Below are 72089 nucleotides of genomic sequence, written 5' to 3'. Positions count from 1 at the left end.
TTCAAATATTTCTTTTATTTTTCAGACAATGAAGAGTTTGTTTGTGAATGACCTAAGAGAAAACAGTAAAACAAAGACTGAGCACATAGGTTCAGCAAGTAGCATTGTCATCACACAGCAAGAGGTATTCTGGTTTGAATCTTGGCTGGGGTGCCTTCTTCTGTGTGGAATCTGTATGTGCTCCCTGTGTTCATGTGTGTTATTTCTCTAGGTGCTCCAATTTCCTCTCATATTGCAGAGATATGCAGTAGGTGGAAAGGACACATGCGAGAGTGTGTGTGTATGTGTGGTATGAAAGAACAACCACGGCATGCCTAGCCAATTGGCAGTCGGAATGTCTGTTGTAGATGACCATCGTTGCTGAAGTTACACCCTGACACCATGTGCAAAAAATGGGAAAAGGGTGTGTGTGAATGGATGGATGGAAATAGAAGGTGTTTGTTTAATTAATCAATTAATTTGAATTGGTTAACTAGGGTACAGCACTGACCAGATGGACCATTTTCAGGTTCAGCTTAGAGTGCATATTACCCTGGATTGTGCAATCAGAGTAAGTCATTCATAAATAATACAGAGATTATAACAAGGTTATACAAGCACAACAGATCATGCATAAGTAATTACTACCTAAACATTACAAAATTTACAAATATATGCAATTTCTGTAGGAATGACAGGTATAAAAGAGGAAGTACAAAGGAAGAAAAGAAGGTTGTTTAGGAAACAGGAAAGAAAAAGATAAGAGAGTTAAAATGTTGAGCTTGTGTGTTGTGATACAGTTCCAGGATAGAGGAAGTGATGTAATTATTGTGAGTTGGGTTACTTATTGCTTGGTTAGTGACTTAGACTATGGAAGTATTTACAAGCACCAGCTTTATATAAAAATGCTTTTAGTTCTTTTTGAACTTCTTGATAAGTGGTGAGTAATCTCATTTTGTTATTGAGAGGGCTTCTCAGATACAGGGAATGAGGTTAGAGGAGCTAGGGTCTTATTTATATATATTCACTTAGAGCTTCATAAACCAGTGCCTTAAAAAGTAAGAAAAGCCTGAGGTGCTTTCAGTGTAATGGGTTTCTTCAGGTAGAGTATTCCATGTCGTGAGTAATGCATGACTTATTTTCTTCAAACTCTTGTCTTAAAGGAGTCTTCTGTAACACTAAGCTGATACTCACCTGATAGCCTCAGTTGTGTAGTGGGCTGCTGCCAGTTTAGCAAATGCATTAAACCAGTACAGAAAGCTTTTTGTACAGAAGTCTATGACGAAAGAGAAGATATGAGAGTATGCCAATTTATGGTTCTCATTATGAAATAGTACCACTAAAAGTATTAATTCCCAAAGAAATAGAAATACACGTCATTGCACTGTCCTCTGAATAAAATGTACTAATTGTAATTCTGCTGCCTATCTTGCAACTGATCTTTAGACCACCTAAGTATATTGCAATTTAGCTCTATAGTTTTTAGTTTTCTTCTGATTGTTTCATGTGAAACCAGTAAAGCAAGTATATTATCACCGCTGCAAACACTCATAAAGCAGTCACATGAATATTATCAATCATGTAATAGCAGCTGCTATGACAGAAACAAATTTTAAATATGAATTGCAATTTAATGGTTAGTTACTGCCTCAGAATGCCTTTTTAAATTTGTGTACACTTGTAATCCCCTATCTTATCAAACAGACATATTTCAAGGAATGCATTTCTAAAGAGCACATTGATTGCTTAAGACATTCATTTATACTTTGTGCTTAACATCCTCTCAGTGAACATGTTTATCACCAGTAATATGTACCTTGAAAACACAGCTTATCTAAGTGGCATAGTGTCAAGTATTCTAACAATGACAAAGATCTGGGAGCAGCCTTGATGAAAAATGTGAAGTGCTGAATGTGCCCAATAAAAACATTAAAGAAATATGTTAAAGTGCTGTACTGCTTGCGGTAGACTTAAGGAAGTAATCATATTACAGCAGTGATGAATGAAAATATACACTGGGCCAGATTCCAAAAGACTTGCTCTCACTGCAAGTGACTTACTGCTTTGTAAGGCGGAACAATAAAGCTAGCTTAAACTGGAGTAATTCAGTTACACTGAAAGCAAACCTTTTAGCATCAGGGTCATTGTATAACTCCATATTGAGGACAGATCTCTTTAGGGTGCTGATGTAGATGATCTGACTATTTCTCATATGATTATTTCATGTAAATGAGAAGTGACAATGCCAGACAAATCATGAGCAAAAAATATATATCATCGAGTTCACCTTTTACAGTCTGTAAGCAAAAATTCTCCCTCTGAAACATACAAACAAGCCTTTAGTGCTTAAACTGAAATTACTGTCTCTGTTGTATGGACTTCTTAGGTTGAAACAGATGAGAACAGTAACATCTATATAATGATCTTACTGTTGTCATCTGTTTCACCCTCAGAAGGCCATTATATAGTAACCTGCACCGTCAATAAATTCCTCATTCAATAGCTCATAACTAAACTGCCAGTTGAAGTGAAGGCAACAAGATTCTGACTGTACTCCATAGATATGCCGAGTAATGATGTGAAAGATGACTTCTGTATCTCTATGGACCATTTAGAAGTGCACAAAAGAGGTCCAGATGTATTAACAGAATACCTTAGGGAGGTGGCTTGAACTGTTAGGATACAAACATGGTAGCACAGTAGCTACAACTCACTCTTAGCCTATCTGCTCATCAGTCCAAGTACATATGCTTATTCCATCCAAATGCATAAATCAGAGGTCATGAGGCAGGTGCATACATTATTAGGGAAGTTATGAGTATGGTGGACACTACTAAATACCACAGCAACTCTGTTACTATCAAAAAGATGAAGTATTTTCGTGACATGACTGCCTTTAATGTTGAGCTAATGTCCTTCTTTCGGCTTTTCCCAGTTAGGGGTCGCCACAGCAGAACTCCGGTCCGCTAATGACTGGCGGTAGATTTTTCCGGTGCCAAGGTGCCAGCTCGACGCACAACCTTCAGCGAAGGCACGCCCATTCTAACTTTTGATTTTACCCTATTTCTGTGTACAAGCCATTATTATGTTAACTTATGTTTGCGTGACCACTTCTTTCTGAGGTACAGTTGTCTTGTGACATGCTGTTTTGGTAATTTCTTGATAATTCTATTCGTCTCCACATTTGTAAAACAGCAAAACATTAATTTGAAAACCTGACTTCATGATACTGGTACAGTAAAAGAATGTACTGAAATCTCACTGTAGTCCACAGTCCATATAGTGAAATATTTTTTGTCAGGTGGGTGGTTCCTTACTGAATATTGTAGGGAATAAAATATCACTTGCATTACGCATACTCCACACTGCTTTGTATGGAATCGTCACAGACTCAGATGTGTAGCTATTCAGGATGTGCAACATGCTAGCTTTGGCAGGGAAAATGTTTTCTAAAGGAGGAAGGGCTTGGCTTGCTTTTTTCTGTTTTAAAAATGTTAGCAAACTGTAGAATCAGTGCATGACTGTTTTTGTTTGACTGAGTTGTCTGTAAGGTATGCAAAGTAATAGTGGGAGGACCCCACAGCAAATGAGAATAGTAAATGTATGTGCACATACAGTAAAGAAAAATTAATACAAGGAGGTGCCTTGTCTCGATCCCAGTACCCTCATGATTGAAAGGTAAGAGGTATTAGTGAGATCTTATTATGTCAAGGTATGAAGGTATGAGAGAAGGCAAAGGAGGAAAAATAAGTTAAAGGTTCATAGGTTCATAAGTAGGTACTGGGCTATCGGCCCAATGGCCTAAGTAAGCCTAGCCAACAAAGTTTCCTGGCTTATGTCAACCCAAGAAAGTTAATTTCTTGTGCCCCTGTCAAGCAGAGCCACAAAAGTGATCCTGGGGTATATTTTCTATTTCCCACCCACTCATCAAGATTTTTCTTGAAGAGTGTTAATGAGGAACTTTGCTTGACATAGATGAGTAGCTTGTTCTACAGTATGGGAAGTCTCTGGGACAGGAATTTATCCCTCCTGCACATCCTGTTTATTGTGGTGACAAGGTTTAAGGTCCCTAGAGCGTGTAGCTTGGAGGGATTGAGATTTCTTTAGGTGTAGCATGTCCAACAGCTCTGGGTTTGACATAGCTTTATATGTTAGGCAGAGATCACCTCGGAGTAGGCGATATGCTACAGAGAAAAGCTGGAGTTTTTTGAAACGGTCAGTGTAGGGCATCTGTTTAAGGCCAGTAATCCTCTTTGTGAGGTACTTCTGTGGCCATTTCAGCTGCTGCAGATGTCTTGTGAGGTACATTCCAAAAGGGGCACTGTACTCTATAATGGGTCTAATGAGTGTCGAGTAGAGGAGAACAATGACCTCTTTTTTCCTGGATGAGAACCCTTTTGTGATAAGGTGTGCCATGTAGAAGGATTTCCTGACTACTGTGGCAATGTGATTATCAAAGGAGAGACTACTATCCACCTGGGTCCCAAGGTCTCTTGTCACACATTCGGCATTAAGAAGACTGCCACCTATGTGGTAGTTCATGGGCACAGAGTTTTTACCAAAGGGGATAACAATGCAGTTTTTGGCACTGAGCTTGAGGCCATGGCTCTGACACCAGGCATCTGTCTTAGTGAGGCCCTTCTGTAGGATGTCCACATCATTTGGGGACTCGACTATAGCTCCTAGTTTGCAGTCATTTGCGAACTTCTTTAGCCAGAGGCCTTTTGTGTTAGCCTGTACTTCAGAGAAGTAGATACCAAACAGGAGAGGTCCCAGGACTGAACCCTGTGGTACTCCACTTGTGACTGGTTTGAAGTCAGATTTAGAGTCTGCAACTTTTACAGTGTGGGTTGTGTCAGTGAACCAGTTGGCAACCCATCTTGTGACATAGGGATTTATACCTAGTTTAGTGAGTTTAGCTATAATTCCAGAATGGGGGATGGTGTCGAAAGCCTTGGTGAGGTCAAGATAGGCTGTGTGAACCACCTTACCCTCGTCTATGGCTTTAGTGACTGCCTCAAAGAAGTCGACCAGGTTCAAGAGGCATGATCTGCCTTTCACAAACCCGAACTGGGTGGGGTCCAGAGTTTGGAGGTTACCAATGTCTTTGTTTATGAATTCCATGATGATACATTCCATGGCCTTGCAGACCAGGCTCGTCAGGCTAATAGGGCGATAGTTCCCAGGATCAGTGGTGGCTCCCCCTTTGTGGAGTGGGATAACTGTTGCTGGGCACCATTCAGTGGGCACAAAGTCTGACGTGAGGCTATGATTGAACATGGTGCTTAGGAGGGGAGCCAGTTTGTTCTGAAGTTCATGTAAAACACAGCCTGGGATGCTGTCAAGTCCCATGGATGCTGTGCTTTTGGCTTTAGAGAGTGCTACTTTTACCTGTGTAGTTGTGATTACAGGAACTCTGCATTCTTTCTGTATAGATATGTGCCCTTTGGGGGGTGAGAGGGGGGTAACGTTAGCACTGAACCTATCTGCCAGGATGTTAGTAATATCAGTTGATTCTGTAATTTTTTTTTTTAATTATTTTTATTTGTTTATAGATAAAACACAAAATACTAACGAACAACATCTATATACATATGTAACCATATACAATTATATCATGCCCACCCATAACACAATTAAATGTATTAAAAGTTACATTCATTTTAGAATATAATCAAAAAACATCCTCCAATATTCTTTAAGATAATCCTTCTGATTTGGTTTATGAAATAGATACCTATGGGCGTTAAGATGATTAATTGCAAATAACTTAAAGCCCTCCCAAGAAAATGAGTGTCTATTTTTCCAGTTAAGAGTAATGTAATATTTTATTAACATGAAGATGGAAATTAAAATTCTAAGTTGTAGCTTTGATACTCCAGGTGGGGGAATATGTAACAGTGTAAATTTCCACGATAAAGTAGATTTTTCATAGCCTATTTTTTCTAACTGAACCCTTAAGGCACACCAAAGCTTGTATGAACATTTACAGCTCCAAAATATGTGAAGGAGATCATCCTTTTGATTATTGCAAAATTGGCAATGAGGAGAAGAATTGGGGTGGATTTTATTAATAATATTAGGGGTAAGATAAGCATTGTTCAGTAACATCAACTGGGTGTAATTGAGCTTTTTTAGGGGAATAAGGTTGTAGCTAGTCTTAATGGCATTCACAATTTGGTCGTGGGAGACAGATGGATCTTGTTTCAGCCAGTAGCTAGAATATATAGGCTCCTTTTGGGTTTTTAAATACATAATAAATTTGTAAATGTTTGAAATTATGTTCTTTTTATGGAGGAGAAGGTTCCAAATCACTTTGCAGGACGAGATGTATTTTACCGATAGCAAAGAGTGATCTAAGAATTTATGAGATAGATCCATGATTTGTCTTATTATAATTGTATACCTTTTGGGAAGATTCATCTTAGATCTGATATCTGATATCGAGTGGTGCATAAAAGGAAGGATATCAATGATAGTTTTGTCCTTCAGTAGATGGAATTGGGCTAAGTTTAGCATTATCCCATTCATTTTAGGTTAGGATTAAGATATAGTGGTTGTAAGATATTAAAGGCAGGGGTCAATTTTAGGGAATGAAATAGTTTTTGTACTGCTCCTATTTTAGATTTTATATCGCTGTGTAACTTGATTTTACCTAGATTATCTTTATCTATGAAAGGAAGAGCTAGAGGGTTAAACTTCAGTGATTTAATATAGTTGTTATACAGTATAATCCAGAATGGATGCCATAAATTGGACTCGTTGTATGTAGCTACGTTGATTAACCTACTGCAGTTAATAATTTCATAATATAATTTAAAATCGGGTAACCCAAGACCTCCTTGTTCTTTTGGATAAGATAGTTTAGAGTATCTAATCCTAACAGATTTAGGAGACCATATAAATTTTGAAAGGGATGAGTATATATTTTTGAAGAATTTATTGAAAAGAATAATATTTGTTGCATTGAAAATATATAGGAATCTAGGAAGTATGTTCATTTTAATGATTGCTACTCTTGCGAGGAAGGGAAGATTCAGCTTGGCCCATCTATTTAAGTCTTCTTATACATTTGACCATAATCTGGTAATATTACCTTGGTAAAATGCTGTAGAATCCTGGAAGAATGAAATTCCTAGATAGTGGAAATATTGTTTAATATTTATACATTTTGATGGGAATAAATCCCATTGAGTAGACATATTAATTGGGAAATTTAGTAGACATATTAATTGGGAAAATTAATGATTTATCTTTATTTAACCTGTAGTTTGTGAAATTAGAGAAAGTGTCAGTGGAGTTCATAATTTTTCCTAGATTAGAATTAGGTAAGGTGAAATATATATTTAAATCATCAGCATAAGCTGATAAGGGTATTTTTGTGTTGAAAATTACCGGACTGTGGTGATAAGTTTTCTGTTTAATTAATAAAAGTAAAGGTTCAATGAAAAGGTTAAATAATAGGGTGGAAAGGGGGCACCGGGCACCCTTGCCTTGCACCATTTCTGATATTGATCCTGGATGATACTTGTTAATTTATTTGTAATACAGTATATGCATTAGAATGAATAATTTTAATAATATTAATGAATGAGAATGGTATATTGAAGTGAGGGAGAGTATCAAACAATAAGTCTGTGCTGATTCGGTCAAAGGCTTTGGAAGCATCTATGGCCAGGGTATAAATAGGGGTTTTAGCTAGAGTAGAGAGCGAAATCAAAGTGTCTAGTGTAAGTGTATGATCAACAGAGTGTCTATGAAGAATAAATCCTGATTGTTCGGGTGATACGATACTGAAAATGATATTTTTAAGTCTATTAGTAAGGATTGTAGCCAGGATCTTCATATCTAAGTTAACAATGGAGATAGGTCTATACATCCAGGGGTTTTTGGAGTCAGAATTAGGTTTAGGAATAAAAATAGTTCTTGATGCATTCAGATGAGCGTCCTTTATTCCAAAGTAGATAATATTATAATAAAGCAGCAGCAGAGCTTTGGAGATTTTAGAAATAAAGCATTTATAAAATCTGCTGTGAAACCATCCAGGCCAGGAGCTTTGTTAGGTTTCAAATTGTTAATAATGAAATTAATTTCTTGTTGTGAAATTTCCCTGGCTAGGATGTTTTGTTGTTCCTTAGAAAGTTTGGGGAAAGTTATCTTGTTTAAGAAGCTTTGGAGCTCTATTTTGTCTAAAGGGTTTTCAGGAGGACTATATAACTGAGAATATAATGATTCAAAGAGTTTAATTATTTCTTGCGTAGTCTGATAACCTATCCCCTGGTAATGAATTTCTGGTATAGTGGGAGGAGGTTTATTTTGATTCAAGATTCTGGCTAGAAACTTAGAAGGGAATTGTGCCCATTCAGAGTAGTTTGCTAATGTTTTTATTTCCTGGTATGAAAGATTTTCAGCATGGAGAGAAAGAAGATCCTGTTGTAGTTGAATTATTTCCTTTTCTGTTTGGAGGGAGTACTTTGAATTTCAGCTTCTAACTTAACTATATTATCTGATATGGAAGATTCATTTTTATTGTAAAGTGTTTTATAATATGCAGCTTTATTTATAAGCATTCCTCTAATCATTGCATTAGTAGCAGCCCAGGAATAGTCTACAGAAGATGAATTGGATTTCATGGTATGAAGGAATTTATCCAGGTAGGACTCAGTTTCTGAAGTCATATCAGTTATTTTTAGTAAGTTGGAATTTAGATGCCACCAAATGAATTTGGATTTTGAGAATGTTTTTGAATTCCCTTGAATAGAAAAAGACATTTTTGAGTGGTCTGAAATATATCTTGGCTCAGTATTAAATGTGATATCAAAATTATTAAATATTGAGGAAATTAAAAAGAAATCCAACCTAGACCATCTCTTATGACAGGAAGAAAAAAAAGTAAATTTATTATTTTTGGAGGGGCCTTTTTGGTAGATGTAAGGATCAAACAAACTGTAATCCACCTTAAGTTCAGAAATAAAGTAGCTTGTTTATTATATTTAGCATTAATATTGGACCTATCTGTCATTGGATCTTGTATGGAATTCCAATCCCCTCCCACTATGTAGTAATGTTTAGGAAATGATTCCAGTATTTTATAAATTGCCATAAGAAAGTTTTGTTGTCTGGTACATGGGGCATAGATATTCATAAATAAGGTTGGTTTATCTAGGAATGAACACCGAGTGGTAAAATAGGTCCATCTACCTTCTTCATCTGCGTCATACTTAATTATGTCATGTTGGAATGAATTTTTGATAATTATAGCAACCCCTACACTATTCGTTTTAGCACCTGATGCAATAATAGTTTTTATCCAAAGCTTCCCTCGTTCCTGTTCCCACTGATTATTAGCTAGATGAGTTTCTTGGATGAAAATTATATTTGATGCAGATTTAAACACCAGATGCATGAAAAGTTTCCTTTTCTTAATTGTTTGTAATCCTTTAATGTTCCATGACTCAAGATTCAGCATCTATAATTCTTATTTTTTTTTATTAATAACAAAAAGTAAGTTATAAGTGGAGAATGTAGGATTATTTAACTGAGGATAGAAGGTAGACCAGCATGTCTGGGCAGATATAAGAAATGCTTCCTACCTAAATCCCATGCTTAACCACCACCCCTCAGGCCCAGAAGAGATCGGGATATTGTGTGTAATAACCGAGTATATATACATTGTAAATAACCTGGTTAGATTTAAGATATCCCAAATTGAACAATCAATATCTACAGAATCTAAATGCATAACAATCCCCAACAGTTTCAAAATCCATACACATAGCTCAGCAAACCTGAATTTAACAGAAAAAATAGTTATATATGTATGTAGGTATATACTAAATCCATATGTGGTATATAGCTGACTAACCTAGAGTAACCATTAACCGTATGGATGAGAGGTAACTCATACTCAGTTCATTAAATCCGAACTGCAGCTTAAAATTTCCAAAGAGCTAGAAAAGCAGAAGTCTGAAGCTACAGTATAACAATCAGAGTACATGTTATGTTTTGAGTAGAGATAAGGTTAAAACATTGTATATATATATATATATATATATATATATGACATTAAATTCTAATCTCTTTACAAGTCTCTTTACAAGAACCATTAATACAATACACACTGCATGTTAATACTTAAAGATCTGGCATCAGTATGCTATATACTTAAACAGCACTTTCTAGTATATAAATAAAAAAAAAAGCAATACTTTTTAGATTATACCATTACCTAGTCTATATCAACAGCATTTAAGGACAATAGTCAAAACGGAAAACATTTCACCTTGAAAAAATGACATTCAATGTAAGACCTAAATTGTGTTATAAAACAGTGTTATAAAACAGTGTTACACAGAGTTTCTTACTGTCTATTTAGATTGTGGTTGATTAAATTAAGTAAAGGGCATATTGCTCATATAGCAGAGAATATCAATCTAAACTAATTGTTGCCCACAAGCCTTACCTAAGGCTTGTAAGTAATCATTCCCCACAAATATCAACACATAACAGAACCCTGGGTTATAAGTTACTCAGCTGTTTGATCTTCTTTAATGGAAAAAAAAAATATTTTATGAGCTGTACCTGATGACTTCTTCATCATATGATGAAAGGCTGCTCATTAAAAGAATGATCATTGCTCTTGAGATCGTTTATACAGCCAGGATTTCACAATGGCTTTCATTCCGGCGATCCATATTATACACTGTAATAATTTACAAATCAGCCCCTCATAGTGCCAGTATATGCCTGTACAAAACATAAATCAGCCCCTGCTCCTGACATTACAAACTGAGAAAATAAAGATAAAAGAGAAAAGAGAAAAAAAAAACGAAAGTGCCTCTTTAACCTAAACGATAGGCTCTTCCTTAGAGTTTGGAATATTGTTTAGATGCCTATTTCTTTAAGGCACCGAGGCATTATGAGAGAGCAAATGTTAGGAAATATCACGGAGGTTCAGGACATGGTAGAGATGGACGTTGTTGTCTCCTATTCACTGATCTGGCTCCACGAGGCGTAGGGCCTGTTCCACAGCTGGCGGACAGATAAATGAAGGTCCAGGAGGTTAGGGCAAGTCACTAGACAAATTTAAAGACTCACCAAGGTCTGATATCATCATTCCAGATCAGGTACAGCAGACAAAAAGGGGAAATACATTAAGGTAGATTAATGATTATGTTGTGTTGAGTCAGGAGATTCATTGAATGCTTTAATAATGACCGATGTGGCTTCCTTACTGTTACCTGCTGATAACTTACAACCTTGGTGTTGAAAAATCAAAGTATTGGGGTATTTCATCTGGAACTTAATATGTTTTTGTATTAAATATGAGCAGAAAGGTGCCAACTTTTGTCTCTCCAGTTTTATCTGAGCAGGGAGGTCTGTTGCAAGAAAAATTCTGGTACCATTCCAAACAACATATTTTTTAGATTTAGCTGCCTGAAGGATTTTGTTAACATGTTGGTAATTTAAAATTTTAACGTAAAAAATTCTAGGATTTTTTTGTATCTGAAGATGGTCTGAGAGCTATGTGAGCTCTTTCTATTATTATTTGGTCTATAAAAGAAGCATTGTCCAGGAGTGAAGCAAGTATATTACTGATGATTTCTGACAAAGTATCGTGCTGTATTCGTTCAGGAATACCCCTTATTATGATATTATTGTGTCTTGATCTGACTTCCAGGTCCAAATGTTTCTGTTGCATGTCTAAGATAGATTTGGCATTAGTATTATAATCTTTTTGTAACTGCTATAGCTTGATTCTGTTATCCATTACCGTTGCTTCCGTTTTGTCAATCCTAGTAAGTATTCTGTCAACGGATTCCCCAAAGGTTTGTAGTTGAGAAGAGAAGCTTTGTATTGCAGCATGAATAGGTTGCAGTGCCAGTTTTAATTCATCCATGTTAGCTGGGTCTGTTTTTACCTTGCCAGAAGGTTTTGTATTTTCCTGTTGTTTCCCAGTTCTTGCTCTTTTAGATAGCGTTTCTTTTTCTGGGGATGTGATTGAAGAGTATTTTGCTTTTGTAGATTGAGCATCCATGTGTATAGAATCCTGTGACATACTTGATTTTCTTGGTTCCCTTTATTAGGAGATTGCAGGCCGAGAAGTCCCAGATTTCATAGGATAGCACATGTAGAGCAAGGGATGGGAATATCAGCCACAATCCTCTCTGTAATAGAGTTTTTCTTTAATTCTGACCTGGTATGCGGTAAGAAAAAAATATCCTTTATTCCAAGGTAAGGTTATTGTCCAGGTAAGATGATTCTCTGATGCTACTTTAAGGTAATATTTGTTGAAATGTTGCTGAGCTAAGATTCAACACTGTTTATAGGATAGCCGCCATCTTGATCTCCGGTTCTGTAATTTTTGTGCCATTGTACTGTAACTCAGAGCAGATCTAGGTGTTGCCATTGAGATTCTTGACATCGCTATAGAGTGCTTTGTGATTGTCCTTAGAATCAGTGGCGATCTTGTTTTTGTAGTTAGCTTTGGAGGATCTTATAGATCTTAGCTTCTTACTGAGGCTGACCAGGGAGCTCCTCCACTCATGGGGTTTTGCTCTCTTTTGCAACAGTTTCTTCCTTCTGTTGTAAAGTTTGTTTATGGCAGGGGACCACTAGATTGGCTTCCTTCTTTTGGAGGATAGCGTCTTGGTTCTGTTTGGTTTAGCATGATCCATGCACTTGTGTAAGTGCTTATAGAGTGCATTTGTGTAGGATTCAGCAGTCGTAACTGTATTGTCCAGCTGTTATAGATAAAGTTTAAACAAGTTCATGAGCGCACCACATGATTGGAACGTACACTGTAAAGTGCAAAATCAAATTCATGATCCCACACCATGATTGGGACATACACTATACAACAAGTTCATGTGCCCACAGCATGACTGGGACTTACCAAATCAAATACAGCAAGTGCTCATACACTGACAAGCTTTAAGACTTGGAGTCTTTATTAAGTGCTGCAAATCACTGTATACGGCTTCAGGAAAAATGTAGAAAGGATACTGAGGATAAGCAGTTAACTTTACAAATCAGGCAGATGGAAAACCCAAGCGGTCGCGGTAGAAGCAGGGGGAGGGGCAGAGGAATTGCTAGAGGATTTAGCAAACGTGCTAGGAGAGGGGAACAAGGTGCACTTTGGTTGCCAACCACAAGCTGGCAGTGACCTTCTGGCTTCATCTAACACATCTTGCTTCAGTTGTGGACCAACGATGAGCTGGCAGTGACCCTCTGGCTTCATCTAACACATCTTGCTTCAGTTGTGGACCAACGATGAGCTGGCAGTGACCCTCTGGCTTCATCTAACACATCTTGCTTCAGTTGTGGACCAACCACGAGCTGGCAGTGACCCTCTGGCTTCATCTAACACATCTTGCTTCAGTTGTGGACCAACCACGAGCTGGCAGTGACCCTTGGGCTTCATCTAACACATCCTGCTTCAATTGTGGGGGAAGCAGCACATTGGAGAGGGAAATCCCCACACAGGCAAATGCAGAGAGTCCAAGATACTTGGACTGAATGGCAACCAAATTAAAATAATGCAGTTTTTTCAACACCACCTCCTCAGATTTCAAGCAGTCAAGAAGCTCCATACTGATTAAGTCAAGCAAATAACACAAAAGCAAATTGTAACCCTCTACTACCAATAGAGCAAAATGGACCCTACGTTAAGATCAAAATAAATTAAAAGAAAACCACCTTTTCTGGTGGACACTGGAATTACTAGGTCAGTGTTAAAAATTACTTCAGATAGTCAGATACAAATATCAGAGCATAAAGTAAAGGCAGTCGGAGTCACAAATACTATGGTTACGTATCCTGTTTTGGAACCCATCCCCATTTCTTTTGGTCTGATCAAAGATAAGCATTATTTTCTTTTGAGTACAACTGCACCAGTACATCTGCTAGGAAGAGATTTGTTATGCAAACTGGGTTCTACTTTTTACTAGTAAGTTTCAAAATGTTCTGACAGAATCAGATGGGGAAGTTGGGGCAGTTTTAGCAGAAGGTGAGGAACACTCTGTTGGAAGCATACACAGATGGAGAGTTACTACAGCAGGTACCTGCCAACTTGTAGGTAAAGAATGCAAATGAAGTAGGTACACTGAAATCAGCAGAACCAGTAAAAATAAAATTAGACCCATCAAAACCTCTTCCTATACTGCCACAATATCCACTAAAGCCCGAAGCAGAGCAGGGAATCAAACTTGTAATTCAGTCTCTGATACAGCAAGGAATAATACTATCAGCTAAAAGCCCTTCTAACACTCCTATTTTTTTCCAGTTAAAAAGGCAGGAAAGGATACTTACACATATGTACAAGACTTAACACCTGTGAATAAATGAGCATTGCCTACTTTTCCTGCTGTTCCAAATCCAGCACCAATACCATGTTGCATACCACCTACAGCTAATTACTTTTCTGTCATACAGTTATGCTCTGCATTCTTTTCTATACCAATTCAACCTGACAGTCATCTTCTGTTTGCTTTACCTTATCAGGGACAGGAACATATCTCTACATGGTTGCCACAAGGATATACTGAATATCCTTCTTTATTTTCTCATAGTCAGAAAAAAGATTTGGAGAATGTGACATTTCCTGGTGGGATTGTATTAGTACAATACGTAGATGATTTACTAATGCCATCACATTTCTTTTAGCAATGTCGGCAGGATACCTTGCATTCAGGGCTAGCCTTAGCCGAAATGGCGCCCTAGGTGAAGTAGTGCTCGGGTGCCCCTTAAGCCCCACCCATACCATAGTCATGAAACACCCCTATTTGAGCCACACCCACAGGGTCACTCCCCAAGAAAGCCACTCCAGTCATTTCTTTAAATTATTTAAATGCATAGGAAGAATAACTACATTACAAAGTATCTTTAACTGCAACTACCTCTGCATAGTATTTTCTACTTTAAATACCAGAGCCAGATCATAGTCAGATAGGGCCCTAGGCAGGGTAATAGACTGCCCCCTAGAGCAGCCTCTCCTGCAGCAATCCCCTCCCCCCAGCAACAGCCCCCTCCTCAGCCATGCCAGTGTTCCATTATTTGGTTATTTCTCACCAGTTACCATGCATACTGTTCTCTTATTTGCTTCTACAGTGATTACAGATATTAAAATAAAATAGCACAAACACAGGTAGCTGTTTGCTAAACAATACGGTCCCACAATGAAAACAGATTTAGCATAAGCAGTAAAATTATTTGCCCCTTTATGTAGTTTTAAACATTCTTTTAATATGCAATGAACAAAATGTATGAACCAATAACTACCCATTTCAGAAAATTTCAACCATAAGAGGCCACTCAAGACTTCTGTCATCACAATCCACCAATATTAATCCATGCACACAATCTCTGCAGAAGTAAAATCATCTGAATTCCACGTTAAAGAAATCTGTAACTAATGAAGAGGGTGCTACTGGCAAAACAACTTCACATATCAATGTTTTATCTACAAATTCAGTGCCTGCTGCCCTTGAAGAATTAATTGCCTATATTACATTAAAAAATTGGTAAATTGATAATATTGCAATAGGAAATGACCAACAAGTTCATAGTCACTAGGCATCTCATACAAAGGACATACTCAGGAGTGTAGAACCCCTATCCCCCTTATAATGCACCAAATAATCAACAATCATATGGGCACTGCAATACCAGCACTCCATCTACATGGTGTGGGAGTAGAATCCACAGATTTTACAACACAGTGTTCCATTTGATTAACACAAACAGCTAGTTACACATAGAAACATTTACACTTGTTGGAATGTGTTTTAAATTTGTAGTTGTGAACATTTTTCCAGTAAGCATTGAAACAAAATGCATGAACCAATAATGACAAAACTACCCATTTCAGAATATTTTAACTATAAAAGGCCACTCAAACATTTCTCATTACAACTCACCACTATCAGTCAATAAGGACAATATCTGCAGAAGTAAAATTCATCCGAATAATTTTACATTAAAGAAATGTGTAACTAATGAAGAGGCTGTTACAGGCAAACAACTTTACATTTCAGTATTTCATCTACAAATTCAGTGCCTGCTGCCCTTGAAGAATTACAGCGGTAGCATTGTTGCCTCACAGCAAGAGGTTCTCCTGTTTGATTCTCGGCTGGAGTGCCTTCTGTGTGGATTCTGCATGTCCTCCCCATGGTCGAGTGGCCTCCAAAAGACATGCGTGAATGGGTGTGCCTTCGCTGAAGGTTGGATGTCAGGCTGGCAACTCGGCACCATAAAAATCTACTGCCAGTCATTAGCAGACCCCTAACTGGGAAAAGCCAAAAAGACAAACAACAAACATTAAAGAAAAAATTGTTACACTGGTAATATTGCAATAGACGATGACTGAGAAACCAACAAGTTCATAGTTACTAGGTATCCCAAACAAAGGAGGGGACACTATGGAATACAGAACGCCTATCCCCCCTTAAAATGCACCAGATAATCAGCAACTAGGGCACTGCATACCATGCTTCCATACCTCTCAACCTCTTGGCACAAGAAATCTGAACAAAGGCTAAAATAATGGGGGGGGGGACAAAGGCCCCCAAACAGGGGCAGATTATAAATATTTCTCTTATAGACTTAGCAAGGTTGCTACAATAACAGCATTTGTCTTACCATGCATTTTCTGAAGGAAATGAAGGGTGAAACTCAAATGTGTGACATTTAGTAATTTAAATCCTCAGTGATTTGCCAGAAAACCACAAATTGTATGAGGAATAGTCCATCTGTATTCGGTTGGAGGATGCCTTGTATGCCAGACATATCACTTCTAAGCACTCTGTAAGATACTGAGTATAGTAATAAATCTTTGAGGTGGTCCATGCAAGACCTATTGTTTAGGACTTGTATCCTTTTAGTAAGGTATCTCTGAAGGTATTCCAATTGCTGCATGGGGCTGGACAGATACATGCCAAAGTGAGCATTATACAAAATAATTGACCTTATGAGAGCTTTGTAAAGGGGGACAACAACATCTCTATATCTAGTCACAATCAATTTGTTTAGAAGCTGTGCAATATAGAAAGGCTTTCTTATGACTCTGGGCACATGTTGGTCAAAAGTTAGGTCACTGTAAACATAAGTTCCCAAATGCCAAACAATTGGGTCAGTTCTCAGAGGGCATTGTCATGATTTTGACCCCAGTTACTATTTCAGACAAGCCTTCTTGCATGATGGTTAAGTCATTTGGGGATTCAGTAACTGCTCCTAACTTCAGTCATCTCAAACTTAGCCGAACAAAGCCCTTTGGTATTTCCTTTTACTTTTGCGATGTATATGCCAAACAGAAAAAGTCTCAGCACCGAACCCTGGGGGACTCCATTAGTGACTGGTCTCTTCCCCTATTTTGATCTCCTGCATCCTGTGAGCAAGTTGGCAATCCAGCTAGTGAAGCAAATGTTTGCTCCTACATTATTCATCTTTTGTACTACACCTGAGTAGGGGATTGTGTCAAAAGGCTTGGCTAGGTCAAGGTAATGTGGTATGAACTGTTTACCTTCAACCATTGCTTTAGCAACAAGAGTAAAGCTTAAACATTTCCCATGATTTTGAGCCTTTCACACTTTCCTCTGGGCTATTTTCAAACACATTTTTAGGGCCATGCACATGTGTGCACTCTTTGAATCACCTTCCTGTTGTTGTCATTTGGCTTTTCCCGGTTAGGGGTCGCCACAGTGGAACTCCGGTCCACTAATGATTGGCAGTAGATTTTCACAAATGCCGAGGTGCCAGCTCAACGTTCAACCTTCAACAAAGGCACGCCCATTTACACATGTCTTTCGAACGCCCACCCAATCATGGGGAGGATATTCAGACTCCACACAGAAGGCACTCCCCACACTCCAGCTGTGAATCGAACGGGAGAACCTCTTGCTGTGAGGCAACAATGCTACCGCTGCACCACCACAGAAGGTTGAAGCACCTTCCTGATTGTATTAAATTATATTCCTTGTATAATACAGCACACTTGTTAGTGTGTTAAATTTATTGTTTTGAACATTTTTCTGGTAAGCAATGAAACAAAATGCATGAAGCAATAATGAGAAAACTGCCCAGTTCAGAACATTTCCATCATAAAAGTCTACTTAATCTTCTATAGTCTACCAGTATCAGTAAATATGCACAGTCTCTGCAGAAGTAAAAGTCATCTAAATAATTCCATATTAAAGAGATCTGTAACTAACGAAGAGGTTGCTGCTATCAAACAACTTTATATTTCATTGTTTCATCTACAAATAAAGTGCCTGTCGCCCTTGAGGAATACATTGCCTATGTTACATTAAAAGAATGATAAACTAGTAATATTGCAATAGGGAATGGATGGCAAACTGATAACAGGTTCATAGTTACTAGGTATCTCCACCTAGGAGGACATTCTTAGGGCTGCAGTATCCACCCCTTTAAAAGTACAACACACTAGAGTATCAGCAATCCATCTATATACTGTGGGAGTAGAACCCACAGCCTCCTGCATCAAAAGCAAGTGTTTTACCTGTTGTACTACTAACACAAACCGATATGGCATAAGCAGCACTAAACTTCTTTCCTCTGAAGAACTATGCAGCACAAGAACTCTCGAAAAAGTCAAAATTTATTTGGGGGGGGGGGTGTTGCAGTACATTCTTTTAACAGCCCCATAGCAGGTTCATGTTTTTTTAAACTCAGTATCAAAATGTTGTGGTGGTGCAGCGGTAGCATTGTTGCCTTACAGCAAGAGGTTCTCCCGTTCGATTCTCGGCTGGAGTGTGGGGAGTGCCTTCTATGTGAAGTCTGCATATCCTCCCTGCGGTTGGGTGGGCTTTCGAAAGACGTGCAAAATGGGCGTGCCTTTGTTGAAGGTTGGACGTCGAGCTGGCACCTCAATGTTCGTGAAAATCTACTGCCAATCATTAGCAGACCAGAGCTCCTCTGTGGTGACCCCTAACCGGGAAAAGCCACAACAACAAATCAAAATTTTATATGCAAGGGAGAGTCAGGTATTAAGTTTAAGGTTCTTGCAGTAGAGGACTTTCTGCCATAAGGAAATGCAAAAAAGATTGAGAGAAATGAGCAGTAGTAAGAAGCAACAGGTTGTACACAGATGAACAAATTAGTAATGTTGTAGGAAGGATGTTTTCTGTAATGAAAGACAGTGGCATTCTCTTCAAAATAACCTTTGTTTTTTTTGTTTTTTTTAACAATTTGCTGGTTGTAGAAGCAAGGTAATAATATGTTACGTGTGAGGAGACCACTATCAACAAATCTTCTGGCTTCTTGTGCAAGAAACATAGAAATTCTATAACCAACAGCAAGCACCAATCATTGTAAATGACTTGCTGTTTATTTTGTGAAAGTTCTGCCTGAAACATAGAGCTATAGAACACCAACATTTTTATATGACAATACTTGCTCTCTCCATTGGAGACATTACTGTGTATCATTTCTTTTAGCAGACATCTGAATGAGCATGGTATTTGTTTTCAAAATGTTTCTTTTGAAATCTTTGTGAATCATACTTCTTTCTCTGTGTTTGCATGGAAAAAACATATAAACAGATGCTTGGTTGGCAACTATTGTGAATGCACTACAAATTAATGTTTTACATATGCATTTGGCCGACAGATGTCTGCTTATGTTTTTTAACTAGTAGACAAACACTAAACATCATGCGGAGGGTGTTGAGCAGTGCTTGCCACTGTGCATCTGGTGGGGTAGTGTTCCAATAAAAAAACATGCGTTGTCCATCTGAACTAGGAAATCTCTCTCAAAGTGAATAAAGTAACCATCTGAACTAGAAAGTGAATCAAGTAAAACTCTCTCAACCTACTAAGCAAAGTAATCAACAAACGATCATTTAGTAAATCAACAAATGAGCAAGTGAAATGCATTGTCCGTCTCGTCTGAACTAGAAAGTAAATCTCTCTCTCTCTCAAAATGAATCAAGTAAGGCACACACACAGCTACAAACCCCCCTCCAAATGAGTGAGTGAAATGCATTGTCTGCTTGAACTATAAAGTAAATCTCTCTCCCTGTGTTACAAGCGATGGACAGTAAAATATAGCATAATTGCCAGCCCAGCACATTTATATTAACAGCATTAAATAACTAAATTAACAGCAGTAAATAACATCATTGTCTGTGTTATGAGTATGTGGCAAGCGAGTTGTCAAATACAGCAGTAAAATATCTAGCAGCACAGCACATACAGGTCCAGTACCAGGCAGGAATTAAATTAACAGTCAGCTGCGACTTGTCAAAATTAAGCAAACCAGTTACAGAGGAATTAAATTAACAACTGCAACTTGTTAAATACAGTAGGGACTAGTACTAATGTAAAATATAGCAGAACATACCAGTACCATCCTGGCAATTAAGCAAAGCAGTGGAACTAAATTAACCGCCATATTCTTCTCTTTTGCCTTAAGGTCTGCCCCTCATGAAGCTGATGTCATTGCGCCCTGCACCGGGGGTGGGGGGGGGTGCTCCATCCTCCCTTTGCTCTATGGTTCCGGTGCCTAACGCCCCTCCCCCTCACCCTATGGTTCTGCTGCCCGCATAATTAGAAAAGTAAATTAAAATGCATAAATAAATACCTGCAAATCGATACTATGATTCCCATCCCTGCATCACAAGTGTAATTTGAAAAGGACCTTAATGACATTAGTCTAACCTGACATAATCTAGCTGATTTTTCAAAGGTATTGTCTCTTCATCTTACAACCACACATCATGGAGACACATGTTATGCCAGAAATGGGACTGTACCAGTGTCAAAAAGCAAATGTAATGACAGCAGGCATGCAAGTGTGGTACACTCTTTGCACTTAAAAAGTTATGACTGGAATATATGCCATATATACCAGGGGCAGTGCATATACATCTACAAGTATTATGAGTTAGAAATTCATGACAGGACTAAATTCAGACAGTAAAAAAAAAGCAAGAGCCAAAAAAAAAAAATCACTGTGATAAGCCGATCGATAGATTTTAAACAGTCAGCTTATTACAGTAATCTCTACTTCCCCCAGCTCTTCTGGTAAAAGAAAATTAACATAAAACAAACAAAAAAAGTAATGTATGTTTTTTTTTTTTTTTTTTTTTTTTTGTGGCACACCAACCAGACGGCCAGATGCATGACATACACACCCCTATCTCATACACACACACACACACACACACAAACACACACACACACACACACACACACACACACACACGCACATACATGTGCACACACATAAACACACACACACACACACACACACATACACACACACACACACACACACACACACACACACACACACACAAGCACGCACACAGACACGTGCACACACACACACGCACGCATACACGCATGCACACATGCACGCACGCACACACGCACAAACGCACGCATGCACACACACACACACACACACACACACTCTCTCTCTTCTGCAGTCACACACACAGACATTCATAGATAATTCTGTCATACACACAGATACACAGCCACTTCTGCAGGCCACACGCTGACATTCTGCTTTCACACACGCACTGTTCTTTCATGCATCGCTGTCTCATACAAATGCATACACAGTCTCTTCAGCATTCACACACTCAGACATTCATCACATACTCTCTCATACACAGTCTTTTCTGCATTCACACACACGCAGACATTCTGCTTTCACACTTGCATTCTTCTCTCATGCAACCCTCTCTGTCATGCAAACAGACACACACAGTCTCTTCTGAATGCACACAGATATTCATCGCTAACTCTCTCATACACACGCATACACAGTCATTTCTGCAGTCACACATACAGACATTCTGCTTACACACATGCACCGTTCTTTCATGCATCACTAACTCTCTGTCATGCAAACACACACATTCTCTTCTGCATGCACACTCTCAGACATTCATTGCTAACTCTGTCATACACACAGATACACAGTCACTTCTGTAGGCACACACTCTGACATTCTGCTTTCACACACGCACTGTTCTTCCACGCATCACTAACTGTCTCATACAAACGCATACACAGTCTCTTCTGCATTCACACACACAGACATTCTGCTTTCATGCATGCATTCACTAACCCACATGCAATCAGCATCAGAAACACACTCATACACATAGGTACAGTCACCATAGCATGCCCAGCATACCTCTCGCCTGTACAGGATTTTCGCAGGAATGTACTTTAGCAACTTTCAAAGTTTATAAGGGCAATATGCAACATGTGTCCTTATTTTGTGCAGATCTGTTGTGCTTAAATGTTGATAGGTAATCCTTTACTGTGCACCTGCACCCTACCCCCTCAGCAAGAGCCCCCCCCCCAAAAAAAACACTTACTGTAATAAGCCGATTGATGCATTGTAAGCGATCAGCTTATTACAGTTAGATCTACATCCCCCAGCTCATTGGATAAACGGAAGATTGACAGTTAATCCTTCGCTGTGGGCCAGCACCCCACCTCCTCAGCAAAAGCCCAAAAATAAAATATAAAAGTTAAAAACTTTACTGTGATAAGCAGATCGATGTATTTTACACAATCAGCTTATTGCAGTTGCAGTTGCTCTACATCTCCCGGCTGTTCTGGTAAATGGAAAGTAAACATAAATATTTGTTTTTCTGGCATACCAGCCAGATGGCCAGATACATGACACATACACAACCTCTCTCATACATGCAGATTTGCACCTATCAGGCCCAATGGTAACTGTGATGGCATCTCCATATTTGTTAAGGTCCATTTCATCTCCAGGCAGATTCTCAAAAACCCACAAACTGAACTCTTAGCACTCTCGAGCACTCTAAACAGGAGAAACTATCATGTTATAGCCTGTTACAGGACACACTCCATGTTCCTAGAGAATCATCTAAGACTCCTTAATGAACATAACAATCTCTTTATTAAGTAAAATGCCATTATATCATGAAACTTCAGCTACTTCAGATCTATTTGCATTCCCAACAAAGTGACCTAAAATCTATTTTTAGTTCTGACGTCTTTATAAGTAAAATTTGCCTGTAAGAAACGAGCGTAAAAAAGTGGGAAAAAAACAGAACCATAAAAAACACTTCAGAGCCAGTCCAAAAACTCGAGCCTAAATTATGTTGTCAAAATCCACACGTTTATTAAAATGACATAAAACTGCAAATTCAATGAGGTAAGCGCTTTCGACAAGAGAGTGTTCCACTGCTATTACTTAACACCAAAAGTGCTCATATGAAATGACATTTGTATGAGTCCTTTCTTATTTGCAGTGGTGATGGACAGGTTGACAGATGAGATTAGACAGGAGGCCCTGCGGACTATGATGTTTGCAGATGACATTGTGATATGTAGTGAGAGTAGGGACCTGGTTGAGGAGACCCTGGAGAGGTGGATATATGCTTTAGAGAGGAGAGGAATGAAGGTCAGCAGGGCTAAAACAGAATATGCGTGTGTGTAAATGAGAGGGAGGGTAGAGGAATGGTGAGGATGCAGGGAGTAGAGTTGGTAACGGTGGATGAGTTTAAGTACTTGGGATCAACAGTTCAGAGTAATGGTGAGTGTGGAAGAGAGGTGAAGAAGAGAGTACAGGCAGAGTGGAATGGGTGGAGAAGAGTGGCAGGAGTGATTTGTGACAGACGGGTACCAGTAAGAGTGAAAGGGAAGGTCTACAAGAGGGTAGTGAGACCAGTTATGTTATATGGGTTGGAGACGGTAGCACTGACGAAAAGGCAGGAGTCAGAGCTGGATGTGGCAGAGTTAAAGATGTTAAGATTTGCACTAGGTGTGACTAGGATAGACAGGATTAGGAATCATTATATTAGAGGGTCAGTTCAGGTTAGACAGTTTGGAGACAAAGCAAGAGAGGCGAGATTGCATTGGTTTGGCATGTGCTGAGGAGGAATGCTGGGTATATTGGGAAAAGGATGCTAAGGATGGAGCTGCCAGGTAAGAGGAAAAAAGGAAGGCCTAAGATAAGGTTTATGGATGTGGTGAGAGAGGACATGCAGGTGGTTGGTGTGAAAGAGCATGATACAGAGGACAGGAAGAAATGGAAACAGATGATCCGCTGTGGCGATCCCTAACGGGAACAGCCGAAAGAAGATGATGATGAATAAACGTGTGGATTTTGACATCATTTGGGCTCGAGTTTTTGGACTGGCTCTGAAGTGGTTTTTATGGTTATAAGTAACATTTGTTATTCATTCATTGCTTCAAATTACTGTTTTATTTGTAAAATGAATATCCCAGTTAACTCTAATAATATGCTGAATAGTGGAAATCACCGGTGTACACATAGAAACAAGTCCCATGACATTCACACATTTAAGTAGTTTTAGAAACCTCACTCAAATTACTTATGCCAGATTTATCATTCATGTATGGAACTGATACACGTTTGTAGCTTTATTTCTGACGTGTTGAGTGGCAATATTCAGAAAATACTTTTCCTCAAATAATCTCATTTATTTATCTAAATTTTTTGCCACCTCCCAATGAGTTTCATCACATTAAACTTACCATAACAATAGATGTTCAAATTATGACTGCTGCAGTAGTATTAGCTATATGGGCTATATCATCCCAGGAATATAACAGCTTCCAAAGCTTCAGGGCACCTTCCATGTGCTCAAACTGTTAGGCACCTCAAGCTTCGCTGACTAAAAGACACATTTTGGCACAAACGCTTCAGAGATTTCCTGCCAGCAGAGAGAGGGAGACTGAGCCCTAAAAGGACAATGCTAGGAACAACAAGAAATAAACATGCACACCGTGGCATAAAAACACACACAAACAAAACAAGGGTGATGGTAGTAATGAAGAGCTACTGCAGCTGTCATCATTTAGACACCTGCTGTAATGGTACGTTTAACTTATACAGCTGTACTATGTTCACCATACTGATCACTGCTGTAGTAGCCCTAACTGTGTGGGTAGACTGCACTACTTGTGGGAGGTGGAAGGAGAAGGAGGCAGAACCCCCTGGAATGGTCCTAGCAAAGCTTGATCTGGACCTGGAGAAGGAGTCAAGCTTTATAGTGTTTTGTAAAAGTACATAAGAGGACCAAGAAGCAGTTTCTAGAATATTTCTAGAATCCAACCCTTTCCAAAAATCCATAGATGAAGCCAAAGCCCTGGTAGAGTTGGCCTTGACTCTGCAAGGAAAATTTTTGTTATGAGTAAAACAAATGGTAATAGCCTTATGCAACCATTTGGAAACAGTCTGATTTGACACAGGGTTTCCCTTCTTACCTGCACAAGAAATGAAATATTGATCCAAAGACCTGAAAGATTTAGTTCTGTCAAGATAGTACCTGAGCTGCCTGTGCATATCCAAGGTTCAGTAAAGAAAATGGGGAGATGGAAAGCATTGGTGCTGGAACCATAGGGTAAGGGGGTGAGCCCCCTCAACTGTCAACAGCTGCCCAATGTGCCCTGAAACTGCTGTCAGAGTGCAATTACATGGAAACTTTCACACTGGTGTTTCTGAGGTAACAACAAGCTCAAATAGCCAGAAAAAAAAATATTTTATTAATAAATCATTTTTTTCTGGCTGCCTCAGCTCGCAGTTACCATGAAAATGCATTTGTGAGTGTTTCTGAAAACTGTCAATCAATTTCATTCCTCAAGAATTTTTAGCAAAGCCAAAAATAGCAGGGGAATGAGGGACAATTTTTAAACATTACTTATACATTTACAATATTAATAGAATAGGTCTTGTATCAACATGTATTTTGTGAACAACCGAAGTGTTAAACTTTAATGTCTGGCATTAGTGACTGACTGTAATCCTTTGTATACCTTTCAACTTTTCCTTAAAACTTCCGAACAAAGCGAAAATTAATGGGGGGATAAAGGCCCAAAACCAGGGACAGATTTTAAATACTCCTCTTATAAACTTAGAAAGCTGCTAGAATAACAGGTTTTGAGTAAGAATGCATTTTCTAACAGATCTGAAGTCTCAGACTTAAATGCTTCATTATTTAGTGAGTAAAATTCTCAGTGGTTTGTCAGAAAACCACAAATTTTATGAAGATCAGACCTAAAAATTAGTAATAATCTGGGCACTGCAAAATTCTGGAGAGCTGAAAGGTATAATAGTGAGAGATTTTCCAGAAAAACGAGGGACCTGGAAAAATCTGAGGAAAATCCAAAATTCTGGAGAGTTTGTTTATTTACTAATTGCTATTTGTTTACCAGGTAAGTGAAATGGCCTACTGACTCTTCAGCCACAACATGGGATCAATAGCAGTAAAGATAACAATTTAAGTACAATAAGACATTACATTCATGTGCATTCTTCATTTATCTGCAATCCATTCATCCATCCGCCCACAACCCATTTTGACATTTTTGCACATGGGGTCTGGTGTCACTTCAACAGTGACAGTCATCTAGAACCAAAGTTTACACAGCTTGGTGGCTAGCCCTGCTGTTGCTGTTCTTTCAAAAAACACACACAGACATGTAAGCATGCCCTACAGATAAAGTTTAATTTCAATACGTTGGAGCAGACCTGCATTTTTATTGCTTTTCACCCGCTGAGTACCATGATAGGCTTTGACTCTCCTGCCTAACAGCCTGCTTTAGACAGAATTTTGCACAGAGGTGCATTACACTGGAACTAGACTGACTACAGTCATCTACAAACTTTGTTAGCCAGAGGTCTTAACTTTCCACTAGGAGATCTGAGAAGTAAATACTAAAAAGAAGATGTCCCAGTACTGAGCCCTGAGGGAAACCACTGGTCACTTTCATACCTTCTGATGAGGTACCTGCAACTTGTACTGAGTGGGTTCTGTCTTTCAACTGGTTTGCTATCCATCTTACCATATATGGGTTGATTTTTAAAGCAATTAGCTTTTGTATGATGCTGACATGGGCTGCGGTATGAAAGGGTCTATATCAGATCGAAGTTTCAAAATTTCGAATCTGATATGGTCAACACTATATGATCAAAATCTCGAAACTTTAAATCTTTTAATGGAGATCTCCCTACAGTGCGGAAAGGGAAGATTTCCCTTTTCTGCACTGTAGTGCGATCTTGGAGTTGGTATATTTAAGTAGCAGGGGGTGTGGGGGTGCAGTGGGCTTGACGTCCTGCTTAGAGCATTTAAATAGTTTGTTTTTGTAGGTTGTTGTGTTTTATTACATTTTCAATGTTTCAAGACTTCGATTATATGATGTCAACCATATCAGATTCAAAGTTTTGAAACTTTAATAATGTAATATAGACCCGGTGTCAAAGGCCTTTGCCAGGTCCAGAAATGCCATGTGCACTGCATAACTACCAACTACAACCTTAGTAACTATTTTGAAGAAGTTTATCAGGTTAAATAGACAGGATCTACCCTTTATAAAGTGAAACTGTTGGGTTGTAAAGTTGAACAAGAGTCTTGATATCACAGTTTGGGGTTAGATAAAATACACCCCATGGTTTTGCAGATTAGGCTTGTAAGTCTGATAAAACTTAAACTATCTAGGTCTGTTGTAAGGCCACCCTTAGGGAGGGGCATTACCATGGCAGTGCACCTTTAATTAGAGAGAAAGCCAGTAGCTAAACTTAAGCTAAACAACTTGGAGTATGTCTGCAAAGGCATATTTAAGACTATTATGCTACCAGGTATATGGTATGTAATAGTAAAGATGCAATCAAAATGATTGCTGTATACCCCAAATCTGACAAAATCAAGCATCTTGCATGTTTGCTGGAGCTTAACAAACCTTGTTGATACACTGTGTGATGACTTAAATGGGGCAGTCCCTGGCAGTTCTGGGTATTTTGACTCCATCCTTTAGTGAAACCCTATTAAACCATATGTAAAGGACTCCATGGGCATCCTGCTGTCCACTGCTCCCCCCACCACACTTCCCCCCATCCTGGTTTTCCCACATCATTCAGATTGTTTTTTTCTTTGTTTTTCATACTTTGTCATACTCTTCAGATTTTTTTGCATCCATTCAATATAGCCTAACTGGTCAAGATTACACCGCAATAAATGAAAAGGAAATAATCAGATTAAGCCAGAGGCCTCAGTCCCCCACAAACCATTGGGTTCTAGAAGTTCTGAGTTGCATTCAGACCTTTTCTGTCAAACTTTTTAAGCCGAAGATGGCCTAAACAGAAATCATGTGTAAACAAAACAATTCATTCTTAGTCTTCATTTTCTTGCTGTCTCCTTGCACTGCTCCCTAAATAGCCAAGACTGCAGTGTAATAACTGGAGGAAATAACAGAATTCATTTGATAGTTTGGAGGGTGCTTGGATCTCAGAAGCCATGGGATTCTACATAGTGTGATATTCATTTTAGAGCTTTTTTCTCAAACTTTTTGTTACAGTTATGGCCTAGACAAAAAGCATAACTTACTAACTAAAGAAATTCATTCTTATTTTTTTCCTTTCAGTGAAGAAATAAGTTGTGCCCAAGGCTTAATGATCAAAGCTGCAAAAAAGTAGTTCCCAATGAACTGAGAAGATAAATGCTTGTAAAAATAAATGAATCATATCTTAGAATACTGCATGCTTCCCTTTCAGAAGGGAAAAATATAATCACTTTCTAAACATCTCTCTGATGTTAGATTGGGATAAAAGTGACTAAATAAATAGCCCCATCACATATTTCAAGTTGCTGATGTCACACATCGTACAGCTTGCCTCTTCACTCCAACCACCAAAAGACCACTACCTTCTGTGTATCCATCAGAGAACCAGACTACAGTAACATATTTTAGATTGTTGATCTCAGATGTTTATTCACTATATGCCTCCTTTCCCCTGCCTCCCAAAATTAAACACCTCTATACACTTCTGATATGTAATTGTGAGAAAGGAGAAAAAAATCACAATCATGTTTTTCCAGCCTGTTGTTCCTATACATACACTGCCCCTACATAAGCTATAGTGATGTTATATGCATATCTCTGGTGTATGATTGTGTGAAAGTTAAAGAAATAATAACCACACTGTCACAGCCTCACAAAAGCCACATTGATCTTCCATACATACATCTGAGATTTAATTTTGAGAGAAATTAGAGAAATAAAGACCACCCTTTCCTCGGTCTCAAAAAAGTTATAATGACCTTCTGCGCACACCTCTGAGTTTTGATTGCAAGGCAAATTTAAGAAATAATCTCACCTTTCCCACAAACTATTATAGCCTTCTGTGCACAACTCTGAGCAGGGCCAGTTTTAGAATAGGTGGGTCAATGTCAGAAGTCCTCAATAAGTCTGTGTCAAATTTCACTTCTATAACCTAAATTGTGGATGCTGCCAGGATCTAGTTCTGTGATGAATTTTATGTTTATTTATTTTACATTTGTTGACCGGGATAGTCCGACTGGATACATGTCCATTTTCAGTGGAGGCCCGGTGAGAAAAGCTCCACAGAGAAACAAAATACAAGTAAGTTTACAAATACATAAATGAAAAGGAGAAAAATATACTAATTAACATATATTATGCTTTCCTTGGCTTAGCTATTGTTAGCAACAGCACAGTTAAAATCCAACTCAATAATACAAATACAACTCAAGAGGCAATAATGTTACTATGTTCAGATACAAGTTCTACGCTGATTGTAGAGTTACAAGGGATCATGAAGAAACTGATTACTGTAGAACAAACAAAATAGGATTAATAGTCAGTTAATTTACGAATTATTTAAGGCCAAAAAGAAATAAACCCAAGTTTGTTCAAGTAGGGTAGGATATGTTGTAGATCAAAGAGAAACTAGTCTGGATTTACGCATGAGCATAGCCAATGTGCCTTAAAGAATTGTATAAGATTTTTTTTAAATTGAGAAAGGGAGTTAGTAAGTCTTAGGTTATTAGAGAGGGAGTTCCAAACCTTTCCTATAGAATTGGCAAAGAGAGCATCACCTCCCATATTATTGGATTTGATAGTTTGGACCAGTAATCTGTTAGATGAGTGAAGACTGCTTAGGATGGAGTAGGGGGTCAGTAGATTATTCAGTGAAGGGGTTTTGTCAGGTTCCTTAATGATATTAAATGCTTCAGAGAGTTGGTTCAGTTGGAGAAGATTGGGTAGTTCTAACCAGTCAAGTTTCTTTAGGTTAAGGCAGTGATGAGTTCTATAAGGAGCCCCTGTTATAAATCTGGCAATGTGATTATAAGTCACGGAGAGTTTATTAATATCACATTTGTTGAGGAAAGAAAATACAGGAGAGGCATACAGTAGTGTGGAGAGGAGATGGGTACGGGTGATAGTTAGTTTGGCATTGGGGGTTAGGAAGTTCTTAATTCTATACAAGGATCCGAGTTTCTTATTTACAGCCTTTATGATCTGACTGATGTGCAAGTCAAATTTAAGTTTATTGTCAATAGTGACCCCTAGTAGTTTAGTGTTGGTATCGGGCTCAATTATGGTGCCATTATTAGATTGAACGAAGAAGGTACTATTGTTAGCTTGTGGAGAGTGTTGCACTGGAGGAGAAACTGAGGTGGGAAAGAATAGTAGTAACTTAGTTTTGTTTGGGTTTAGGATGAGATTCCTCTCTGAGAGCCATTTTTCTACTGTGGCAAAGCAGTGTTGGGTTATTACTTGTAAATCAGGGAGAGCGATATCTGAGCAAATAAGGGTGGAGTCGTCTGCGTATTGGATGCATGTGGCTTTAGGGATGACTGAGTGAAGTTCGTTTATAAAGATGGAAAAGAGAAGGGGACCTAGTATGGAGCCTTGGGGAACTCCTATGGTATTAGGTAACAGGTGAGAGAGCTTATTTTTCCATTGGACTGCCTGTTGCCTTCCAGAGAGATAAGCAAGGAACCAGTTGAGAGCTGAATTATCAAAGTGGAAGGTATCTAGCGTGTGGAGAAGTAATTGGTGATTGACCATATCAAAGGCTTTTGACAAGTCAAGAAAGAGGGCGGAAGATATTTTTTTGTTATTACGATTTTTATTAATTGAGTCAGTAAAAGAAAGGAGGGCGGTGGTCGTACTATGATGTGGTCTGAAACCATGTTGAGATTTGGTCAATAGATTGTTTAGGGTGAGATAATGAAGAAATTGTTTATGAACACATCTTTCCATGATTTTGGCTATTGGAGACAGTATTGCTATAGGTCTGTAGTTAGATGGTTCGGTAGAGGAGCCACCCTTATGGAGTGGTATGACGTAGGATATTTTCCAGATGGAGGGGATAGTGGCCTCAGTAATAGTTCTATTAATCAGGATAGAGATAGGGTAGGCTATAGCTTCTGCTGCTATTTGCAGGTATTCAGCTGGGAGTCGGTCTGCCGAGAGGGTGGTTGGTTTAAGTTTCTTCAGTAAGATTCTGATGTAGGAGGTGGGTATATGCTGTAACTTAAAGGAGGGGAATGATTCATCAGTAATGTTAGTTAGGGGAGAGGAAGGGGGAGGTAGTTGATTGGCTAGTGACTGAATGGTCTCAGTAAAGAAGGAGTTAAAAGTATTAGCTACGTCTTCTGGGTTTTTGCCAATAAGTGTCTCAGGGGTAGGGGTAGCTGATTTCCCAGGATGGAGGAGATTATTTAAGCCTGCCCAGAACTTCTTTGGGTTGTTCTGATGTTTCTCTTGGAGGTGACAGAAGTAGTTCTTTTTGTCCAGTGTGCTGGCTTTTTTCGTTTCGTTTCTAAGCTGCTGGAATTTAATATGATCTAGGGGTGCCTTAGTGGCTCACCATTTGTCCCAGGCCTTGTTTCTAAGTTTAATTTTGGATTTAGTTTCCCTGGTTAGCCAGGGAGCTATTCGCACCTTAGTTCTGGTAAGTCGGTTAGGTGCATGAATGTCTAGAATATTTAGGAATGTGTCAGTAAAAAATGTCACACTCTCATCAAGGGTCAGAGTTTTTAGCTTAGACCAGTTACAGGATTTGAGTTCTGCTACAAATTGCATTGGTACAAATTTCTTCTTATTTCTAACAAGTCTATGTATGGGAAGGTTTGTGCTGGTAAATTTGTGTTTTATTATGAAAGTGACGAGATGGTCACTAAGATCGTTGGGGAGGGTCCCAGTGGTATATTTATGGGTGTGGTTATTGGTAAGAATCCAGTCAAGTATACTCTCTTTTTGGTGAGCATTTCCTACTCTTGTTGTAGAGACTATATTTTGGGAGAATCCATACAGGTTAATGGGCATGGGGTTAGTCTGTGTGGAACATTGGGTCCAGTCAATGTTGACATCGCCTAGTACAATGGTTTCTTGAGGGTAGTTAGTGGCTAACCAGTTTAACATTTGCTCCATAGTTTCTAAGTTGTTCCCAAGCGGGATATAAATTACAAAAAGGTTAATACTTTTTTGGTTATTTAAGCATATTTTTAGGGCTATTGACTCTGCATAAGCAGCTTTAGGTGGTTGGATAGGATGCATTATGATATTGAGTGTACTTTTATACAAAACAGCTATACCGCCACCACTTTTTTTTTCGCTATCGACCCTTAAAATATTATATCTAGGTGGGAGAATCTCTTCATCTTTGGTGACTGGTTTGAGCCATGTTTCTGTTAGGCACATAATATCAGGGAGGTGAGTGGCTATCATGGTATGTAGGTTATGAAGCTTATTGTTGATGCTTCTTAGGTTAAGATGGAAGATGAGAAGGGAGCTAGCTGACCTTTGGGCTAATATTGGCGTGACAGAGTTGGGGTTAGAGGTTGTCCCTGGGTTCGGGTGTATATCACCATCTTTAGTGATACATTTCTTCAGTTGATCTAAGAGTTTTAGAAGTTTATAAAGTATCTTTTGTCCATGTTTTGTTGTTGGGTCCCTTGGGTATAATTGGGTGAGGTATATACTATTTGTACCTGGTGTCCTTATGGGGTGATAGAGAGGAGAAAGTTCGTTAGGGAGCAGATTTATGGGAATGCAAGTTTGTCCCTTTGGGTAGTGAAATCCTATGAGTTTTAGGTTTTCATAGCTAGATAATAAGTAAGGGATAATTATAAGTGGTAGTATAAGAGGGATAAAAAGATTCTTTGCTTTTGACATATTAAGAGGAAGGGTAGTATACTAAGATAGATGGGACCAAGAATTTGGATGACTAGTATTAATTGATTGCTGGGGTTATGGGAGGAGATGTAGTTAATGGGTGGGCGACTGTGATTAGTTCTAAGGTAAGTGGGGTGTGGTTGTTGAGCTAATAAATGTAGGGATAGTGGTGGTGGTTGGGATAAGGGGGCAGGGTGGGGCGTGGAGCGAGCCCGAGTGAAGCAAGGGCGAAGTAGAGTGGGGATACACCACCCAAGAGCTTTCTGGGTCTCAAAGGTCCTATACTGCAGGTAAGTGCAGGAGGCCACTAATGATAGTAACTAGACCTGATTGTTGAGAGCAAACAGATATTTCAGGTAGAGATTCTAGTCCCACGCTCTAGGTTCACATTGATTCTATCTTAACTAGCATGAACTGGGGTTATAATCTAGGTATTATCTGACTAGAGTAGGCTACAGCCTGTGTTTGATACTGTTTTGTTGCCTGCCCGGGTGTTCTGTCCTGAGGTATTACGTTAAAAAAGACCTATTTAGCAAGGTGTAGTTATTAACCTTTTCCCAGAGAAATCTTTATGGTGGGATTGGTGGCTGAAACCTGCCTGTGCAGTCGCACTGTGGTAAAAGTTCTCCTGTTTCAATATCTAACTCTTGGTAGCCACGCGGTTGTTATGTACGGGGCAAGTACCTAGGGAGAGATAGAATATACACACTTGTTTAAATATAACAATATCCCCATGCATCAGTTTAGAATACTTGTAAACGTTGTTGAAAAAAAACAAGCAACAGAATTCTAGTAATAGCTTCTTACACAGTCCCTCTGTATTCTATTATAATACAACTAAACAATAGGCAAGGAGAGCGCAGTCACAAAATTCAGCTGGAAAGGACATTAATTCATTTTAAATTGGTGAGGCAATACACCGACTGAGATTTGTCATTCGGTGAATTTGCAATGCTCCCAAAAATTGTAGTAATTTACAGAGTACGCCAGATAAGGTTTGGCGTTGTGTCTTTTTACAGCGTTCCTTCTAAGTAAAGCAAATTACAGAGTGCACCAGATGAGTTTTGGCGTTTGGAATATTAACAACGCTCCAAAGTATCTCTGACCTAGTTTAACACTGTACACATACAAAGTATCTCAGGTAACAAAGTATCGCAGACCACATGTAACAATACGCACTTGCAAATTGTCTCAGAATTTGTTTAACAGTGCTAAGATATATTGCATAGCAGTATAGGTTAAAAACGTGCTATTTCTGTATTGTATACTTAAGAATAGCACGCCGAGTCACTTGCAGTTTTCGGCAAACACAAAGATAGTTAAGGAAGTATAAAATCAATAATAATCATTGTTGCATACCTCAGGGCAGGAGCAGGCGACTAGGCAGAAAAACACATCAGTATCCTTGAAAATTATGGCGGAAACTAGCAGGGATTTTAAAAACTTTCCTACGTCAGAGGAGAGAGGGAGGGGTAGCTCACCACCACCCAAGAGCTTTCTGGGTCTCAAAGGTCCTATACTGCAGGTAAGTGCAGGAGGCCACTAATGATAGTAACTAGACCTGATTGTTGAGAGCAAACAGATATTTCAGGTAGAGATTCTAGTCCTAAGCTCTAGGTTCACATTGATTCTATCTTAACTAGCATGAACTGGGGTTATAATCTAGGTATTATCTGACTAGTGTAGGCTACAGCCTGTGTTTGATACTGTTTTGTTGCCTGCCCGGGTGTTCTGTCCTGAGGTATTACGTTAAAAAAGACCTATTTAGCAAGGTGTAGTTATTAACCTTTTCCCAGAGAAATCTTTATGGTGGGATTGGTGGCTGGAACCTGCCTGCGCAGTTGCAATGTGGTAAAAGTTCTCCTGTTTCAATATCTAACTCTTGGTAGCCACGCGGTTGTTATGTACGGGGCAAGTACCTAGGGAGAGATAGAATATACACACTTGTTTAAATATAACAATATCCCCATGCATCAGTTTAGAATACTTGTAAGCGTTGTTGAAAAAAAAACAAGCAACAGAATTCTAGTAATAGCTTCTTACACAGTCCTTCTGTATTCTATTATAATACAACTAAACAATAGGCAAGGAGAGCGCAGTCACAAAATTCAGCTGGAAAGGACATTAATTCATTCCAAATTGGCGAGGCAATACACCGACTGAGATTTGTCGTTCAGTGAATTTGCAACGCTCCCAAAAATTGTAGTAATTTACAGAGTACGCCAGATAAGGTTTGGCGTTGTGTCTTTTTACAGTGTTCCTTCTAAGTAAAGCAAATTACAGAGTGCACCAGATGAGTTTTGGCGTTTGGAATATTAACAACGCTCCAAAGTATCTCTGACCTAGTTTAACACTGTACACATATAAAGTATCTCAGGTAACAAAGTATCGCAGACCACATGTAACAATACGCACTTGCAAATTGTCTCAGAATTTGTTTAACAGTGCTAAGATATATTGCATAGCAGTATAGGTTAAAAACGTACTATTTCTATATTGTATACTTAAGAATAGCACGCCGAGTCACTTGCAGTTTTCGGCAAACACAAAGATAGTTAAGGAAGTATAAAATCAATAATAATCATTGTTGCATACCTCAGGGCAGGAGCAGGCGACTAGGCAGAAAAACACATCAGTATCCTTTAAAATTATGGCGGAAACTGGCAGGGATTTTAAAAACTTTCCTACGTCAGAGGAGAGAGGGAGGGGTAGCTCACCACCACCCAAGAACTTTCTGGGTCTCAAAGGTCCTATACTGCAGGTAAGTGCAGGAGGCCACTAATGATAGTAACTAGACCTGATTGTTGAGAGCAAACAGATATTTCAGGTAGAGATTCTAGTCCCATGCTCTAGGTTCACATTGATTCTATCTTAACTAGCATGAACTGGGGTTATAATCTAGGTATTATCTGACTAGAGTAGGCTACAGCCTGTGTTTGATACTGTTTTGTTGCCTGCCCGGGTGTTCTGTCCTGAGGTATTATGTTAAAAAAGACCTATTTAGCAAGGTGTAGTTATTAACCTTTTCCCAGAGAAATCTTTATGGTGGGATTGGTGGCTGGAACCTGCCTCTGCAGTCGCACTGTGGTAAAAGTTCTCCAGTTTCAATATCTAGTGGTGTTAGTAGTAGTCTTATTTTTGAAAGATAATCACTTGCAATGTATGGATCACTATGATTATGCTCTGAATTTGGGGGAAATGCATGCTTGTTAAACACTATTCTGACATCAGAAAGGTGCTTAACAAGCTTTTATTAAGTAACACTTAACTACTGTTAAGCTCCAGTCACACACTTAAGCAAAAGAAGCAATCAGCAATCCCCAGAAAAAAAAAACAGTGGGAAGCTGTTAAACACTTCATTTTGAGTTTGAGTGAGTGTTTAACAGTCTGAATGAATTGTTTAACAGCTTCCCACCACTCTTCTGTGCTGGATTCTCTCTTTGTGGCAGAGGTAAGTGTGTTACAGCACTACTGAACTTTTTTCTCTAACTTTTGAATATATGGCTACTGGATCACATACGATGCAGTAGCAACATTAGGTTCATTCATACATTTATATAATTTTTTGTGCACTCATTCCAATTGTAACTCATATTTACACTATATATATTTTGTGTCACAGATGTGCTTCTATTATAGCAGTAGACAGCTAAAAACTGCCCTTTAGATCACAAAGTGCTCCTTTTGTCCCCCCCCCCCAGTCTTCATCAGTTTTTCAGCACAACTGATAGTTAGGCTTAGACTACACTCAGATACCACTTTATGCATAAAGGAAGGATTATTTCTCAAAGAAACCCCATATCTATGGAAAATGAGACAGGGTTGACTCGCCATAATAACTCGTAACTCGGATTCCCTTCTTGCAGAGGTCAGAGCAAACAGTAAAACTATTTTCCATGTTAAGAAGCTCATGTCAGACAGATCAGGTAGTTGAAATGGAACAGGTATCAGCTTGTCTGGCACAAAATTAAGATCCCAATGAGGGGCCACTGGTTTTCTTGGAGGCCTGTTATGCAAAACCCCTTTCAAAAACATTTTGACAAGAGATTGCATTGAAAGAGGAGTATCCATGGGTAGACATGCGGAAATGGCTGATAAATGAACTTTGACAGAGGAATAAGAAAGGTCATAAGATAGTAACTCACACAAATATTGTAGAACCAGAGAACAACTAGCCCCGAATGGGCACTGGTTATGTTGTCACCAACTAAAAACCCTTTTCCATTTGCTAATTAATGATTTCCTGGTAGCAGCTTTATTGTCTCCATTAGTGCCTGCTGCACTTCCTCGGTAAAAGGGTGTCTTTGAGGAATTCAGACCCTGTTATCCAGGCAGTCAAGTGAAATTGAGTGATGCTGGGGTGAATCCAACACATCTGTTCTTGTGTAAGTAAATCAAGTCTGTGAGGAAGCTTGCGCTAATTGCCTCTGGCCATTTCCTAAAGAAGGGAGAACCACAGTTTCCTGGGCCAGAAGGGAATCACCAGAATCATCTTGCAGGATCATTCTGAATCTTCAGAAGTACCCTGGATATCAGACTATGACAATGAATGCTTACGATGCCATCATATAAAAGCCCATATCTCAGTAACTGCTTATACTTCCTTATCAAACTTTCAGGCAGTAAGAGCAGGGCATTTAGCTATAAAATGCATTTAAGATTAGTATTTCAGCTTTGGGGATTTTAGTGCAGCTCAGTGCTTAATTTGACCCCACTATTTTAACTGCTTCAAATTACATCATTTTGGGTGTAATGTGCTACAACTGAAAACATGGAGAAAAATATACAGGAATTTTCCTTCTGATGTAATGACAACCTGGTAAAGCTGGTTCCTAGACTATTACTATATGATAATTGCATTCTTCATACTGAACAGAAGTTAAGCATAACATCCTGATGGAAACCAAATATAATGCAAAATGTCAGACTGTTACAGTAAAGGCTTGCAAACTCCTCCATGAGTGCCCTGTGTATAAAAAACCCAGATGAAACCTAAATTCCTGTATTAAAACCTATTTGCAAAACCTGCTTTCTACTGCAGTAAGTACTGTTCCGAAAGTGAAAAGAAATATGTAACCATAACAGATTGAAACCCATTTTGAAAGGCAAGACCTTGATACAAATACTCAAAACAGAATAAGCAAGAGTTCTGGAAATAACTTGTACTGTATCCTAGTGACTAAGATATTTCATTTAGCTGAAAAGGCATTGTTATGAGTGATTAACAGCCATTCAATTGCATTTTAACTAGCAGAGTATATTTATTCAAATTTACACTAGCTGTTAGGTTGCCTTGTCATAATATATGTACTGCAGGATCACTGTTTGTGTAAGACAGATGTGTGCTGCATTGGGGAGTTTTTTCTCCTGCAAATATGAATTTACTGTGTATAAGTAAGGGGATGTGAAGTGTGATGGGGTTTACTGTCCTACAAAAATGTCTTTTTCAATGAGCACAAGTGTTTTGTTAAGGGAGATGTATTCTCAGTCTTCTATAATCAAAAAATATTTACAAATGATTATGTCTTTATTATTCAGAGGGGAAACTCTAACATCAGAACCTGTATATGTGCTTTAGGATTACTGGAGCATTTTTTGCCCCCTAATGATTTATTGAGTGAAAACAGAGGAGATCCATGTATACTGCATATTGCCCTTACCCCCATGGCTTGGGTTATAGGTGAAACAAAGCTCCAGTCAGATCATTAACTTTATTTGGTTAACAAATGGCTAAATTATTAATTAATTGTTCTTCACCAGATAGCTTAGAACAAATACTTAATTAGCAGTTCTAGATGACCTCAAAAGAGCTGCTCTGCCTTGATGGATAAGATTGTCTTGTTGTTTTAAACATTACTGTTTCTTACTAACATGCTTTGCTATAACTGATTTACTTTTTGCTACCTTCTTCTACTTTAATCCCACTTTGTGGGGTACCAGTCTATAGCTAGAGATGATTAGGATAACCCAGGATGAATGTACACCTCTTGTCAGGCAGCTTACCAAAATTGTATGAATCTGAATATTGCAATAGGCTGTGTGTTTTTTCAAAGATTCAAAGAAACTTTATTGTCATTTAGGAGCATACAAGTTCAGCCTAAATGAAATTACAAATGTCAGCTCACAAGAGAAATGCAGTGCAAATAACATAGATACAGCGGTATCAGAGAATAACATAAAGAATATAACAAGTACGACACGCAAGAGGTAGGTCACACTACATAAACACACTCAATACCCATTATCCAATGATAAAGAATAAATAAATACCCACCACCAAACATCTTCACTGCTGAGAAAGAGAATAAATAGAGACTAGTGAATAGCAGCTGTTTAGTTATCATATTAGATGTGACTCAGCATAGCCATCATATTGCATAATAATAATTCTGGTGGTAATTACTCAGAGCAGCAGGATTAAATGAAAAAAAAAGAGGCTTCAATGTATCAGGTATTATGGTTGGTGTCTGAGTTAACAAGTCTCATAACTGTAGAATACAAACTGTTTCTGAATCTGGTAGTCCTACAACAGAAGCTGTGGTACCTCCTTCCAGATGGAAGTTGTGAGCCGGATGGCTTGTATCAGCTAGCATTTTGTTTGTTCTCTTTCCTGTTCTTGTAAAGAAAAGCTTCTGAATAGAAGAGAGGTTTGTGCCCAAGACTTTCTCAGCCACCCTCACCACCCTCTGTAGTTTCTTCTTCTCAGCAGCTGTGCAGTTGCTGAACCATGCTATGAAGTTGCTAGTGAGGATGCTCTCGATAACTCCCCCTGTAAACAGTGGTAAGAGCAGACAGTGGGAGCCTGGCCTTTTTGAGCTTTCGCAGGAGGTGAAGCCTCTGTAGAGCCCTCTTGACAATATGGTTGGTATTAACAGTCCAGGAGAGGTCATCTTAGATGTGAAGGCCCAGTAACTTGGCTGTTTTGACTTTCTCTACTACCTCCCCTTTGATAGTGAGTGGTTGGTGAACTGTTGCCTTTCTCTTGAAGTCCATAATCATTTCTTTGGTCTTATTAACTTTCAGGTCGAAAATATTCCTGTCACACCAGACAATAAATGTTCACCTCATCCCTGTAGTTATGTTCATCCCCACCACTAATGAGACCCACAACTGTGGTATCATCAGCAAATTTTATAATATGGCTTGAGTTATGTTTTACCATGCAGTCATGGTTGAGGATGGTGAAGGGCAAGGGGCTGAGCACACAACTTTGGGGAACACCAGTATTCAGGACTAAGCATTGAGAGGTGTTGTTTCCAGCGCATGTCCTTTATGGTCTACCTATCAGAAAATCAAGAGTGCAGTTACATAGGTGCTTGTTTATCCCAAGTTTCATAAGTTTCATGAGCTTATCCACCAGTTGTTTTGGTATCACAGTGTTGAACACAGAACTAAAGTCTATGTACAGCAGCCTTATGTAGTTGTTCCTCCCTTCTAGGTGTTTTAGTGCAAGGTGTAGTGCAACTGATATCGCATCCACAGTGAATCTATTTGCCTGGTATACAAACTGGAGCAGATTGAAAGACTTAGGCAGACCCACAGATATATGTTTCTTCAAAATCATCTCAAAGTACTTCATGATATTTGAGGTTAAGGCAACCGGTCTAAAGTCATTAAGGTAGGTAGGGTTGGGTTTCTTTGGAAGTGGGGGACAATACTTGTTTCCTTGAAATGCAATGGAACTTTCTCCATAGCAAGGGATGAGTTAAAGATGTCTATCAGTACCAGATATAACTGATCGGCACACCCCTTCAACACCTTCCCAGGGCTGTTATCTGGTCCAGTGGCCTTCCTAGGATTCACCTTCTTAAGCTGAAGTCTCACGTCCTCAGAGTTTAAGGTGAGCACAATCTCCTCTTAGTCAGTGTTTGTTTTAGAAGCCAAAGAAGGAGTTCAGTTAATTTAGGAATTCCAAGCTGTTATCACATTGGGGTGCTTTGGTCATATAGTCCGTGAGCTACTGTAACCCCTGCCATAGGCCTCTCGTGTCCCTCTTGTCTTGGAAGCAGATCGGCATTTTCCTCTCATGCTCCCTGTTTGCCTCTTTGATGCCCTTTGTCAGATTTGACCTTGCCACCTTTAACTTTTCTTTGTCATTTGCCTTGAAGATTGTGTTTCTTTCCCTCAGTAGCTTGTATACATTCTTGGTGAGCCAGGGCTTATGATTAGCTCTTACAGTGATGGCTTTCATGGTGGTTACATCCTCCATGCATTTATTTATGTAGGTAAGAAATGATTCGGTATAGGTGTCTCTCTAACTGGAGGTTATGCGTAGTCACTTCTTTAAAGACTTCCCAGCAGGTGGTAGTGAAACAGTCCTGAAGGCAATCCACAGAACCCTACTGCCAGACTCTGATCTGTTTAGTTGTCAGTTTTCCTCTGATCAAAGCCGTCTTATAGGTAGGCAGAAGCAGGATGGCAGTGTGATCACAGCTGCCTATGTTGAGGTACTTCAAAGCTTTAAAGGTTCCCTTAATATTGCTGTAAGCTTAGTCTAAAGTATTCTCTCCTCTGGTGGGGAAATCCACATACTGATAATAATTGGGTAGCACCTCCTTAAGCTCATCTCTGTTGAAATCACCCGCTATCAAATTTGCAAATTCTGTGTTTCTGCTTTGTATCTCACAGATGTGTGTATCTGGGTCTGTGACTTTGTGCTTGTGTACATTTGTATATTTGTTAACATGAGGAGTGTGTTGAGACCAAGGCATGTAGAAGAGAGAGATGAAACTAAGAAGACCCAGGACAAAGTATATTATGGGTTGTAAGAGAAGCTAGGTAACTATTTACAATGTTGGGACCCACTAGAGCGAGTTCCAAAGCTCGCAGACCGAATGAACAAAAGATCGGACTTACATATATCAGGTCTAAGATGACATTTCTCAGAATATTCCTTTTTCTACAAGATATGGTGATGTAGTAGTTGGAAGTAAGAAAGATGTTGCTGAGCTCAGAAGTGAGTTGGCTCGTTTTATGGAACTTTTTTCATCTAAAACGACTTATAGTCATTCTTTAGAGCTTGGCCCTGATGTGAAGGGAAGCTTTGAGAGTTCTGATAGTGTTTCTGGCAGTCATCTCGTTACTGAGGATGCAACCAATGAGCATCAAGGTCAGAGATCTAATGACGTCATAACTGAAGCCGTTGTTCATTCGGAACAAGTTGCTCCTACCTCTGAGCACCGTGCGGTTTCTTTACAAGGCAAAAATCAGTTTACTGGTTCTAACACTTGTTCGGAGCATCCTAACATTAATGGAGTGGTGTATTTTGGCAAAGATGTGGAGGTTATACAGGCGAGTGCACCAGATTTACCACCAAAAACTGTGAACAATAAGCCAGGTACTGTTTGTCATTCCGTTTTTAAGGGGAGGTTTGAAGCCGATCCTTGTTTCCCGCCTTTCCTGACCTAGAATAGTCCCTAATACAGGCTTTGCTGTATTCTGGACTTTTGGATAGTTCCTGTGTTGCCCATTTCCTTACTTGGATAGAAGGAAGCTTCTTTGTTCACCAGTGGGAGTGGGGAGTTTTGAGCAGCCTATCTGTTCCTGGAGTAGTGATCTCAGCACAAGAATCTTGTAGTTTATTGGCTGTTTTGGGCTAATTTCTAGCTCTTTCAAGTCCCACTGTATAAAACCCGCTTTGGCGTGTTTTTTGCACTTGTTCCTACTCAGCAAAGCTCCTCGTGGTCCTGCAGAGTGGTGCTAGCAGCAGAGAGACAAAAAAGAGCGACTGCTTACCTGATTTAAGTATATTTTACTGCTATTACCTTTGTGACTGTCCTTTCTCGCCGAAAAGTGAGTTATATCTGTTCTTTTGCCTATTTAAAGCTTGTTTAACAATTAATTTATACCTGCACTTTAAAAGTTTGTCTTGTTGTTGAATTTACCTGTTGAGTCTACACACTCAAGTGCGCTAGCCTGTGTTAAGTATTTACTGCATTTTCTGCTGTTTGTCTTGTAAAAAAAGAAAAAAAACAAAAAAAAAATCCTCATTTCCCGCCTTTCCTGACCTAGAATAGTCCCTAATACAGGCTTTGCTGTATTCTGGAGTTTTGGATAGTTCCTGTGTTGCCCATTTCTTTACTTGGAGAGAAGGAAGCTTCTTTGTTCACCAGTGGGAGTGGGGAGCTTTGAGCAGCCTATCTGTCCCTGGAGGAGTGATCTCAGCACAAGAATCTTATAGTTTATTGGCCGTTTTGGGCTAATTTCTAGCTCTTTCAAGTCCCCCTGTATAAAACCCGCTTTGGTGCGGTTTTGCACGATTTTGCACATAGCACAGCATCGGGCAGTGCTGCTTAATTGGGCTTAAACATTTTTCGGCTCCACAAAGTCTACTCTTCACTTTTTCTCTTAGAACTGCTCTAACTCTTAAAATAAGGACCCTATCTTCTGTCTAAAGCCCTGCTCTTGCACTTGCTCATACAAGCAATTTTATATAAGTTAGCACTAATAAACGAAAAGCACTTCATCCCTAGATACTCCCTTGAGTACTCGGCCCCCTATTGGTCCTTTTTGATCAGTTATAAAGGAGTTACTTATACTATTCTGGCATGTCCAAAGGACAGATGCTGGTTTCCTCTCCAGTCCAGCTGGTGAATCTGGGAATCCTGAGGCAATGTTACAACTGCCTCATGTACCCAGACAACACTCTCCTCCTCCCAACAAGCTCAAATATATGTGAGAGATGCAACCATATAGCCAAACTGGAAGCTGAGCTCTCTCAACTCAGTATTGGCCCAGTCAGTGAGGAGGAGAAGGTAACCATACACACCACAAATCCAGTCTCACATAGACTTACCACAACATCAAACCAAACACATAAACACACTAAAACATATTCGGAGGCTCTAAATAAGAATCTGCCTAAGCAGCAGAGACCTCCAAATCAGACATCCAAGCACCCGCTACCCCAAAACAAAACACGCGTAACACATAATTCACAAAGTCAGTGTGCCAAACAATCACAGCCCTTAAGGCTAAACAACACACCTGATACACTTATAATAGGTGACTCTATTGTCAGACACACTGATGCCCCACTCACCAAACTGAACAAGGAGAAGGTCACAGTAAGCTGCCTGCCGGGCGCCAGGATCCGCCACATAACGCAAGCACTCAGGTCACTCCAAAGCAAGTACAAATATGACTCAGTCATTGTCCATGCTGGTGTGAATGACCTGAGATGTACCTCCCTGGACTACATGAAAAGAAACATAGAGGAGCTCTCTGATCATGTAGCCCAGGCCGGTATGACCCTGACCTTGAGTAGCACCTTACCCTCACCAAGAATGATGCCACAGTATAAAGACAAAATTATCAATTTTAACAATTGGCTAAAGTATTGGTGTCATTCAAAGGGGATCCAGTGTCTGTCAGCCTGGGATGACATGCTCGACAAGCCACGTTGCTTCACTAGGGATGGCTTGCACCTGTCTCCCCTGGGCTTTTGGATACTGGCAAAGGCTCTTGCCACCCCCATAGTGCCTTTTTTAGGCAAGGCTCAAAGGACAAACCCACCTCCATAGACAACACAGGGAAAAAGTAACTAAGGGTAATGCTGCTCAATGCCAGAAGTCTAAATCTCAAGATGTATGCACTCGAAGCTCTCCTCAGTATGAAGAATATCGACATCTGTGCAGTAACAGAAACCTGGTTCAAGGCTCCTGAGAGCACCCCAGCACTACCCGGTTATACCTCATACCACGCTTTTCGGCCCCAAAACTTGGACCAAACCACAAAAGGAGGGGGAGTATCCATATTCATCAAAGATACTCACACCTCCAGGTTAGTGGCACTGCATGAAGCAGCAGAGACTATCCATGTGCAACTAACAGTAGGCAAAACTGCCTTTCAGTTTATAGCCTGCTACAGACCATCCTCCCAAACTCAGGAACCTCACTCGGCCTTCCTGAAAACACTGGGAAATATGAAGGTCTCTCCAAACGCCATTATATTGGGTGATTTCAACTACCCAAACATAGACTGGCAGCTTTACTCAAGCCCCAACGCCCTAGCCCAAAGGTTCCTAGAATTTATAAACTCAAATGTTATGGAACAACTAGTCACCACTCCCACAAGAGGGGAAAACATACTGGACCTGATCATCACCAACATGGGGATGCTATGCTCCACACCAGAAGTATACCCCTCATTGGTAAGATCGGACCATAAATTAATCTCAATGGACATCCACATCCCGACCCCACCCCCAGCCCAGAAAACCACAGTGAAAAATTTCTCAAAAGCTAATTTCACACTTCTCAAAACTGAGGTAACATCCTTCAAAGCCCCCGGGCCAGCGGAAACTACGGCCCAAACTGTAGAATCCTTTATAAATGCATTCTAGGGACACCTTCAGGAATGCATGGAACATGCAATCCCAAATAAAACCAAGGCCCAATCCTCCGAAGGCAGGCGTCCAATCTGGTGGACTCCAGCCATAAATAAGCTTTAAAACAAAAGGAGGAAGCTACTACATGATAGAGCAAAATCCCTAAAAGGGAAGGCATCTCTGATCAGTACTAGCAAAAACCTACAGTCCCTCATAAAATCATCCAAGGCCAGCTTCGAGAGAAAAATTGCACAGGACACTAAAGATAATCGCAAGGCCTTCTTTAGTTATGTTAGAAACCTGGGTGGCAACTCCCAGATATGTTCAGAGTTAATCCAAAATGACAAAAAATACAGTGAACCCACAGACATAGCCAACATCCTGGCAGACAGGTTCAGTGAAAACATCCCCCCCCCCAAAAAAGCAAATATCTATCCCAGCAGAGAGTCGCCTCCCTGACATCTCAGATGCTCAGGTGAGAGCTGCCCTCTCCAAAGCAAAAAACACAGCATCAATGGGACCAGACGGTGTCCCAGGCTGTGTCCTACATGAGCTCCAAGAAGAGCTAAAACCTCATTTAAAGTTACTGTTCAACCTCAGCGTTAGTACAGAATATGTACCCAAGGAATGACGTACAGCAACAGTGGTCCCACTCCGCAACGGCGGTGCCTCAACGGACCCTGGAAACTATCGCCCCATAAATTTGACTAGCCTGGTCTGCAAAGCTATGGAGCGGATCATCATGGAGCTCATAAACAAAGACATTGGGGACCTGCAGATGCTGGATCCTACCCAATTTGGCTTTGTTAAGGGAAGATCCTGCCTCCTGAACCTGGTCGGCTTCTTTGAAACAGTCACCAAGGCCATAGATGAAGAAAAGGTAGTCCACACAGCCTACCTGGACCTCGCAAAAGCCTTTGACACAATACCCCACTCGGGCATCATAAATAAGCTCACCAGCTTAAATATCAACCCCTATGTCAGTAGATGAGTTGCAAACTGGCTCAGGGATAGAACCCACATGGTCAGAATTGCAGGTGCCATGTCAGACTCTAAACCAGTTACAAGTGGCATCCCACAAGGCTCAGACCTGGGACATCTCTTGTTCGCTATATATTTCTCTGAGGTACAGGCTAACACGGGAGGACTATGGCTGACCAAGTTCGCAGATGACTGCAAACTGGGTGCCATAATTGACTCGCCGACTGACACAAGCATCCTCCAAAAGGGGCTCACAGAGAGAGATAACTGGTGCCAGAACCATGGCCTAAAGCTAAATGCCAAAAAGTGCATAGTCATCCCCTTTGGGAAAAACAAAGTGCCCACAAATTACCACATAGGTGGTAATCCATTAAGCACGGAAGAAGTAATTAGGGATTTGGGGACCCAAGTAGATAGCAATCTCTCCTTTGACAATCACGTCACCAAAGTGGTTAGAAAGACCTTCTATATAGCCCACCTTACCACGAAAGAGTTCACATCTAGATCAAGAGAGGTCATTGTGCCCCTCTGCTCATCACTCATCAGGCCCATGATAGAATACAATGCCCCATTTGGGATGTACCTTACCCGACACCTGCAGCAACTGGAAAGACCCCAAAAGTACCTCACCAAGAGGATCAAGGGACTCAAACAGATGACCTATGCTGCTCGGTTAAAGAAACTCCAGCTATACTCAGTTGCATACCGCCTATTTAGAGGCGACCTGTGCCTGACGTATAAAACCATGTCTAACTCAGAATTAATGGACATGCTCAACCTCAGAAAATCCAAATCCCTTAGAGCTATGCGCTCGAGGGACTTAAACCTCAGCACAGAAATTAATAGTACATGCTGGAGGGACAGATTTATAACCCAGAGGCTCCAATCACTCTGGAATAGAATCCCAGTCCATGTCAGACAGAGCCCCTCACTGCTTCTCTTCAAGAGAAATCTTGACGAGTGGATGGGAGATCGTAGGTTTACCCCGGGGATCGCTTCTGTGTCACTACTAGACAGAGGCACAGTAAACTAACCTTAAAAGGGCATAGTAAACTCATTTAAAAGGGTGGCAAAAGCCAAACACACTTTGGCTAGGCTTGTAAATGCCCTAGGGCAGATAGCCTAGTATAAACCTATGAACCTGTAAACCTAATAAACAGGCTGATTGTTTTACTGGTGCTTCTAGTTCACCCAAGGCTTCAGAAGAGGCTAATTCCAAATTTCATGTTTTTTTGAATAAAAATTTTCATTTTACGGAAGTCAATAACTGTGGTGAATGTAACTGTGAGATTAAGAGGAAACAAGATAAGAATTATTCCTCTATAAGAGACATGACTTTTGGGTTCGAGAAAAAAATGTATAAACTCCAGACTTTGCAAATGGAAATGTTTTATTTTAATGAATGTGTTAGATTGAAGGTGGTTCCTCAAGGACTACGTGTTTTTAAATTTCCCTTTGGATTGTACTATGATACTGACATGGTTAAAGATTTTACAAGTCTGTTTGATAAATGGGGTATTGAGCTACTTAACAAGGTGTTAGTCTTTCAAGAACAAACGAAGGTTAAATTACAAAAAGAGGTTGAAATATTAAACATGGATATTTTGGAAGATTTATTATTTCCTCAATATGAGGAGCTGTATTTTAAGGTCCTTGATAGGGTTGAAAAAAAGTGTAATATACAGTTTCAAAAAAGAAAAGGAAGCTCAATAGAGATGTTCAACAGTACAAATCTAAAACAGTATACCCTACAGATAGGCTTTTTATTGATAGACAGAGTCAGGAATGTGGATCAGGTAGGTACAATTATCAAGAAGGGGAAGTTTATTTGGAAGTCCCAGAAAATGGGACCCCTTTTGAGCAACCATTTAATGATGAATTCCATGTAGAGGAGGATTTTCCCACTCTAAGACGCTCGGAAAGAATAGCGAACAGACAACAAGGAGCCCAATATTATTACAACTGCGATTACCCTGCCCGCAGGGGGCATTACTACAAGGGGTGAGGCAGGGGCAGGTATTAGATGGAATTTCTCCCCATTCCAATATTATTTGTACCCCTAAAGGATTCAATATTTATAATTATACTGACAGGGTCATCTCTGAAGAATATTTTTCACTTTTTTCTAAAGGGTTCAAGTTTGTTCCTGCTAGAATACTGGATATAGCAGAAGTATTGCTTGATATTCATATGTATACAAGGAAAGTTAATTTTTGGCTGTTGTTTCCTGGTAAAAATACAGACAAAGTTGGGCAGAGAACCACGGCCTTAAGAAAAAATAGTGTATTTAACCCCCCCCCCCTTGCATCCTTTGGTGGCTAGTTTTGAGAACGTGGTTAAACAAGATCTTTATCAACTTTGGGCTAATAATAAGAGATTATTTCATAATTTGAATTCCAAAGAAAAGGAATTACTTAATTCCCTGAAGTATGACAAAAGCATTCATATAATGACTCCAGACAAGGGGGGGTTGTGATTTTTGATAATGAAGATTACAAAAACCTTATTCAAGCTATTTTGTTTCAGGAAGAAAGTTACTTACAAGTATCCAAAAACCAGATTAATATTTCTTATCAGCGAATTGATGTTTTTTTTGGAAGAATACTTGTTAGAACAAAGGATTAGTCAAGAAAATTATTGTTTTTTAGTAAATAATTTTCCCAAGGTGCCCAGTATGTTTGGCATCCCCAAGATCCACAAAGATGTTTTGTCACCCCCCTTTAGGCCTATTGTGGCAGCAGGGGGGATCTAAGATGCATAATTTGGCTGTTTTTGTGGACCAGATAGTTAAGCATGTGGTTGAGGGTATGCCACATCTTGTAAAGGACTCTTGGGATTTCTTGGGGCAGATCAAGGTGGACTTATGGAATCCTGATTTGGTTTTTCTAACAATAGATGTACAAGATTTATTTTCCTGTATTCCTAGGGAAGAAGGTTTAGACTATTTTGAAAAAAATGTTGTTTGACTATTCCAAATTATCACCAGAGTGTGTGGAGCTTGTTTGTGAGATTATGGCCTTGATATTAGACAACAACTACATTTTTTTTGAAGGACAATACTTCCAACAAATAAAGGGAGTTGCTATGGGGGCAGCTTGTGCCCCCGTTTATGCAGATATTGTATTATTAGGGTGGGAGAAGGAATTTGTTTTTGAAAGTAGGTTCTATTCGGATATTTTATTTTACAGCAGGTACCTGGATGATATTTTTATATTATGGAAAGGTACCAAAGAAAATATTGCTGTTTTTATTGAATATCTCAACAGCACCACTCATTATTTAAAATTCACTTACGAGTTCAATGAGAAGTAGAGCCACTATTTGGATACTACTATTATTAAGGATCTCGGTTGTTTTAGATCAAAAGTATATAGGAAGAAAACATTTTGCAATTCTTATCTCCATTTTCAAAGCCATCACCCACTTTACCAGAAAAAAAGTATTGTCAAAGGACAGGCCATTAGAATTTCTAGGATGACTTCTCATTTTGAGGATGTCATTCAGGAATTCAATGGCCTTAAGAGTATGTTTTTGGAGAGAGGATACCCCTTGGAACTTGTTGAAAATATTTTACAGGATATTTTGAGTGAGTGGGGGTTGAAATATAAACCCTTGTTAGGTAAAGGACTTTCTGAAACAAAAACATTGAAAAAGTAGAATGTTTTAATAACAATTTTATGCAGGCCTGTGTTGTACAATATAGTTCTCATCATAATGAAATAAGGAACATTCTTCATAAGAATTGGAATATTTTTAGGGCTGACCAAAGCATTTTGCAAGCTGTGGGTGAAAAACCTATATTTTGTACTAAAGTAGGTCGCAATTTAAAGCTTACTTTAGAAGGTAATACGAACAACAGTAGTTTAAAATTAAATGAATTCACTAAAGCGTGTGGTTGTTGTGCACAGTGTAAATTTATATTGTCAGTTGTTAGTTTAAAACTTGACAATGTTAATCAGGACATAGTGTTTTTTTAAAAAAGGTAATTGTCATACTAGTAAAATAGTGTATTTGGCCAAGTATAATTCCTGCCTGGGGTTTTATGTTGGGAAAACTGAGAGGGCTCTCAGGTCCAGGATATATGAGCATTTATATGATATTAAGAATTTAAAAGAAACTAATGCTCTATTTAGACATAGTAAATTATGTGCTGATTTTTCTGGATTTAAGTTTGGGATCCTGGACATGATAGATATAAACCCTAGGGGTGGCAATTGGAAAAACACTTTAAATAAGAGAGAATTGATGTGGCAACTTCGTTTAGCAGCAAACCTGTGTCCAGGATTGAATGATTTTATATTTATTTTGCCTGCTTTAAAAGAAAAAGCAGAAAGGGTTTGATTTTAAAATGTGTTTATAACCAGCACTGTGTTTTATTCAGTTTTAGTTGTATATTCCTTTATGGTATTAATTTATTCAAAATCAGTTTCATTGATTGATGGGAACTCAGCCTATCCTGTGCAAATGTGATGTATTTAAATCATATCACTGCCTTTTTAATTGTTCTGATGAAGTCAATTTTATTTGATGAAAGCACTCAACTTGTGAATAAATTTGTGGTCTATAAGTCATGCTTGTGACTCTGTTGGTTTTAGTTTTTGTATTTTCACCAGTTCACCGCCTTTTTGGTTCTTTATTTCTCAGAATATTCCCTTTTCTACAAGATATGGTGATGTCGGAGTTGGTATACCCAAGTTCAGAGAGGGGGATCTCACCCCCTGCAAAAAAAAAAAAAAAAGTTTAAAGGAAAAGAGCGATTATCAAGATTTGTTCTTCTTCTGTGTTTTTGCTCTTTTTTTTCCGGTTTGCTGGCATGCAGAATTGTAAGCAGAAGGTTAGCATTAAGCTTGCTTCTTGGAGTGTTAGCTATAGAAGAGTACCACAAAATGAGTGGTTACCTTACTTTAATCCAGCTATTATTGCAGGGAATCTATATATTAGCCAAGGGATATATTCTTGAGTTTATGATTCTGAATGCCCTACATCTACAGATGATCTTTATTTACCTCTCTAATCAAATCAATGTGTATTAGCAAGACACAGAATCTTGCCTATCTTACTGACCATATTAAAAACAAGCCTACTATTTGCTATTCAATAGTCAATACATACTAACTTGAATACTTGGGTTTGCTCTCATAATTTATGAACCTTTTGTCTGATGTAAAATTTATCCTGGGAACACATTATCTGATGTTTTCTCTGTTAAGCTTCTTGGTCATGAAAAGGGTCAACCCACTTTCTTGATCACTAAACATACAAACAAATTAGTAAACATGCATACATAAAAAAAAAAAAAAAAAATCACTCTTTCAGAGTTGGATAGTTTTTAGAGATTATTAATGTATTTTTGTTACATGCAGGTTTATTCAGCTTAAGTGAAACACTTAATAAGGTTATAAAACATGTGCCTTGATATAAATATTGGTTATTCATAAATATTGCTTACAAGTGAGCAGTACACTCTGTTCGTTTTGTCAGTGTTGTACTGCTTGGCTATAATGCAATTCAGAGACATGTGTAATTATCATGACTTTGAATCCCATTAGATTACAACAGACATAATCAAAATGTCAGTCATGTACCACACAGTTTTAACACTGGTGGATATGCATTCTATTAAGCAGAAAGTATCTGTATAGTGATAAGCTGTACAACTAACATTTTAATAGTAACATAAACTTACTTTTCTTATTGAATGGCTGCAATGCACCTAATAACCATACTTCCCCTTGCGGAAGCTGCACAGAATAAGTGTCTTTGAATCATCATAATATGCAACCTCCATATTAGCAAGGACATTTGTAATGAGTAGAGACCTAATTTAGATGAGGGGAAGGTGGTTCACACAGCCTACCTTGACCTCACCAATACTTTTGACACCATTCCCCACTCGGGAATCATAGAAAAACTCACCAGCCTGAACATAAACCCCTGCATCACAAAATGGGTTGCCAACTGGCTTACAGACAGAACTCACATGGTAAAAATAGTGGGCTCCAGGTCCGACTCTAAACCAGTCACAAGTGGTGTCCCATAAGGCTCGGTCCTGGGGCCCCTACTGTTTGGCATATACTTTTCAGAAGTACAGGCAAACACAGGAGGACTATGGCTAACCATGTTCGCCGATGACTACAAACTGGGAGCCATAATTGACTCTCCGGCTGAAACGGACATCCTCCAAAAGGGCCTTACTGAGACGGACACCTGGTGTCAAAGTCATGGTCTCAAGCTAAATGCCAAAAAATGCATAGTCATCCCATTTGGGAATAACAAAACACCCACGAATTACCACATAGGTGGCAGCCCCCTTACTACAGAAGAGGTAATAAGAGCTCTGGGGACCCAGGTAGATAGTAATCTCTCCTTTGACAATCATATTGCCAAAGTAGTTAGGAAATCCTTCTATGTGGCCCATCTAATTACTAAAAGGTTTGCATCTAGAAATAAAGAGGTTATAGTGCCCCTCTACTCATCACTCATCAGACCCATCATAGAGTACAATGCCCCATTTGGGATGTACATCACAAAACACTTCCAACAGCTGGAAAGACCACAAAAGTACCTCACCTAGAGGATTACTGGCCTCAACCATATGTCCTATGCAGCCCGACTGAAAAAACTCTGGCTGTACTCAGTGGCATATCGCTTACTCAGAGGTGATCTCTGCCTGAATTACAAAGCCATGTCCAACTCAGAATTGATGGACATGCTCCACCTAAAGAAATCCAAGTCACTGCGAGCCACGTGGTCTAGTGAGCTAAACCTCACCACAACAATAAATAGAACATGCTGGAGGGATATATTCCTGTCACAGAGACTCCCCATACTTTGGAACAAAATTCCAAACTACATTAGGCAGAGTCCTTCACAAGCACTCTTCAAGAGAAACCTTGACGACTGGATGGGTAACAGAAAATACACCCCTGGGATCACTTCATTGGCTCTTCTTGACAGAGGCTCAGTTAATTAATCAATGGGGCGGCGAAAGCTAACACACTCTGGCTAGGCTTAGAAATGCCCTCGGGCAGATAACCTAGTACCTACCTATGAACCTATGAACCTATAAATAAGCCGCACCCACAGCATCACTCATTGTTTGTGTGTCACTTCGAAGCAATGAAGTGAAGTTTTGCTCACTGCTCAGATCTCCAACACCAATTTAAGAATTGTATTTGAATAATAGACAATGTTTAGCACTCCAGGGTTTTCATAGCTATTTCATCTTGATTTTCTGAAAGTCAGTAACTCTAACAGCCAGTGCATTATATTACAGTAGGACTGGATGGAGGAAATCTATCCTGGGCAAGGGATGCTGGGATGAAAACTTGTCAGCTGAGCCAAGACAGAAAATGCAGTTAAAACTCAAACAAAATAAACTATTGTGCATGCATTACTTATAGGAAATGTGTGTGTTTTCATTGCAATATAATAAGTCAATAGTTAAGAAAGTAACATGATCAATATTGGCTTTATGTAAAGCACTGCAACACTCCTGTCTTCTTTAAAGTGTTTCTCATCACCTTTTTGAAAACTAAATAGAGTAGTTAAAGATTTCTCTCAGGGCATATTGTCTGCTTGCCAGAGGCAGTCTGAAATCTACTGCAGTGATGAAATTCATTTGTTTAAATAAAGAGCTCAGTGATCCAACATTTTATAAACATTTACCCTAATTGTCAGTATCAATTCCCAATCAACGTCTCCAAAGCTGCTAACTGGCAGCACAGGAAAATTGCACGGTCTAAGCATTAATCTGTAATCCCTCTAATCCCCTCTGTCACAGCCAACTTGGTGAAGAGGGAAAAAAGTTAAGGTCTTCAATTCAGTTGTATACATAGCTGTTCGGCGTGGCTGGCAGCAACACTGAGGCATATCTCTGCTAGTGCTGAGTAAACAGTCATAATAACCACTTGATGGCTTGAGGGATTTCGCTGGCATTAGCTGTAAACTCTGCTTGCAGAAACAAATAAAATGTATTTTTGTTACAGTATGATGAAATGTCTCATTGTATTTCTCAAGAATTTAAAAACCCAAAGGATTTAGTATTCTGATACTGTCTGAATTTGCATTTGGTTGCCTTTTGCTTTATATGTAAACTTGATTTTGGCTGCAGTTTAAGCAGATGAGCTCATAAGAGAAGATGTTTGTATTCCTTTAGTATTGAATCAAATCTTAATGTCTTCTTTTTAATCTCTATAGCATACATTTGTTACCTTCCTAATATCAGATACCAAATAAACACTTTAAGAACTTGTCCTGTTTTATTATGTTGCTTGTATTAATCTAACCTCTAATCCCAAAGAGAATTGTGAGAATGGGATTGCAGCCTAGGTAATAGGAATGAGACTGGGATCGCTGCCTAGGTAATAGGAATTAGACTGGGATTGCAGTCTAGGTAATAGAAACGAGACTGGGATCGCTGCCTAGGTAATAGGAATGAGACTGGGATCGCTGCCTAGGTAATAGAAATGAGACTGGGATCACTGCCTAGGTAATAGGAATGAGACTGGGATTGCAGCCTAGGTAATAGAAATGAGAATGGGATCGCTGCCTAGGTAATAGGAATGAGACTGGGATTGCAGTCTAGGTAATAGAAATGAGACTGGGATCGCTGCCTAGGTAATAGGAATGAAACTGGGATTGCTGCCTAGGTAATAGGAATGAGACTGGGATCGCTGCCTAGGTAATAAGAATGAGACTGGGATCGCTGCCTAGGTAATAGGAATGAGACTGGGATTTCTGCCTAGGTAATAGAAATGAGACAGGGATTACTGCCTAGGTAATAGGAATGAGACTGGGATCGCTGCCTAGGTAATAGAAATGAGACTGGGATCGCTGCCTAGGTAATAGGAATGAGACTGGGATTGCAGTCTAGGTAACAGAAATGAAACTGGGATTGCTGCCTAGGTAATAGAAATGAGACTGGGTTTGCTGCATAGGTAATAGAAATGACACTGGGATTGGTGCCTAGGTAATAGAAAAGAGACTGGGATCGCTGCCTAAGTAATAGGAATGAGACTGGGATTGCTGCCTAGGTAACAGAAATGAGACTGGGATCGCTGCCTAGGTAATAGAAATGAGACTGGGAATCCTGCCTAGGTAATAGGAATCAGACTGGGATGCTGTCTAGGTAATAGGAATGAGACTGGGATTGCTGCCTAGGTAATAGAAATGAGACTGGGATTGCTGCCTAGGTAATAGAAATGAGACTGGGATCACTGCCTGGGTAATAGAAATGAGACTGGGATTGCTGCTTAGGTAATAGAAATGAGACTGGGATCGCTGCCTAAGTAATAGGAATGAGACTGGGATAACTGCCTAGGTAATAGAAATGAAACTGGGATTACTGCCTGGGTAATAGGAATGAGACTGGGATCGCTGCCTAGGTAATAGGAATGAGACTGGGATTGCTGACTAGGTAATAGGAATGAGACTGGGATTGCTGCCTAGGTAATAGAAATGAGACAGGGATCGCTGCCTAGGTAATAGGAATGAGACTGGGATTGCTGCCTAGGTAATAGGAATGAGACTGGGATTGCTGCCTAGGTAATAGGAATGAGACTGGGATCACTGCCTAGGTAATAGAAATGAGACTGGGATTGCTGCCTAGGTAATATAAATGAGACTAGGATCGCTGCCTAGGTAATAGGAATGAGACTGGGATTGCTGCCTAGGTAATAGGAATGAGACTGGGATCGCTGCCTAGGTAATAGAAATGAGCCTGGGATCGCTGCCTAGGTAATAGAAATGAGACTGGGATTGCAGTCTAGGTAATAGAAATGAGACTGGGATCGCTGCCTAGGTAATAGGAATGAGATTGCTGCCTAGGTAATAGAAATGACACTGGGATCCCTGCCTAGGTAATAGAAATGAGACTGGGATCGCTGCCTAGGTAATAGGAATGAGACTAGGATCGCTGCCTAGGTAATAGAAATGAGACTGGGATTGCTGCCTAGGTAATAGGAATGAGACTGGGATTGCAGCATAGGTAATAGAAATGAGACTGGGATTGCTGCCTAGGTAATAGGAATGAGACTGGGATTGCTGCCTAGGTAATAGAAATGACACTGGGATCGCTGCCTAGGTAATAGAAATGAGACTGGGATCGCTGCCTAGGTAATAGGAATGAGACTGGGATCGCTGCCTAGGTAATAGGAATGAGACTGGGATCACTGCCTAGGTAATAGAAATGAGACTGGGATCGCTGCCTAGGTAATAGGAATGAGACTGGGATCGCTGCCTAGGTAATAGAAATGAGACTGGGATTGCTGCCTAGGTAATAGGAATGAGACTGGGATTGCTGCATAGGTAATAGAAATGAGACTGGGATCGCTGCCTAGGTAATAGGAATGAGACTGGGATCGCTGCCTAGGTAATAGAAATGAGACTGGGATTGCTGCCAAGGTAATAGGAATGACACTGGGATTGCTGCCTAGGTAACAGGAATGAGACTGGGATCGCTGCCTAGGTAATAGAAATGAGACTGGGATCACTGCCTAGGTAATAGGAATGAGACTGGGAACGCTGCCTAGGTAATAGAAATGAGACTGGGATCGCTGCCTAGATAATAGAAATGAGACTGGGATCGCTGCCTAGGTAATAGGAATGAGACTGGGATTGCTGCCTAGGTAATAGGAATGAGACTGGGATCGCTGTCTAGGTAATAGAAATGAGACTGGGATCACTGCCTAGGTAATAGGAATGAGACTGGGATCACTGCCTAGGTAATAGAAATGCGACTGGGATCGCTGCCTAGGTAATAGGAATGAGACTGGGATCACTGCATAGGTAATAGAAATGAGACTGGGATCGCTGCCTAGGTAATAGGAATGAGACTGGGATTGCTGCATAGGTAATAGAAATGAGACTGGGATCACTGCCTAGGTAATAGGAATCAGACTGGGATTGCTGCCTAGGTAATAGGAATGAGACTGGGATTGCTGCCTAGGTAATAGAAATGAGACTGGGATCACTGCCTAGGTAATAGAAATGAGACTGGGATCGCTGCCTAGGTAATAGGAATGAGACTGGGATCGCTGCCTAGGTAATAGAAATGAGACTGGGATTGCTGCCTAGGTAATAGGAATGAGACTGGGATTCCTGCCTAGGTAATAGAAATGACACTGGGATCACTGCATAGGTAATAGAAATGAGACTGGGATCGCTGCCTAGGTAATAGGAATGAGACTGGGATCGCTGCCTAGGTAATAGAAATGAGACTGGAATTGCTGCCTAGGTAATAGGAATGAGACTGGGATTGCTGCCTAGGTAATAGAAATGAGACTGGGATCACTGCCTAGGTAATAGGAATGAGACTGGGATTGCTGCCTAGGTAATAGAAATGAGACTGGGATCGCTGCCTAGGTAATAGAAATGAGACTGGGATCACTGCCTAGGTAATAGGAATGAGACTAGGATCACTGCCTAGGTAATAGAAATGAGACTGGGATTGCTGCCTAGGTAATAGGAATGAGACTGGGATTGCTGCCTAGGTAATAGGAATGAGACTGGGATCACTGCCTAGGTAATAGAAATGAAACTGGAATTGCTGCCTAGGTAATAGAAATGAGACTGGGATTGCTGCCTAGGTAATAGAAATGAGACTGGGATCAATGCCTAGGTAATAGGAACGAGACTGGGATCGCTGCCTAGGTAATAGAAATGAGACTGGGATCGCTGCCTAGGTAATAGGAATGAGACTGGGATCGCTGCCTAGGTAATAGGAATGAGACTGGGATCGCTGCCTAGGTAATAGAAATGAGACTGGGATCGCTGCCTAGGTAATAGGAATGAGACTGGGATCGCTGCCTAGGTAATAGAAATGCGACTGGGATCACTGCCTAGGTAATAGGAATGAGACTGGGATCACTGCATAGGTAATAGATATGAGACTGGGATCGCTGCCTAGGTAATAGGAATGAGACTGGGATTGCTGCATAGGTAATAGAAATGAGACTGGGATCACTGCCTAGGTAATAGGAATCAGACTGGGATTGCTGCCTAGGTAATAGGAATGAGACTGGGATTGCTGCCTAGGTAATAGAAATGAGACTGGGATCACTGCCTTGGTAATAGAAATGAGACTGGGATCGCTGCCTAGGTAATAGGAATGAGACTGGGATCGCTGCCTAGGTAATAGAAATGAGACTGGGATTGCTGCCTAGGTAATAGGAATGAGACTGGGATTCCTGCCTAGGTAATAGAAATGACACTGGGATCGCTGCATAGGTAATAGAAATGAGACTGGGATCGCTGCCTAGGTAATAGGAATGAGACTGGGATCGCTGCCTAGGTAACAGAAATGAGACTGGAATTGCTGCCTAGGTAATAGGAATGAGACTGGGATTGCTGCCTAGGTAATAGAAATGAGACTGGGATCACTGCCTAGGTAATAGGAATGAGACTGGGATTGCTGCCTAGGTAATAGAAATGAGACTGGGATCGCTGCCTAGGTAATAGAAATGAGACTGGGATCACTGCCTAGGTAATAGGAATGAGACTGGGATCACTGCCTAGGTAATAGAAATGAGACTGGGATTGCTGCCTAGGTAATAGGAATGAGACTGGGATTGCTGCCTAGGTAATAGGAATGAGACAGGGATCACTGCCTAGGTAATAGAAATGAAACTGGAATTGCTGCCTATGTAATAGGAATGAGACTGGGATTGCTGCCTAGGTAATAGAAATGAGACTGGGATCAATGCCTAGGTAATAGGAATGAGACTGGGATCGCTGCCTAGGTAATAGAAATGAGACTGGGATCGCTGCCTAGGTAATAGGAATGAGACTGGGATCACTGCCTAGGTAATAGGAATGAGACTGGGATTGCTGCCTAGGTAATAGAAATGAAACTGGGATCGCTGCCTAGGTAATAGAAATGAGACAGGGATTGCTGCCTAAGTAAAAGGAATGAGACTGGGATTGCTGCCTAGGTAATAGAAATGAGACTGGGATCGGTGCCTAGGTAATAGGAATGAGACTGGGATTGCAGTCTAGGTAATAGAAATGAAACTGGGATCACTGCCTAGGTAATAGAAATGAGGCAGGGATTGCTGCCTATGTAATAGGAATGAGACTGAGATTGCTGCCTAGGTAATAGAAATGAGACTGGGATCACTGCCTAGGTAATAGGAATGAGATGGGGATTGCTGCCTAGGTAATAGAAATGAGACTGGGATTGCTGCCTAGGTAATAGGAATGAGACGGGGATTGCTGCCTAGGTAATAGAAATGAGACTGGGATTGCAGCCTAGGTAATAGAAATGAGACTGGGATTGCAGTCTAGGTAATAGAAATGAGACTGGGATCGCTGCCTAGGTAATAGAAATGAGACTGGGATCGCTGCCTAGGTAATAGGAATGAGACTGGGATCACTGCCTAGGTAATAGAAATGAGACTGGGATTGCTGCCTAGGTAATCGGAATGAGACTGGGATTGCTGCATAGGTAATATAAATGAGACTGGGATCGCTGCCTAGGTAATAGGAATAAGACTGGGATCGCTGCCTAGGTAATAGAAATGACACTGGGATTGCTGCTTAGGTAATAGGAATGAGACTGGGATTGCTGCATAGGTAATAGGAATGAGACTGGGATCGCTGCCTAGGTAATAGAATTGAGACTGGGATCGCTGCCTAGGTAATAGGAATAAGACTGGGATCGCTGCCTAGGTAATAGAAATTAGACTGGGATTGCTGCCTAGGTAATAGGAATGAGACTGGGATTGCTGCATAGGTAATAGGAATGAGACTGGGATCGCTGCCTAGGTAATAGGAATGAGACTGGGATCGCTGCCTAGGTAATAGAAATGAGACTGGGATCGCTGCCTAGGTAATAGGAATGAGACTGGGATCGCTGCCTAGGTAATAGGAATGAGACTGGGATCGCTGTCTAGGTAATAGGAATGAGACTGGGATCGCTGCCTAGGAAATAGGAATGAGACTGGGATCACTGCCTAGGTAATAGAAATGAGACTGGGATCGCTGCCCAGGTAATAGGAATGAGACTGGGATCGCTGCATAGGTAATAGAAATGAGACTGGGATCGCTGCCTAGGTAATAGGAATGAGACTGGGATTGCTGCATAGGTAATAGAAATGAGACTGGGATCGCTGCCTAGGTAATAGGAATGAGACTGGGATTGCTGCCTAGGTAATAGGAATGAGACTGGGATCGCTGCCTAGGTAATAGAAATGAGACTGGGATCGCTGCCCAGGTAATAGGAATGAGACTGGGATCGCTGCATAGGTAATAGAAATGAGACTGGGATCGCTGCCTAGGTAATAGGAATGAGACTGGGATTGCTGCATAGGTAATAGAAATGAGACTGGGATCGCTGCCTAGGTAATAGGAATGAGACTGGGATTGCTGCCTAGGTAATAGGAATGAGAATGGGATTGCTGCCTAGGTAATAGAAATGAGACTGGGATCGCTGCCTAGGTAATAGAAATGAGACTGGGATCGCTGCCTAGGTAACAGAATGAGACTGGGATCGCTGCCTAGGTAATAGAAATGAGACTGGGATTGCTGCCTATGTAATAGGAATGAGACTGGGATCGCTGCCTAGGTAATAGAAATGACACTGGGATCGCTGCCTAGGTAATAGAAATGAGACTGGGGTCGCTGCCTAGGTAATAGAAATGAGACTGGGATTGCTGCCTAGGTAATAGAAATGAGACTGGGATTGCAGTCTAGGTAATAGGAATGAGACTGGGATCGCTGCCTAGGTAATAGAAATGAGACTGGGATTGCTGCCTAGGTAATAGAAATGAGACTGGGATCGCTGCCTAGGTAATAGGAATGAGACTGGGATCACTGCCTAGGTAATAGAAATGAGACTGGGATTGCTGCCTTGGTAATAGGAATGAGACTGGGATTGCAGCCTAGGTAATAGAAATGAGACTGGGATTGCTGCCTAGGTAATAGGAATGAGACTGGGATTGCTGCATAGGTAATAGAAATGAGACTGGGATCGCTGCCTAGGTAATAGGAATAAGACTGGGATCGCTGCCTAGGTAATAGAAAGGAGACTGGGATTGCTGCCTAGGTAATAGGAATGAGACTGGAATTGCTGCATAGGTAATAGGAATGAGACTTGGATCGCTGCCTAGGTAATAGGAATGAGACTGGGATCGCTGCCTAGGTAATAGAAATGAGACTGGGATCGCTGCCTAGGTAATAGGAATGAGACTGGGATCGCTGCCTAGGTAATAGAAATGAGACTGGGATTGCTGCCTATGTAATAGGAATGAGACTGGGATCGCTGCCTAGGTAATAGAAATGACACTGGGATCACTGCCTAGGTAATAGAAATGAGACTGGGATCGCTGCCTAGGTAATAGAAATGAGACTGGGATTGCTGCCTAGGTAATAGAAATGAGACTGGGATTGCAGTCTAGGTAATAGGAATGAGACTGGGATCGCTGCCTAGTTAATAGAAATGAGACTGGGATCGCTGCCTAGGTAATAGAAATGAGACTGGGATCGCTGCCTAGGTAATAGGAATGAGACTGGGATCACTGCCTAGGTAATAGAAATGAGACTGGGATCGCTGCCTTGGTAATAGGAATGAGACTGGGATTGCAGCCTAGGTAATAGAAATGAGACTGGGATTGCTGCCTAGGTAATAGGAATGAGACTGGGATTGCTGCATAGGTAATAGAAATGAGACTGGGATCGCTGCCTAGGTTATAGGAATAAGACTGGGATCGCTGCCTAGGTAATAAAAATGAGACTGGGATTGCTGCCTAGGTAATAGGAATGAGACGGGAATTGCTGCATAGGTAATAGGAATGAGACTGGGATCGCTGCCTAGGTAATAGGAATGAGACTGGGATCGCTGCCTAGGTAATAGAAATGAGACTGGGATCGCTGCCTAGGTAATAGGAATGAGACTGGGATCGCTGCCTAGGTAATAGAAATGAGACTGGGATCGCTGTCTAGGTAATAGGAATGAGACTGGGATCGCTGCATAGGTAATAGAAATGAGACTGGGATCGCTGCCTAGGTAATAGGAATGAGACTGGGATTGCTGCATAGGTAATAGAAATGAGACTGGGATCGCTGCCTAGGTAATAGGAATCAGACTGGGATTGCTGCCTAGGTAATAGGAATGAGACTGGGATTGCTGCCTAGGTAATAGAAATGAGACTGGGATCACTGCCTAGGTAATAGAAATGAGACTGGTATCGCTGCCTAGGTAATAGGAATGAGACTGGGATCGCTTCCTAGGTAATAGAAATGAGACTGGGATCGCTGCCTAGGTAATAGGAATGAGACTGGGATTGCTGCCTAGGTAATAGAAATGACACTAGGATCACTGCGTAAGTAATAGAAATGAGACTGGGATCGCTGCCTAGGTAATAGGAATGAGACTGGGATCGCTGCCTAGGTAATAGAAATGAGACTGGAATTGCTGCCTAGGTAATCGGAATGAGACTGGGATTGCTGCCTAGGTAATAGAAATGAGACTGGGATCACTGCCTAGGTAATAGGAATGAGACTGTGATTGCTGCCTAGGTAATAGAAATGACACTGGGATCGCTGCCTAGGTAATAGAAATGAGACTGGGATCGCTGCCTAGGTAATAGGAATGAGACTGGGATCACTGCCTAGGTAATAGAAATGAGACTGGGATTGCTGCCTAGGTAATAGGAATGAGACTAGGATTGCTGCCTAGGTAATAGGAATGAGACTGGGATCACTGCCTAGGTAATAGAAATGAAACTGGAATTGCTGCCTAGGTAATAGGAATGAGACTGGGATTGCTGCCTAGGTAATAGAAATGAGACTGGGATCACTGCCTAGGTAATAGGAATGAGACTGGGATTGCTGCCTAGGTAATAGAAATGAGACTGGGATCGCTGCCTAGGTAATAGGAATGAGACTGGGATCGCTGCCTAGGTAATAGGAATGAGACTGGGATCACTGCCTAGGTAATAGGAATGAGACTGGGATTGCTGCCTAGGTAATAGAAATGAAACTGGGATCGCTGCCTAGGTAATAGAAATGAGACAGGGATTGCTGCCTAGGTAATAGGAATGAGACTGGGATTGCTGCCTAGGTAATAGAAATGAGACTGGGATCGCTGCCTAGGTAATAGGAATGAGACTGGGATTGCAGTCTAGGTAATAGAAATGAAACTGGGATTGCTGCCTAGGTAATAGAAATGAGGCAGGGATTGCTGCCTAGGTAATAGGAATGAGACTGAGATTGCTGCCTAGGTAATAGAAATGAGACTGGGATCGCTGCCTAGGTAATATGAATGAGACGGGGATTGCTGCCTAGGTAATAGAAATGAGACTGGGATTGCTGCCTAGGTAATAGGAATGAGACAGGGATTGCTGCCTAGGTAATAGAAATGAGACTGAGATTGCTGCCTAGGTAACAGAAATGAGACTGGGATTGCAGTCTAGGTAATAGAAATGAGACTGGGATCGCTGCCTAGGTAATAGAAATGAGACTGGGATCACTGCCTAGGTAATAGAAATGAGACTGGGATCGCTGCCTAGGAAATAGGAATGAGACTGGGATCACTGCCTAGGTAATAGAAATGAGACTGGGATCGCTTCCTTGGTAATAGGAATGAGACTGGGATTGCAGCCTAGGTAATAGAAATGAGACTGGGATTGCTGCCTAGGTAATAGGAATGAGACTGGGATTGCTGCATAGCTAATAGAAATGAGACTGGGATCACTGCCTAGGTAATAGGAATGAGACTGGGATTGCTACCTAGGTAATAGAAATGAGACTGGGATCACTGCCTAGGTAATAGGAATGAGACTGGGATTGCTGCCTAGGTAATAGAAATGAGACTGGGATTGCTGCATAGGTAATAGAAATGAGACTGGGATCACTGCCTAGGTAATAGGAATGAGACTGTGATTGCTGCCTAGGTAATAGAAATGACACTGGGATCGCTGCCTAGGTAATAGAAATGAGACTGGGATCGCTGCCTAGGTAATAGGAATGAGACTGGGATCACTGCCTAGGTAATAGAAATGAGACTGGGATTGCTGCCTAGGTAATAGGAATGAGACTAGGATTGCTGCCTAGGTAATAGGAATGAGACTGGGATCACTGCCTAGGTAATAGAAATGAAACTGGAATTGCTGCCTAGGTAATAGGAATGAGACTGGGATTGCTGCCTAGGTAATAGAAATGAGACTGGGATCACTGCCTAGGTAATAGGAATGAGACTGGGATTGCTGCCTAGGTAATAGAAATGAGACTGGGATCGCTGCCTAGGTAATAGGAATGAGACTGGGATCGCTGCCTAGGTAATAGGAATGAGACTGGGATCACTGCCTAGGTAATAGGAATGAGACTGGGATTGCTGCCTAGGTAATAGAAATGAAACTGGGATCGCTGCCTAGGTAATAGAAATGAGACAGGGATTGCTGCCTAGGTAATAGGAATGAGACTGGGATTGCTGCCTAGGTAATAGAAATGAGACTGGGATCGCTGCCTAGGTAATAGGAATGAGACTGGGATTGCAGTCTAGGTAATAGAAATGAAACTGGGATTGCTGCCTAGGTAATAGAAATGAGGCAGGGATTGCTGCCTAGGTAATAGGAATGAGACTGAGATTGCTGCCTAGGTAATAGAAATGAGACTGGGATCGCTGCCTAGGTAATATGAATGAGACGGGGATTGCTGCCTAGGTAATAGAAATGAGACTGGGATTGCTGCCTAGGTAATAGGAATGAGACAGGGATTGCTGCCTAGGTAATAGAAATGAGACTGGGATTGCTGCCTAGGTAACAGAAATGAGACTGGGATTGCAGTCTAGGTAATAGAAATGAGACTGGGATCGCTGCCTAGGTAATAGAAATGAGACTGGGATCACTGCCTAGGTAATAGAAATGAGACTGGGATCGCTGCCTAGGAAATAGGAATGAGACTGGGATCACTGCCTAGGTAATAGAAATGAGACTGGGATCGCTTCCTTGGTAATAGGAATGAGACTGGGATTGCAGCCTAGGTAATAGAAATGAGACTGGGATTGCTGCCTATGTAATAGGAATGAGACTGGGATTGCTGCATAGCTAATAGAAATGAGACTGGGATCACTGCCTAGGTAATAGGAATGAGACTGGGATTGCTACCTAGGTAATAGAAATGAGACTGGGATCACTGCCTAGGTAATAGGAATGAGACTGGGATTGCTGCCTAGGTAATAGAAATGAGACTGGGATTGCTGCATAGGTAATAGAAATGAGACTGGGATCGCTGCCTACATAATAGGAATGAGACTGGGATTGCTGCCTAGGTAATAGAAATGAGACTGGGATTTCTGCCTAGGTAATAGAAATGAGACAGCTATCGCTGCCTTGGTAATAGGAATGAAACTGGGATCAGTGCCTAGGTAATAGAAATGAGACTGGGATCGCTGCCTAGGTAATAGGAATGAGACTGGGATTGCTGTCTAGGTAATAGGAATGAGACTGGGATTGCTGCCTAGGTAATAGGAATGAGACTGGGATTGCTGCCTAGGTAATAGAAATGAGACTGGGATCGCTGCCTAGGTAATAGGAATGACACCTGTTTCTTGGATGTTCATCTCATGATGACTTTGTACTTCGGCTGCTTTTAACAGTCACTAGGGTGGGTTACTGACTCTTCTGACAATCAGGAACAGTCACTAGGGTGGGTTACTGGCTCTTCTGACAATCACACTGAGGGCTCGGGCATTGATCCTTTGGTTATTGTATTAGCTGGGGATGTCTAAACTGCAGTCCCTGTTTTAAAATATGAAGAATGATCAAGCACTCTTGTAGATCTAAGCAACAACTTAAATTTGGGTAGAAAGTTAGTACTGTGCAGGCCCGTATATTGATTTTTTTAAAAGAAAAGTCAAATAAAGGAGACTCAGATTTTAAGTAAAGGATTTCTAGGCTTCTGTAGTTGCCTTCAGACATAAGGCATTACTCAAATCCTTTGCTTTTCTCAGTGCCTCTTGTTTTTAACATTCTCAGCCCCAGGTGTGAATTTAGTTTAACTCTTTTCTATTTATCAAAAAAATGAATTATGTTGACTCGTTCAAGATGAGAAAAAAAAAAAAGCAGCAATTACTACTCGTAGCTTAAAACTGCCTCTTTCTAGACTTTTTAGAGAGTAATTATTTGAAATGTCTGGACTCAAAGTATAGAGACTGAATGACTGAAAAAAAAATGACTTAAATATATATATATATATATATATATATATATATATATATATATATATATATATATATATATATATATATATATATATATATATATATATATATATATATAAGGTATGTATAGGGTTGCCACCTTTTCAAATGGCCAAAGTGGGACATTTTTGGGACACACATCAGATTTTACAGGCCGACACATACCCACAGTCAGTACAAAGGATAGAACTTTACTTTTTTGCCTAAATAAAAGCTTATTCTTGTAGCAGTTTAGTTGCTTATTCTGCTTCTTGTAACATTTAGGTATTTTACATACAGAAATAACTATTTTATGCAACTATTACATAAAATATGGGACATAATTATGTCCTACAATCTCAGGACATTTGCCATTTTTAATATTTTTGGTCAGGACACAACTGCCCAAAATATATATATATATATATATATATATATATATATATATATATATATATATATATATATATATATATAAGTTTGGGGGGGGGGGGTGGCAAAACAGAAGTCCAAGGTAGAGTCTCCTCCTGTTTTTGCAGTCTTTTTTTTGTGTTGGAACTTGGCATTTTGACTGCCGACATTTCAGTAAGGAACCCTTTTAGAGATCTATTTGAGTTTGTCTCAAAATTCTGCCCTGTCTCTGTTAAAATGTGTGATTTTGTAGAAAAAGATTGAAGGATGAAGACGCTAAACAGTACCACTAATTTAATTACATTTAGAGACTTCTTATTTGTTAGAAAATGCATGCTGTGATAAATCCAATTATTCAAAAGGTTGATAACTGAACAATATCTGCAAATTAAATGTGTCTCAGTATGGGGCCTTTTTCCATCATTATTTTTGTGATAGTGACATCTGACTCTTATGCTCTTCAGTTAACAAAGGTAGTAAATGATCCAGTGACTCAGCTGACATTTAAGCAGAGTCCTCCTTTGTCCTTCCACTTCTGGAAAGTCCACTCCTACTTCAGTGAAGCGCAGACTCACTTCCAGTTGCATGTTTGAGAAATGCAGTCTCTTCTTCCTGCATGTGCAAACAGATAACACGGTGGTAATAGATTAATGGTAGAATGGTTGGACAGACCACCTTTTTTTTTTTAACTAACTAATGTATTTATTTATTATTTGTTAACTGGACACACCCACTGGGCATGCGACCCTTTTAAATGACAACACTGCAGGACTATCACTTTAAATTACTTGTGCCGAGTCTCACAGAAGCAAATGGCAGCTGAGGAACTCAAACTCTTGGACTATAAGAAGAGGCTTGTTAGCAACTCATAACCTTAATTTCCTGTGCTAACTGCAGACAGCTGGTATCACATCAGAAAAGAGATTTGTACCTAGCCTGTTTACGTAGTTATCAAATATATAAAATCAATATATAATATAAATTAACGTACAACAGGTAATTATTCCACAGTGTCCCATGGATTCTAAACTGAGTTCTAAAGAGTAAAATAGCATATTAAAAAACACCTAGAAATACTATCTGGTTTACCAAAGACATTTAAGTTGTAAATCATCATCATTTCATAAACTTCTTCTCTTAGGGAATGTCATGTTGGTAACAAGTTGATCATGGTACACATGTTCCCTGTCTCCATCAACAGTCCCAAACTTAACTTGCAGGATCACTATACATTCCCAAGAAACCTGAGTTACATAACCCTTCTAACATGTATTGGGCCTTCCCAAAGCTTCCTCCCAGTGGTCTCTTCCTGGTACACATCTGAAGGGATACACTCAGGAAGCATCCTCCTAAGTTGCCCAAACCACTTCATTTAACTTCTGCCAACACTGTGGAGCAGTGAATGAAGTCCAAGGTCCTTCGGATTACAAGGTTTCTCATTCTATCACAGTGAGCTCAGTTACTGTGAGTTTACCTCATAATGACACCATGAAGCTTTTCAAGCTGAACACAACCATGCTTTGTGGCCCCCCCCCTATTTATCAGTTGCTCATTGGTAAACATTACCATAGCTTTGTCTCAGGGGCTGGTCCCAGCATCCTTGTTTTGAGTTAGATTCACAGTTTCCTTAAGTGAAACATCATAGGAAAAGTCTGGATCATTGTTTGTCTGACATCTTCTTTCAGACCTATTAGCAGCAAGGAAATATGGTTAAAAGTTAGTTGGTTATTCTCATAGCAGTAACTCTAAAATTTGCCAGGGTGCTCATGTAGTGATAGAAGTTGTCAGTTAAAAGAAAGAAGCTGGAAGTACGGAGTTATTAGGAGAGGTCCCCAGATCTGACTGATAGGCACCAATGAGCCAGGAAAGCAGCAGCTGTTGTTGTCATCAAAATAAAGGCACAGATGTGGGAAGAGTTTAAAGAAGCTATGGTTTTGAAGAGGTTCTATACAACCATCTATCTAGTAAAGAACATGTTGTGGGATATTGCCCAGGCTATTATTAGCAGGGGGTAGAAGAAACACCTTGAAGATCTCCTGCATCTGGTGAATACATCATCTTTGGAAGAGACAGTCTCAAAAGCAGTTGATGGAATTGGATCAATTTTTTGGTCACTATAGTGACTAACTGTCTCACTTTGGCAAGGTTGCAGGAGTGAATGAGATCCTTCTGTAAATATAGAATGTATTAGACATTGCTGAGGTGCTGTGATTAGCATGCAGTATCAACACTTTGTGGAAGGCTGGTATAATACTTCTGCATTGGCAAATGGGGCAGTGGCCTCCATATTCAGAAAAAGGTCAAAAAGGTATGTTCTGGCAATTGATAGATTATACTTTATACTTTTCAGCCTCATAAGAAAACATATTCCAGAATGATGGCAAGCAGACTTTATCTGATACTCTACTCTCTTACTCATGAAGAAAATATGGTTCCATCCTGGCCATGGGACATTGTATCAGTTTTTTTGTCTTTGTATAAGTATTGCAGTGAACAAGGAAGTTGTCAGTACTATCTACATTTGATTGTGGATTTGTAGAAGGCATGTAGCTCAGTAAACAGAAGCCAGATTTTCAAATTAGAAAACAGAAAGCTGGCTTGGATCTATTTTAGGAAACAAATTTAGTCTCATCAGAAGTTGCAACGCTGAATAGCTGGGGTATACTACAATCAGCTCAGCTCCACAGACACTGCAAACTTTAATAGACCAAAAGAGCGAAAAAACACATAATAATTCTATACATGTGAACGGATAACTTAGCGCTTTCACCCACATACATAGTCAGGCATCATCAGAGTAAAAGAGCCCTTCATCTTTGTTACATTTAAACTGAGATGTGATCATTATTGCCTGGAGGTCTAGATGCATCCAGCCTCAACTGCCAGATGCACTCCCTCATCTCAAGTAAAACTTTTAAATCACCTCCTTTGTCATTAAATGGAATTATGTCTATTACAAAAAACAGAAATCTCTTTAAATTAGGGCAACTCAGAGTTTTGCGTTACCTTGATGATATACTAATTTTTTTGGACAGGGAGTAGGGACGAGATCCATACATTTGTTGATTTTCTTAACAACACTATCCCATTCGTAAAATTTACCTACACTATACATGGGGAAACCTGCAACTATTTGGATATATTGTTAAACAAAAACATGCATGATGTTAGCCTAAATTCGAGTATATATCGCAAGAAAACTTATTCTAATAGTTTCTTGCATTTTCAGAGTTGTCATCCCCACTATATCAAGAAGAACTTGGACAAAGGCCAAATGGTTAGATTATCCAGGCCGATTAGTGAGGATGAACGGCTAAACACTGAGTTGACCAGCTTGACTGCTATGTTTACAGAAAGGGGTTATCCACAAGAAATTTTGTCCAGAGTTAGAAAAGAAATGGAAACTAAGAGAATTACATCTTTTAAACCTATTTTACATGGGGGTTTAATGATGGAATTCCAGGAGGGGAATGAGTTGGCTTCAGAGTCCCATGCACAACACAAAAAACGGGCTAAGATTTTGCCATATAATGGGCAGGCAGGACAAATTATTAGAATTATTAAGGACACTTGGCAGAGTTCTTTTGACAGTGATACTATAAGTATTATAGATAACACCCCAACTTTTACATATAGTAGGGGTAGGAACCTTAAAGAATTGATGGAAGCTGAACCTAACAATGAGACATATAAGAGCTCCAAAATGAGTAAAATGAGTAAATGTGGAGTTTGTAGTATATGTAAGTTTATTAATGATGATCCTTATGTGGTGGTTCAAGGCTTCTATAAAACTATTAGGTGCCCTGGATTCTGTAACTGTAACACTAAGATGGTAGTGTACATTGCTACATGTATGAGCTGTTCTACTTTCTATGTTGGGAAAACAACAAGAAAGTTAAGGCTCAGAATCCTGGAACACCTAAGAGACAAAAGAACTAACAATGCCTTGTATATGCATAGTCTGAGTTGCCCTAATTTTAAGAGATTTCTGTTTTTTGTAATAGACAGAATTCCATTTAATGACAAAGGAGGTGATTTAAAAGTTTTACTTGAGATGAGGGAGTGCATCTGGCAGTTGAGGCTGGATGCATCTAGACCTCCAGGCATTAATGATCACATCTCAGTCTCTAGTATTTTAAAGTATAAATCTACATTTATTTGAAGAATGTTAAGTATTATATTATTATTATTTTTTATTTATTATTTTTATTTACTACTTTTATACAAATATATCTATATTTAGATTTTTTAAAATGTTTGTGTTTTAAGTTGAACAACATTTTTTCTAGTTATAGGTAACTGTGCTTTCTAACAAGCATAGGAGTGATGTTTTACTGTGACTTTAATTTACAAATTGCTTTTTGGCTGGGGTTGGTTGCCTAGAGGGGTGTGTCTGTAACTAATAGCTTTAAATGTAACAAAGATGAAGGGCTCTTTTACTCTGATGATGCCTGACTATGTATGTGGGTGAAAGCGCTAAGTTATCCGTTCTCATGTATAGAATTATTATGTGTTTTTTCACTCTTTTGGTCTATTAAAGTTTGCAGTGTCTGTGGAGCTGAGCCGGTTTATTATTTACAAGTTTCTGGTGTTACATTGTGTCGGCTGGTAGTATACTACAATCAGTTCTTCATCCCTTTGGTGAGGCAAGTAGAGGAAGATGGCTTTTCTGGTTGCCAAATCTATTGATTTGGAAGTGGCAAATAGCAGAATCTAGCAGCTTATCTTACAGTATTTAGGGGTTATCGTAATTGAGGCCAGGTTGCTCTAGCTTTAGTTTATACCCTATGGACTCAACCCTGAAATTTAACTGACCACTGTTAATAAATGTTATTTTCTAGACAGAAAGGGATGTTACCTATAATATATGCAGAGCCTTAACAATCACAGTTTCACTACATAATCTTTTTCTGTTTAATATCATTCACTTAAACACCAAATGTTGGAGCACTGAAATGTTTTTCATAAGAAATGTGAACTAAACTGTTGTTCCATAAAAACATGGAGTGATGCATTGCTATATAACGAAGTCTCAAATTGCGAAATTTAAGAAAATGAAAAGAATGTTTTGATTAAGACTTTTTTTGCACTTTCATCAGTAATTTAAGCTTCTGATTGGTTGAAAATGTGAAAGTAAAGGGGCCATTAGCTAAACAGGTGCTTAGAAAGTAAAGACAATGATGTACTAGTGATGATTTTTTTTATATAATGCAACTTAATGCTTTTCCCACACTGACATAAGGATTATTCC

This window comes from Protopterus annectens, chromosome 12.part0 (assembly GCF_019279795.1).
Source record: "Protopterus annectens isolate FY-2018-M chromosome 12.part0, PAN1.0, whole genome shotgun sequence".
Taxonomy (NCBI): Eukaryota; Metazoa; Chordata; order Ceratodontiformes; family Protopteridae; genus Protopterus; species Protopterus annectens.
Note: the sequence above shows the minus strand (reverse complement) of the source record.